General features: G+C 33.4%; 1 protein-coding gene across 1 annotated transcript; it reads right to left on the minus strand.

Annotated features, from left to right (window-relative positions):
- Positions 1 to 10673: 10673 nt before the first annotated feature.
- LOC114329115 (uncharacterized) lies at positions 10674 to 38142 on the minus strand. Its single transcript, XM_028278134.2, has 6 exons — positions 38010 to 38142; positions 33602 to 33750; positions 27359 to 27737; positions 26863 to 27162; positions 23150 to 23371; positions 10674 to 10826 (listed from the first exon to the last, which is right to left on the minus strand). The coding sequence occupies exons 2-6, from the start codon at positions 33725 to 33727 to the stop codon at positions 10723 to 10725; spliced, it is 1131 nt and encodes a 376-aa protein (XP_028133935.1). The 5' UTR covers positions 33728 to 33750; positions 38010 to 38142; the 3' UTR covers positions 10674 to 10722.
- Positions 38143 to 57086: the final 18944 nt, after the last annotated feature.

A 57086-nucleotide genomic window follows, 5' to 3' on the forward strand; every position in this document is an offset into this window, starting at 1 on the left:
ACAACAAACAGTGTTTCAATTTTTCAAATATTCAAAGGTAAAGCGATTACAAATATTGCAATTTGGCATTATACATTATACAATGTCTCACACACAGCCAACGGTGAATAGACAATAAAAAGTAGCTTGAAAACAAAAAAGCTCTGTTGATATAGAACGGCGAGAGGCAGAAAATAGATAGGTATCTGTACATAACTATAGTTTATAATATAGATAAAGATTCCATTACACGAAAATGTCGATATCCAAACAATTTACACTGTTTCAAAGCGTTTTATTAGTGAAATAATTGTAAAATATTTTGTTCAATTTTCTGAATGGAATTTTGTTTCAACATGCCGTACTGGGCGCCCCTGTCTGTCGGGGGCCCCGTATAATTGATACGGCTGATAGGGCGGTAGCTACGCCTCTGCTTTCCACCTTAGAATTTCGGTAATATTGTCTCTTGTTTACTTTAACCTATATTTGTTGTAAGTAACGAAATAATCAGCGTTTGTTAGCATCTAACCATTCTAATAAAATTGCAGTTTTTTCCCAAAATCCTGCCGAAATATTATGATTTAAAACAAATAGAGTTTTATTTCCTATTGGCCGAATTAATTTTGGTTCTAACTGGTTGTATCAAGGCACTTTATTTTTTTTTGTTTTCGGTAGATTGCAATTATTTTTCTTAAAGTTCCATCTTCTATCGAAGGTTGGAAATCGTCATGCCTATGCGGATCTTGTTGACTGCCACTGCACATAGTTCTGTATTACTGCATTCAAACTATTCCAGCAAATTCTTAGGCCAGGATATCCTTTGTCTTCCCACAATTCCCTTACCCCGAATTTTGCCTCGCATAATAAGTTGTAAAAATGAGTATTTTTCCCTCTCATCACATGTTCCAAGTTCTCAAGTTTTCGTCTTTTGGATACTTTTCAAAATACGTATTTTGAGAGAACGATTCCCGAAGTGGAAATCGAAACGTCAAATAAACTTAATTGTAAAATAAAATTTGGCTTGTTCCACCAAAAATACTAAACTTTTATAAGCATGAGTTAATACACCGAGATAAGGTGTAATTATGCTGACTGATATCGGATTATTTTGGATTATTTTGGAAAATTTTAATAGCCACTTCATCTTAATAAGTATATTTTAATGTACTTATAAACATATCAATAAGTTTTTAGAAAATGGAAGGAGAGATGACAACAACAATTAAATGTTCAAAAAATAAGTTTAAAAAAATATAGTAATAAATATGAACTTTAATCAGTCATTTGGTATTCTCCCCGATATATAAATACTATTAGTCAAATCCACTAACACAGAGACGAGTATAGAAATCATGGGGAGGCCTTTGTCTAGGAGTGGATGCAAAACATACTGGAGGAGAAGAAGCAAAGTTTTCTTTTATCTCATTTTCTTTTCCTTTATCTCTACGCGAGGTCGAATTCCTTAATTATATTTCTCCATAAGTTTCTATCTCGTGTCATACCAATATCAACTCCCTTTACCGTAAAGCCTGCCTGCCCGTCCTGTCTAATCGTCTCTCCCTGGGTCTTCTTTGGCCTCCCTCTCCTACTCCTCCCAGGAACCAACAGATCAGCAATTATTCATATTGGATAATTAACTTCTCGACGTTAAACATGACCAAATCATCTTAATCTATGCTCTCTTATTTTGGCATCAATTGGTGCCACCTAGGGATGGGAAAAACCTACCGGTTATAACATAAAACCGGTTTTTTTACTTTTTAATAACCGGTTTTACCGGTTGTTTTTTGTCTCGGTTATGACCGGTTTTTCCTTTTTAAAGTAATAACCGGTGAAAAAAAAACCGGAGAAATTATTATACCTCTGAGGAAAATAATGAATTCGAAGAAAAAAGATTGTTTGTTTTAAATTCATCAACATTCTTGATTTCTTTAATGTATATATTAGTTAATGACTCTTACACTCATTGAAATGTGTTTAAAACGCCGCCCACACTCTCAAGTCGATCGAGGTTCAACAAGTACGAGAGTGTAGACGGCCACCTGGTCTAACTTTGTCTAACTTCGTTCTACTTTTGTGCGACCGAGTCAAAGGGAACTTTGTCGGCATCGCACCGCTTGAATGTGTTCCTCGCGAAGTAGAACGAGTGTGTGGAGAGGCACTTCGGACTTCGGTCAACTTTGGCGAAGTAACTTAGCCGAGAGTGTGGAGCCCGTTTAATGTGGTAGGCTGAATTGGCCATTTTGATGATCTTGAGAATAATCAGGTCTGTTGAATTAAAAATAAAATAAAGTATCAATCAGTTGTGCATTGTCAGCAGTGTGCAGTCAAGTTTATAAATATATCTTCACTACATTTGACCATCGCATTTGTGGCCTTTCCCTTTTTCGTTTGTGCCTTTCATCCTTCTGCCTTAGGTTATGTCCTGCGAACTTCTGATGACTAATTTCTAATTTGGATCCCAATTAACTAGTTCTAGTTCTAACCTCCAGTTCCACTTTCCCTATCCCACTGCGCAATACCCAATATATGCCGACGCTGTGTACCTATATCGATTGATTATATTGGTATCGATATCGATAGTATTGATATGGATAATATTGATATCGATTCGAATGAAGTTTCGCAAACTAAAATGCAATTTAATGTAACATTGTAACCTATTGGAGGGCTAACTCAGAGGGCTATGGAGGGCCAGATGTTGGGTGTCCCCCTGAGGGACCGAATCCCAAACGAAGAAATACGTCATAGAACAAAAACAGCGGACGCCGTCGAAAGAATCGCGTCGCTCAAGTGGAATTGGGCAGGACACGTCGCCAGATTGTCAGACAATCGATGGACAAAACGTATTGTCGAGTGGAGGCTACGAGAAGAAGCACTACGGAGCAGAGGACGACCACCAACCAGATGGGCTGACGATCTGAAGCGTATTGTCGGCAACTGGATGCAAGCCGCACAAAACAGAGAAAGATGGAAAGAGCTGAGGGAGACCTATGTCCATCAGTGGACGCGTACGGGTTGATGATGATGTAACCTATTGGGTATTGGATATTAATTCAAAAAACCGAAAACCAGTTTTTAGAATAACCGGTTTTTTTGACCGGTTTTAACTGTTACGTTAAACCGAAATTAAGAAAAACCGGTGTAACCGAAAACCGGTTTTTTTATCAACAATCGCCATCCCTAGTGCCACCACTAGATTTCCCTTATATACTTGTTCTTAATTTTTATATTTTGTATTATTCCACTTATCTATCTAAGCATGCTCATTTCTGCCACAGGCATTCGTTGTTCCTCTTTAGTTTTAACTACCCAATATTCAGGACGATATCTCATAGCATGTCTTATGGGTGTTTTATAGAATTTCCTCTTCAGCTTCATTGGAATTTTTCTGTCATACAAACTTCATCCACCAACTCTAATTCTATTGCATGCTTCTCCATCTATTTACCCATTACTTATGCTTATCTTGAAAAAATTCAGACTAGTTTTTCTAACGAATCTAATAATTTCTGGGCATATGTTCATGCAAAGAATAAAACTTTTAGAATCCCAGGTGAAATGTGTTACAACGGCGATACATTTAATAATCCTCACGATATAATCCATGCTTTTAAGATGTTTTTTGAAAAAGTTTATATACCTGTTGAAAACAATGCATTTGATAACCAAGAATGTAGAGATATCTATTTACCCGCTATTAATTTTAGCGAATTTCAAGAAAACGAAATTTTGCCAGCATTTAAAAAAATTAAAAATAAAATGACGTCCGGACCGGATAATATTCCAGCATTTTTAATCAAAGATTGTTCTCGTGTATTTGTAAAGCCACTTCAAAAAATTTTTATCAATATCAGTATCAATATAAACGGGAACTTATCCCGAACTGTGGAAAAATGCAAAAGTATGCCCTGTATTCAAAAGCGGAACGAAATCTGATGTATCCAATTACAGACCGGTATCTTTGTTATGCAATTTTTCAAAGGTTTTCGAAGTAACTGTATATAATCGTATATATCCTTCTGTTAGGGGATGGATATCACCTTATCAACATGGCTTTATAGATAAACGCTCTACTGTATCAAACTTAGCTGTAATAACTCAATATATTTCAGATGTTTTGGATGTACAAGGTCAAGTAGATGTAATATATACTGATTTTTCTAAGGCGTTTGACAAGGTTGATCACAAATATCTTCTCTTTAAATTATCAAATTTAGGATTTTCTGGAAACATTTTAAAGTTACTTGAAAGTTATTTAATAGGTAGGAGCCAATTTGTATCATATAATTGTTTCACATCAGAATTAATCTTTACTACATCCGGCGTTCCACAGGGATCAAACTTAGGTCCATTGTTGTTCCTATTATACATCAACGATTTATTTTTAGATATCAATAACAGAAAATTATGTTTTGCGGATGATCTTAAAATATACTGTGAAATTAAAACAATTGCTAACTGTATAGATTTGCAGAACGATCTAAATTATATAGATATTTGGTGTATAAAAAACAAACTTTTTCTTAATATCAATAAATGTAAAGTAGTAAGGTATTGAAAGACGAAGCAAGTTTTCAATCCTAATAGCAAATTAATAATATTGGAAAATATTAAAAATCACTAAAAGATTTTTAAATTGAAAACTTATTGGTACATTTTCATGGTAACACCTCCAAGACTTCTATAATTTGCAAGTCATATGGATGCTGCAGTGAAGACGAGAGGGAAGGAATTCTACACTTTGCAATTCACATCCCCCGTCTGCAGCCGGCCAAATTCCAACTGAAAGATGCACCTGGTTACTCTACGGAGTAATACGAAAATAAAATAAAAATGTGTACCATTTTTATTCGGTTGCGATGCGACGGCAAACCAATCTTACTTCTTAATTAGAATACGGAGTGCAGTCCAGTTCCTTTAACCGCGATTTTCTGCTCTTATTGGAGCTTCATCAGAAGAAACGTAGGCACTGTTCTCCAATGTGTGGGAAAACTTCTCGATGCAATTTAGTTGGATTATGGAGAACAGTGCCTACGTTTCTTCTGATGAAGCTCCAATAAGAGCAGAAAATCGCGGTTAAAGGAACTGGACTGCACTCCATATTCTAATTAAGAAGTAAGATTGGTTTGCCTTCGCATCGCAACCGAATAAAAATGGTACACATTTTTATTTTATTTTCGTATTACTCCGTAGAGTAACCAGGTGCATCTTTCAGTTGGAATTTGGCCGGCTACAGACGGGGGATGTGAATTGCAAAGTGTAGAATTCCTTCCCTCTTGTCTTCACTGCAGCATCCATATGACTTGCAAATTATAGAAGTCTTGGAGGTGTTACCATGAAAATGTACCAATAAGTTTTCAATTTAAAAATCTTTTAGTGATTTTTAATATTTTTCAATATTATTAATTTGCTATTAGGATTGAAAACTTGCTTCGTCTTTCAATTGCCAGATGGCGCTAGCCACCTATTATCATCCATTTGGTTGCGATGTGTGAGAAAACTTCTCAGTGGTTGCGATTATGGAGAACAGTGCCTACGTTTCTTCTGATGAAGCTCCAATAAGAGCAGAAAATCGCGGTTAAAGGAACTGGACTGCACTCCGTATTCTAATTAAGAAGTAAGATTGGTTTGCCTTCGCATCGCAACCGAATAAAAATGGTACACATTTTTATTTTAGTAAGATATTCTAGGAAGGAAAATAAGGTTGATTTTAATTATGTAATTCAGGGGTCAGAACTGGAAAAATGTAATAGCATTAAAGACTTAGGGGTTATATTTTATTCAAAATTAACCTTTAATGACCATATTGAGCAGAACGTATCTGATGCTATGAAAATGTACGGTTTTATCATCAGAAACTGTAGAAATTTTAGCGATATAAGACCGATTAAACTGCTGTATCTATCGTTAGTGCGAACAAAACTAGAATATTGTAGCTTAATTTGGTATCCTATTTATAGATGTTATATGCAACAGATCGAAAAGGTACAACGGAAACTTTTAAAATATTTAGCATTTAAGGTTGATGGAGTATATCCTGCTCATGGTTATGATTGCGATTTGTTATGTAATAGGTTTGATATTGTAAGTTTAGAGTTAAGAAAAGTTATATTTTCGGTTTCATTTTTATTTAAGTTATTACACAACTGTATTGACTGCAGCGATATATTAGACCAAATTAGATTTAATGTGCCACGAATATCTTCCAGGTCAACTACCGTGTTTACTTGTCCACGCGCGAGAACAAACATGTTACTAAAGTCACCGATTTATGTTATGTGCGATAACTATAACAAAATATGCAACCATTGTGATATTTTTTCATGCTCAATTAATCATCTAGTTGATACCGCATTGGTTTATGGAGTACCTTAAATTGTTAATATTTTTATTTATTTTTTTTTATTTCTTATTTACATAGTTATTTGTTTAATTAAATTCTGATTGTATGCTAACTAAAAATTGTTCAAATTTTTACCCTAGAAATGGGAAAGTGTTGGGTAATAAAGCTATTAATTAATAATTATTTAATTATTAATTACTCTGTATCTGTAATACCGATTCTATACTAAAATCACAATAAAGATGCACTAGAAATAAACAAACCAAGACACGTTGACTGTTACAAGGAGTACTCCCAAATCTTAATATATAATATATAATGTTACCGGCCAAACCCAATTTCAGGCCAAACTAGTTTGTCCTAGGCCAAACTAATTTATCCTGATATAAATACACACATTTCACTAGTTTGGCCTAGGCCAAACTAGTTTATCCTGATATAAAGACGCACACTTCAGGCTAAACTAGTTTATCCTGAATTGTATGTTTTTATATCAGGATAAACTAGTTTAGCCTAGTCTACCAATTTAAAAAAATAAAAATTTCATTTTTAATTTAGTTGCAATGCGAAGGGCAAAACAATCTTATTTTTCAATTAGAATACGGATCGCAGTCCAGCCCTCTAAATCGCGATTTTCGACTCTAATTGGAGTCTCATCGGAGAGACAGTAGGCTTGTTCTCCATATTCTAACCGATCAGTACCGAGAGCTTTTCCCACCCATTGCAATTGAAGCGAAAATATTAGGTGACCAGCGTCATCGGGCAATTAAAAGATGAAGTTTTCAATCCTAATAGCATTATTAATAATATTTAAAAATATTAAAAATATTACTAAAATATTTTTAAATTGAAAACTTATTGGTCCATTTCCTTGGTAACACCAGGGAATTCAAAAACTTACCCCTTCACCCTCTAGTTTGGCATAGGCCAAACTAGTTTGGCGTGAAGTGTGTGTATTTATATCAAGATAAACTAGTTTGGCCTAGGACAAACTGGTTTGGCCTATGCGCGATAGGACAAACTAGTTTGGCCTAGGCCATACTTGTTTGTCCTGAAATCGGGTTTGGCCGGTAACATATACATTGTAAATCCCAAATTATGATTTACAGTAAATCATGATTCGGGAGTGCTCGTCGTATTTAACATTCAACGTGTCTTTCAATGTACTTTAGTGCTAGTGTTTTATTATCTTCGTCTTGCATATATCTAATTTAATTCAAATCTTTTATTTTCTTAGCTTTATGTTTGGCTATCTTATATACCTTTGTTTCTCCTTCCTTGGTATCAAGTAAGCCGTATAGATGTATATGGGTCATTCCATTTCAAATCACTCAATTTTGGAGAAAAAAAAATTTTTAAAATTGGTATATAGCTTCTGCGGGACGTAAAAATAAGATATTTAAGGTCAAAAAATCTTCTTCTTTTTTTTCTCAAAATGTTATTTTATGCGATTTTACAGTGATTTGGTGTTTATTTATACAAATTTGCATTTTCTATCGTAAAGTATCAATGGAAAACATAATATTTTAATAGAAGGGACTCAAAAATGTCATTATATGGCATTATAACAAGTTACTTTGATTCAAAACAAGCTTTTGATCAAATTTTATAGTGTAGAAAACGTTAAAATACCGTTTTTACATTTTACTCCATTCCCAAAATACATCATAATCGATTTGGCTGAAAATTTGCCCACAGATAGAAAAAACATAGTACTTTAAGTGGTGAGAAGAATTTGAATTATATTACAATACCAAAAAAGTTACATGCAATATTATAGTCAAAAATATAAGCGTCTACTGTAAGTACAATTAACTCGAAAATATCGACCTCACGACAAAAATTGTTAAAAAGAAATTGTAATAATTGTAAAAACGATTTATTTGGAACAATTTCAGTTCCTACCATTTTTGTCGAAAAGTTAAAAATGGCGGAGATATTGAGCAAAACAGGTTCTCCTTTAAAATCAAGATGGCGGCTAACGTAACGGAGGAATTCATTCGTGATTTTAAATTTAGGCTACTATTGACTCCCCTAAAGATCAGAAAAATAAAATTTTGGGCAGCTCGGCATTCAAGGTCAAATGCTATCCCGACTGGACTAATATATACTTTTGAGTCTGATATTACTGCATGTAACTGTTTTGGTATTGTAATATAATTGAAATCCTTCTAACCACTTAAATTCCTATCTTTTGGCTATCTGTGGACAAATTTTCAGCCAAATCGATGATGATGTATTTTGGGAATGGAGGAAAATGTAAAAAACGGTATTTTAACGTTTTTTACACTATAAAATTTGATCAAAAACTTGTTTTGATTCAAAATAACTTGTTATAATGCCATATATTGACATTTTTGAGTTCTTTCTATTAAAATATTATGTTTTTCATTGATACTTTGCGACAGAAAATGCAAATTTGTTTAAATAAACACCAAATCACTGTAAAATCGCATAAAATAACATTTTGAGAAAAAAAGAAGAAGAAGATTTTTTGACCTTAAATATCTTATTTTTACGTCCCGCAGAAGCTATATACCAATTTTCAGACAAATCGGAGGTACAAAATTTTTTGCCTGAGTGATTTGACATGGAATGTACCATATACACTTCTGCTTTCGCTTTTACTACTTTTACCTTCGCTTCCTTTATATCGACCGCATAGTTTAAAATCTGTATCGGATTTATTTTCCTGCTACTGTTTATACCATTTTCTCTCGTATCTTATTTTTTCTTAAACTACGTTTGACCAACACTAGGTCTCTTTAGGCCCCGTTCACATTACAAGCGCTTAACGAGTGTTTTGATAACGCGCTATTACAATACATACATTTTATTTGAGACCGTTCACATGCTAAGGCGCGTTTAAATAAAATGTACGTAAAATGTATGTAGTTGTAATCGCGCGTTATCAAAAAGCGCGTTAAGCGCTGAACGGGATCTATTCTTAAAGGGGTGATACACACGCGAAAGTACGCGAACTTATGGCTCGACGACCTTTTTCGCGCGTGTATCACAGCAAGTACGCGTACTTTAAGTCCGCCGAGTAAGTACGCCGTCGATCCAACAAGTTTGAAATCTTACTCGTAACCCGTACGTGTATCACTGCCACGAGCCGCGAGCCTCGAGCCATCATGTTATTGCGTTTAAAGTTACACTTATATTTTCACTAATTAAGCAAATTGCCTAGAAATAATTCAATCGTTTATTGTTGAAAGGAGACAAGTTACATTTTATAAGTTTTGAGAAAACCGTAAAACACTACTTTAAGCTATCATCATCATCAATGGTGCTACAGACCTATGAAAGAGCCTCGACCTTCCCAAGTCTATTACGCCAGTCAGTCCTATCCATTGCCAACCGTTGCCAGTTTGCTGCGCCTATTTTTCTCCCATCCTCATCTACACCATCCTTTCATCTAAGTTTTGGCCTACCCCTATTTCTACTTCCCACAGGTTGTGACATAAGGATTCTTCTAGGAGGGTTGTTATGCTGTGATCTTGCTAGATGTCCTGCCCATCTTAGTCTTCCTATTCTTATAAGAGATACTACGTCTTTACCATCAAATATATGTTTATATTTGTGGTGTACCTCGTAGTTGTACCTCCTCCTCCAAATTCCATTTACACAGATGCCACCGAATATGCCTCTCAGGATCCTTCGCTCAAATATAAGCAGAAGGTTTTCATCTGCCTTGGAGATGGTCCATGTCTCCGATCCATATGTCAACACTAGTTGTGTAAAGGTTTTGTATATGGTTATTTTTGTTTTTTGGCTTGTTTCTGCTTCTCATATATCTACTCAGTCCAAAATAGCATTTGCTCGCTAGGATTATTCTCCGGTTGATTTCTTCCGTCGTGACGTTCTCCTTGGTGATCAGGGAGCCTAAGTATGTGAATTTGTCCACCACTTCAAAGGTAGAGTTATCAAGAGAGAATTGGTGACCGATGTTTCTGGCTCTATTGTTGGGTGTTGATGCCATCATCTTAGTTTTCTCCTCGTTTACTTTCAGGCCCATATTTTTCGAGGCGTTTGAGAAGGTGGTATATATTTCTCCTAGTTTGCGTGTTGTGCGGCAACTAGGTCCACATCATCGGCATATGCCAAAATTTGGGATGATTTATTAAAAATATTTCCTCTGTATTTTTTCTAATATGTTTGCCCTGAGTAGACCTTCTTTCTCATTTTTAACATCCACCAATTGATTTTTTGTAGTCCTCTCCATATTTTGGTTTAGTCTTAGTGTAATTTTATTTGGATTTTAAGAATAAAATTCCATTGAGAACCCTTAACGAAGAAATTAATAAAACATAAATATAAGCTTCCAAGAAGTAATAAAATATCAATATACTAAATAAAGATATATTTTTTTAAGTACATAACAAAACAAAAGCATTCTAAAAACATTTTCTATGAACAATGATAGATCCAGACTCCTCGTACTCGGATTTGGAGATCCACATCTGCTGGAACGTCGTCAAACTGGCCAAAATGCTACCACCTATCAAATATAAAGTTTTTTTTTTGAGTTAATTTGATCTTATTATCGAACTAAAGTAATCAGTATTAGAACATGCAGATCTACAATACAAGAAATGTGATTTTATCTTAATTTTGAAGTGTTCTGAAGTGTTTTGAAGTGCAAATAAAAAAAATATAAAGTTCAAAATAAATTAACTGTTATAAAAAAGTCGTTACATCAATTTTTCGCGTACAAATACTTAGTTGAAGATTTATTTGGAAGTGATATCTTTTGAATAATAATGTAGTAGTAGGTTGAGTGGTACTTTTTTTCACACACAGGCCATTTTTGGGAAAAGTTATTTACCAGCAATTTTATTGCTGGAATCGAATTATAAGATCCTATATATTAATAATATAGGTATGCAAAGTCCTCAGATAGTGTGCTACTTTTTTTATAAACAAAATGGCGCACGAAAATCGTGTTTTTTCAATTATTGCTCTATAACTCCGAAAATTTTAATTTTACAACGAAAACACCCAAATAAAAATTCACCGCGATTAAATTCTGCATAGAGACGTGTTCTTCCCGATCTGCTCGGATGAAATTTTCCACGGAAAATGCGGGTTTTCCCAACAAAATCTTTAATTTTCAAATAAAGTTTTAGATAAGTAATTATCTACCAATAATTAAATAATTTGGTGACTTAAAAGCCTTCTTGGCTTAGATTATAGTTCCAGAAGCTGATGAAAATTAAACGAATATTTTAGCAACAATTCAATTGTTAATTAATAATTTACGGTCGCAATAATAACCAAAATAATTATTATGATACACTGATCAAACTTTGAAATCTTATAAAGATGAGATGCCTATTTAACATTTTGTTTACAAAATATAATTTTTTTATTTTTTTGCATAATTTTTAAATGTTAAAAAAAATAGTTATAAACAAATTAACGTTTCTCAGAAAGTTTTTACTATATTGTAATTTTAAAAAATAGCTAAAATGCGCATTCTAAATATCTTGAAAATGAATGCTTTAAAACTTTTTTGCAACCATTTGCAAAAAAGTTATGAAACAGCAAAGTAAACACACGATTACTAAGGTGTTTATAATTTTTTTTAATTCTTTCAAAGCGTAGAAGTGAGTTTAAAGTACAAGATAATTATTTACAAATAAATATCGATTATCAGTTTAATGGTTATATTTTCATTAAAGATTATAAATATATTCTTTTGTAATTTACACGCGCGAAAGTAGAATAATACAGTACTGTAGCTAAAATTTTCACTCGGAGCGACGACCGGCCGCGCGAGACGTACACTTTTATAAATAATGCATGCTGCGTGTCAGTCGCTTCGAGTGAACATTTTAGCTCCGACTCTGTATCAGGCCTACTTTTGCGCTAAAAATTACAAAAAAAAGTATTTTTAATCTTTGATTAAAATATAACCATTGCACTAATTTTTGACATTCTTTGTGAGTAATTAGATTGTACCATAGACTCACTTTTAAGCCTTGAAACAATTAAAACAAATTATAAACAACGAAGAAATCGTATATTTACTTTGCTGTTTCATAACTTTTTTGCAAATGGTTGGAAATTTTTTTTAAAGCATTCATTTTCAAGACCTATGAAATACGCATTTTAAGTATTTTATAAAATTAGAATATAATAAACAATTTCTGAGAAATGTTAATTTTTTTATAACAATTTTTTTAAACATTTAAAGATTATGCAAAAAATGAAAAATTTATATTTTGTCGACAAAATATTAACTAGGCATCACACCTTTTTAATCTTTTTAAGTTTGATCAATGTCTCATGATTATTTTGGTTGTTATTGCGACTGTAAATTGTTAATTAACAATTGAATTGTTGCTAAAATATTCGTTTCATTTTCACCGGCTTCTGAATTTATAATCTATATCAATAAAGCTTTTATTTCACCAAGCTATATAATTATTGATAAATAATTACTGGCCCAAAAAATTTATTTGAAAATTCGAGATTTTGTTGGGAAAACCCACATTTTTCGAGGAAAATTTTCATCGAAGCAAATTGGAAAAAACATGCTTCTATGTAGAATTAAATTGGGGTGAATTTTTATTTGAGTGTTTTTGGTGTAAAGTTAAAATCTTCGGAGTTATAGAGCAATAATTGAAAAAAATAAGATTTGTCGGCGCCATTTTGTTTATAAAAAAAGTAGCACACTATCTGCGGACTTTGCATAACTATATTAATAATATATAGGATCTTATAATTCGATTCCAGCAATAAAGTTGCTGGTAAATAACCTTTCTTTGTACTCTACTAATAATACCAACGTATTATAACTATTTTTTTTTCAAAATTTAAAGATTATGCAAAAAAAAGAAAAATTTATATTTTGTCGATAAAATATTAAATAAGCATCTCATCTTTGTAATCTTTATAAGTTTGATCAATGTATCATGATTATTTTGGGTATTATTGCGATCGTAAATTGTTAATTAACAATTGAATTGTTGCTAAAATATTCGTTTAATTTTCACCGGCTTCTGGAATTACAATCTATACCAAGAAAGCTTTGATGTCACTAAGTTATTTAATTATTGATTAATAATTACCTACCTAAAAATTTATTTAAAAATTCGAGATTTTGTTGGGAAAACCCACATTTTCCGAGGAAAATTTTCATCGGAGCAAATCAGAAAAAACATGCTTCTATGTAGAATTAAATTGGGGTGAATTTTTATTTGAGTGTTTTTGGTGTAAAGTTAAAATCTTCGGAGTTATAGAGCAATAATTGAAAAAAATAAGATTTGTCGGCGCCATTTTGTTTATAAAAAAAGTAGCACACTATCTGCGGACTTTGCATAACTTAATAATATATCGGATCTTATAATTCGATTCCAGCAATAAAATTGCTGGTAAATAACCTTTCTTTGTACTTTACTAATACTACCAACGTATTATAACTATTTTTTTTCAAAATTTAAAGATTATGCAAAAGAAGAAAAATTTATATTTTGTCGATAAAATATTAAATAAGCATCTCATCTTTATAATCTTTATAAGTTTGATCAATGTATCATTATTATTTTGGTTATTATTGCGATCGTAAATTGTTAATTAACAATTGAATTGTTGCTAAAATATTCGTTTAATTTTCACCGGCTTCTGGAATTACAATCTATACCAAGAAAGCTTTGATGTCACTAAGTTATTTAATTATTAATTAATAATTACCTGCCTAAAACTTTATTTGAAAATTAGAGTTTTTGTTAGGAAAACCCGCATTTTCCGAGGAAAATTTTCGTCGGAGCAAATCGTGAAAAACCTATCTCTATGCAGAATTTAATTGCGGTGAATTTTTATTTGAGTGTTTTTGTTGTAAAGTTAAAATCTTTGGAGTTATAGAGCAATAATTGAAAAAAATACGATTTGTCGGCGCCATTTTGTTTATAAAAAAATAGCACACTATCTGCGGACTTTGCATACCTATATTATTAATATATAGGATCTTATTATTCGATTCCAGCAATAATATTGCTGGTAAATAACTTTTCCATGAATTTTGCTAATTAGCCCAGAGTATAACGCTAACGTATACGTTGCTTAGCTCCATGAGTATGTACCTATATTTTATAGTTCTACACAAAAGCTAAAAACCAAATTAGATATTTGTAACATCTGATTTTAATTGAATTTTGATGGCTGTCACGTTCTGATTAGTTTACAGTTCACGATTCTTTTATATCTTTAATATTTTGGTAATAAAGATAAAGTAGCAGTATTAAAAGCTAAAGAAAAAGCGTACCTATATATGTTACAGTTCAAGTCGATTATCCAGTTGGAGTTGACTATTTCAAGTTCGAGTCAACTCAAACGGCTGGTTTTCGTAAAAGTTGATTTTAAATATAAAATGAAGGTTTTTATTCAACACTTCCTAGTAAAAGTAGACTCCAACTAGAAAAAGTATACTCTTACCAAAGCTATTTAGTAAGGGTTGACTCTTTTCTAATCATTAGGTCAACATTTACTAGTCAAAGGATATGCGTCTAAAGAGTAAACCAAAGTTGACAGTGTCAAATTATTTGCTTTTGCCCTCAAACGCCCACCTCTTAGCGTCTCGAAAAAGATCCGCATGGTGTGAAATTTTAAAAACAATCACAACGAATGTTTTTAATTAAATTAAATATCACTTGAACCACCCAAAATTAAAAAAGAAATAAAAACTTAATTTGAGTATTTGAAAGTATTTGAAAATCTCAAGAAGCGGAACCATCACAAACACAAACAACCGATTCTAGAAATAAAATGTTACTTACTGGGTAATACTGGGTGGGTATGTTCAAATCGTGATAAGTAGTTGATGAAACATTCAAAACAAAGAGATGCGCACTAATCAAAAAAGCACGTGAGATTCTACATTGACTGAATCAATCTAGGAATAGTCAACTCGAACTAGTAAGAGTTGATTCTCTTTTTCCCCCGATTTACTTTTACTAACGAGGATTAGGAAGAGTATACTTCAACTAGTAAAAGTTGAATTAAATTTTTCAAATCAACTCTTACTGCTCGTTTTAGTTTAAGTTGACTCAAACTAGGAATAGTCAACTGTAACTGATAATCAATTTGAACTGTAACATATACATCTATGCTTATAGATTTTATACGATCAACTTGATACTAGGGAAGAAGAAACATAGCCAAACACAGAGAAAAGAAAAAACCAAAGATTTTAATTAGATTAGGTGTATTCGAGATATGAGATAAAAATAATAAAATGATAGTTTACGAAAAGGATGTCAAAAAGAGATAGAAGTACTTTGACAGTTTATTAAATGAATAATTTGATACAGTTGAATTAACTGAGACGAAAATAAGAAACATGGAAGTAGTTTTAGCACTTAAAAAAATACAGAAAGAAAAAGCAGTTGGACCAGATGATATTCATGGAGAAGTGTGGAGATAATAATTAGGAAAGACAGAAATAAGTTGGCCAACATGTTTATTTAATATAATTTTGGAAGTTCTAGCACTATGTGTGGTCAATACTTTTGTATGGAACGGAGGCCTGGACACTCAACATAACACTGATGCACAAGTTAGAAGTTATTCTGGCTTTATAGAAGAATCTTGAAAATACCTTGGGCAACCCACACTACCAAGGAAAATATTCTGAGGAGAATAGGTACAGATAGAGAGCTGCTAAAAATAATCAAAGTAAAAAAAGTTAGCTACCTGGAACACATAATAAGAAACGACAATACCGCCTCGCGCAACTGATCATCCAGGGTAAGGTTGAATGAAAACGGGTTCCCTGCAGGCGCCATATTTCATGGCTTAGAAATATCAGAGACAGGATCGTCCTTGATTCAACGTCTTTATTTAGAGCCGCATTGGACAGACAGATTTGCCAGTGTAGTCGCTAACCTCCACTAAATTAGAAAGCACCATAAGAAGATGGAAGTTGGACAAATTCCAGACGAATGGAGACTCGGTATATTAGTGCCTGTTTACAAAAACAAGGGAGATGTACAACAGTGTACAAACTACAGGGCAATAAGACTACTTAGTCACACCATGAAATATAGGAAAGAGTAATTGATAGACGGATATGTGAAGAAACCTAAATATAGTCGGTTCGCTAAACCCAGACACAACTAGCTAGTGATTTTAGTAAGTAATTTTGCCAATTTGGTAAAATTGGCAAAACAATAATTACAAAATAGTTAATAATTACTAAGTAGTTAGTAATTTTGCCAATTTTGGCAAAATTGGTCAAAAACAAAAAAATTACCTACTAAAATCACTAGCCAGTTGGGTCTGAGTTTAGCGAACCAACTATATCTGATAATTAGTTTTGACTTTATGCCAGGCACATCAATAACTGGTGCAATTTTCATTATAATACATACATATCTTAATATTTTGTTGAAGACAAGTTCTAAAGAAAAAAGGTGTAAAACTCTTTCTTCTATACTTTCTTGACGCTCACAATAAGCACAAAAATATTGTTGACCTGTTTATAGTGCTCCACTGATTTTATTATTCAATTCACGATTATTTTTATGTAAAATATCGTTAAAAGTTGAGTGCTTTTTTACACCTTGATTTTATTATTATCAAATTCATTGAATAATGCTAACGTATTAAATTATGGAAAATTTAAAATTTATATTTCTAGAAAGTGTTCATTATAATTTAAAAATCGGTTCTAGTATTGTACGATGGTCACTATTTTTGTGTTTCCGTTTCATATGTACTTGTGGTCACGTTTTATTTTCGCCTTTCTTGAACAATCGATTAATTGTCATTAAAAATTATGAAAAAACAAGAAACGTTAATAAAAATATCATCAGGAAGTATTTATAAGGCTGCCTTAAACGAAGAAGAACCAGGAACTAATATTTAACTAAGAATCTAACATAAAAAGTTAACATTCATATACACATACAGTATGGTGCAAATGAAAGGAAAAAATTCGTTATTTCGTAAACCGGCGACTTTAAGGAAAAATCCCGAAACAAGTCGATTTTTAAATTTAAATTACGATATTTTGGCATATATGTCATACTAGTGACGTCATCCATCTGGGCGTGATGACGTAATCGATGATTTTTTTAAATGAGAATAGGGGTCGCGTGCTATCTCATTTGAAAGGCGATTCAATTCTCTATTCAGTAATATAAACATTTACATAATTATTTATACAGGGAGTCCTGTATTTAAAAAAAATATTAAATTAAATTGTTTGACAAAAAAAAGAAGAATGTATGTAATTAATTTAATTAAAAATACATTTTACTGCTGTCAGAAATCAGACAATAATGTTTATATTACAAATAAACATAACACTTAAATTAAATGTTCAAATTAAATGTTCAAAAGCAATATTTATTTCTGAAATAAACATTTTTTTCTGTTTTCGGGTAACAGTAAAAAGTATATTGAGTTAAATAAATTACATGCATTCTTCTTTTTTTGTCAATTAATTTAATTAAAAAATTTTTTGGACACGCTGTACCAATAATTATGTAAATGTTTATATTACTGAATGGAGAATTAAATTACCTTTTAAATGAGCTAGTTCACGATCACTATTCCTATTTAAAAAAAATCATCGATTACGTCATCACGCCCAGATGGATGACGTCACTAGTATGACATATATGCCAAAATATTTTCTTAAAGTTAACGAATTTATTCTTTTCATTTGCACCATACTGTATGTAGATTACTATCAGTGGTTTTCAGTGAAATCATTGAGAAAGCTATATTCTTATGGTATCTTTATGCAATTTACCATTTTAATTGGGAATAAAGCCACCATTTTACTTTGAAATTAAGTTTATGTGACGTTTCGCCTTCCACTTCAGAAATCCATAAGGGGGACAAAGAGAAAGAAGAACAGATAAATAACGCGAAACGAAATGCAAATGAAGAAAGAGAAACATTGAGAAATGGGATGGAGGTATGTAAAAATGGGAAAAAAGCTAGAAACGAAAATCCAACAGAAAACGAAAATCCATCCGACAGGGCCGTAACTACGATGTTGGCGGCCCCGGGGCAAATGTGACCTGAGGGCCCCCTACCGAGAGGTCTGGGGAATTTATCCCCAGCGCAAGGGGGGCCGGAAAATGTTTGATATTTAACCCCTTGAAAGCGCATTTTCCCTCCTATATGAACATACTCTCTTTTCTTTCTTTTTTTTTCAGCATTTCCTGCAATAACTATAAAATTAGCAACGCTAGTGATTACAGCTTCATCTGTATCTGACATTGCGGCCGGATTATCAACGAATGCTTTCGTTCGCTACAATGTAAATGATCTTACTTTGTACCGAACGATTAACCAAGCGAACACCTACGAATTCGTTCCTTCGTTCGTATTCACTTTGATTTAAAAGCACCTTAAGGTGCCTTAAGCTACTGCAGTGTGAGCCAAGCACACTCAGTGAAGCTGGTCAGTGTACTGGTGGGACTGATCCTAGTGTGTTCATTTTACCTTATGTATTCCTTTCTTTTCAATATGTGGTTCCTTTCACGTACCAAGAAGTGGTCTGGGGTAAATTGATTAAGACAAAGTAGCTGGGACCTGGGGTCCCTATTACGGTTGCATTTTAGTTTTTTTTTTTTTCGGCAAAATAACTAATTTCCTCAGTCACAATTTATATGTTTACTAAAGGTCTCGGGGGCCCCAGCTTAGCCCGGGTCCCCCTCTTCCAATGTCATTTTAGGTTTTGTTATGCCGAAATAACTAATTTCTTAAATAATAATTTAAATTTTTATGGTAAGGTCTCGGGGGCCCCAGCTTAGCTCAGGCCTCAAGGGTCCTGTTCTGTTCCAATTGCATTTTAGTCTAAAAGACTAATTTCCCCAGTGAAAAATTAAAGCTATGTTGCGGTCTTTTTAAAAGTGTGTCATTTGAAAATGTTTCGTTCGGATCGGCTTTTAAAATACATATTTTTATTTTCCTCGTTAAAATCTATGCACGGGGCCCCGCTTGGTCGGGGGCCCCAGGGCGCTGCCCCGGTTTTTACAAAGAACAAAGAAAATTTCATACAAAGACAAATATTTCTAGCATGGGTTGCCTATCAAAATCGTGTCATAGCTATCCTTAAGGGAGGGGGGCCGTAGGGTTTGAAATCAACATTTCAATCACATTTTTTTTTAATATGGTAAAATTATTTTATTTGTAAATTAAATAGGCATATTCAGTACAATTATTAAATAGGCATATTCAGTACAATTCATAGAATATTCAAGAAAAAATTGAAGGAAAAATATTGAAAAATAAGTCAAAGGTGACAAAGGTGAAAAATTTTTAAAGACACCTCAAAAAACAATGGATTTTGCGGTGGACTCATCAGAACTCATCATTGATCATAGTAAACAAAAAATTCAAAAATATTCTATTAGCTTATGAATTTCTCTACGTTGCGCTGTAGAGTTTTTTAGTTTTATCGAGTTTTGACTTTTTGATGTAGCTCAGAAGTCAAAACAACGATTTTTTTTTGCAAAAAAGGGTGAAAATCAACCTATTTATTATTGTTAAAATAAAAATAAGCGTAAAACAAAAAATATCTCGACAGCGTTATCTTAAGGAATGTCAAAAACTAATACTCAAAACTAATACAAATACTCAAAAACTACTTGACAGAGCCGCGTGGAATTTTGTATATATTTCCTTTAGCCGTTCCTTTAGGTAACGCTGTCGAGATGTTTTTTGTTTTATGCTTATTTTTTGTATAACAAGAATAATAGGTTGATTTTTACCCTTTTTGAAAAACACAAAATTCGTTGTTTTGATTTCTGGGTGATATCAAAAAGACAAAATTCGATAAAACTAAAAAACTCGACAGAGTTACCTCGAGAAACTCGATAAGCTAACAAAATCTTTTTGAATTTTTTGTTTACCATTATCCATTGATGAGTTCTCATGAGTCCACCGCAAAATCCATTGTTTTTTAAGGTGTCTTTAAAAATTTGCCACCGTTGGCTTATTTTTCAAGATTTTTCCTTGAATTTTGTCTTGAATAATCTATTAATTGTACTGAATATGCCTATTTAATTTAAAAATAAAATAATACTACCATACTTTCAAAAAAAAAATGTGATTGAAATATTGATTTCAACCCCTACGGCCCCCCTCAAGGATAGCTATGACACGATTTTGATAGGCAACCCATGCTTGAAATATTTGTCTGTGTATGAAAATTATAAAAAAAAATGTTTCATCCGGCAAGCAGACTGGTACAGATCGACCTATATTCGGATCTCGTACTATAAAGTCTGTTATATTTATACAAAACATAAATTTTCTCATATTCAAGATCAAAGCTGCTAAAAAGACAATCTAAATTAGGTCTGTACATATCAATTATTTGCTCAGTTGTTACATATGGAAGTGAAACATGGACTCACATCAGCGGGAAATAAATAAGCTGCTGGTATTTGAAAGGAAGGTTCTCAGAATGATATTTGACCCTCAAAGAGATGAATTGACAGGAGAGTCGAGAAGGCGCCGCAATACTGGATTGGTGTCTCTGTATGGTACTGAAAACATCATCATCATTTTCTTTGCCTTATCCCTATGCGGGGTCGGCTTCCCTAATTTCATTTCTTCACACAATTCTATCTTGGATCATATCAATGTTTACCCTACCTTATCGTCTCCCCAAGTCTTCTTTGGTCTTCCTCTCCTAGTTCTTCCAGGAATCTGCACATCAGCTATTCTTCGTATTGGGTGATTAACGTCTCGACGTTGAACATGACCAAACCATCTTAACTCTCTCATTTTGGCATCAATTGGTGCCACACCTAGACTTCCCCTAATATACTCGTTTCTAATTTTATCCTTTCTTGTCACTCCACTCATCTATCTAAGCATTCTCATTTCCGCCACATGCATTCGTTGTTCATCTTTCTTTTTCACTGCCCAACATTCAGTTCCGTACATCAGAGCCGGTCTTATGGCTGTTTTATAGAATTTCCCTTTCAGCTTCATTGGAACTTTTCTGTCACACAACACACCACTCGCTTCTTTCCACTTCATCCATCCAGCCCTAATTCTACTGCATGCATCTCCATCTATTTCTCCATTACTCTATAATACCAATCCTAGGTATTTAAAACTATTGCTTTTCACAATCATTTCACCATCCAAAGATACCATTTTATTTGTAGTAACTCCATCTTTAAATGAACATTCCAAATACTCTGTTTTTGTCCTACTAAGTTTTAAACCTTTTTCCTCCAGAGCTTGTCTCCACTGTTCCAGTTTTTGTTCTAAGTCTCTTTCACTATTTCCTATTAACACTACATCATCAGTATACATTAGGCACCATGGAATGCTACCCTGTAGTTTCGCTGTTATCTGGTCCAAAACTAATGAGAATAAATAAGGACTAAGAACCGGGCCTTGGTGCAATCTTACTTTCACCTGAAATTTATGTCTCTCACACACCTGTCCTAACACTAGTCGTTACTCCCTCATACATATCTCTCACAATCTTTACATATTCGCCAGGGACTCCTTTCTTATTGAGTGCCCACCACAGAATCTCTCGAGGAACTCTATCATATGCTTTCTCAAGATCAATGAATACCATATGAGCGTTGGTCTCTTTATTCCTGTATTTTTCCATCAGTTGCCTTACAATAAAAATTGCATCTGTTGTTGATCTGCTCTGCATAAAGCCAAATTGATTATCAGATATTTCGGTTTCTTCACGTATCCGTCTATCAATTACTCTCTCCCATATTTTCATGGTGTGGCTAAGTACTTTTATAGCCCTGTAGTTTGTACATTGTTGTATGTCTCCCTTGTTTTTGTAGACAGGTACTAATATACTGCTTCTCCATTCTTCTGGCATTTGTACAACTTCCATAATTCTATTAAATAGACCTGCTAGCCAATTTATTCCTATCTCTCCCAATGCTCTCCATACTTCCCCAGGAATGTCATCTGGTCCGACTGCTTTTCCTTTCTTTATTTTTTGAAGCGCTTGAGCCACTTCCCCGTTTGTTATTCTGGTAACCGTTGCTGTTACTGTCTCCGATAGCTTCACAAGCTGTCTGCCAAATTCTTCATTTAATAAACTGTCAAAATACTGTCATCTAATCTGATTAAAATCTCTTGATTTCTTTGCTCTCTGTTTGACTATTTTATATATCTTTGCTTCGCCTTCCCTGGTATCAAGTTGATCGTATATGTTTGAATACGCTTCTGCTTTACCATTTGCTATTGCTACTTTCGCTTCCTTTTTGGCGACCATATAGTTTTGAAGATCTATGACCGATCTGGTTTCCTGTCACTTTTTATATAATTTTCCTTCTCCTTTATTTTTCCTTGTACTTCATTTGACCAATACCAAGTCTCTTTATCCTCAAACTTTTTTCCTGACGTTTTCCCAAATATTTCATTAGCCGTCTCTCTAATAATATTGGTCATTTTTCTCAAAATTGTGTTAGGGCTTCCTTTCATGTTACAACATATTTTTTCTACTATTCTTTCCCTGAATAGACCTTCTTTCTCATCTTTTAGCATCCACCACTTGATTTTTTGTGGTCCTCTCCGAACAGACATAAAATCTAACCTTATAAGATGTGTAGATCCTGTAGTAAGATCAGAGGACAACAGAGTGTTAAAGACAATGTTTTTTGAGAGACCAGACGGACCAGAAGATTTGTATACCGTACCAGAAAAAGATGGAAAGATGATGTTGAAATTGATTTATCTAGGATTAGGTTACAACAATGGGAAATGGAAGCGCAAGATCGTAGAAGATGGGGGGCCATAGTGGATGCGGTGAAGACTCACACCGAGTTATAAAGCCAGTCAAGAAAGAATAAATTATTTTCTCACCTATCCATACGGAATATTTCCTCTCCGGAGGTGCAATGATTTTAATTTTCATGGAAGCTGGCGCCAGAGCTGCTATTTCCTTTTGTATTCTATCCGCAATACCCACAAACATAGTACTACCACCTGAGAGTACTGTATTCGCGTACAGATCTTTCCTGATGTCCATATCGGATCTCATAATGGATAGATATGTAGTCTCTGCTATTCCTGGGATTTCCATACCTAAATAATGACAAAAAAACTTTATTTTGTTAGTTGCATGAATGAAAGTGATAACTTTTTTTATGTACATATTTACATGCAATTACTAAAACTCAAGATACCTTTTTTATTCTCGCCTTTCAGCTAGATCCATCCATTTTGATCCAGTTTAAGTGGACTATATATATAGGATGTTAGTAAATAAGTATGAAAAATTTTAAGGGCTAATTCGATATGAAAAATAATGCCGGTTTGATCTATAAGCATATGTCCGCAAATGCTTCGTTTCCGAGATACGGGGTATTGAAATTTTTATTTAAAACTGACAATTTATTTATTGCTCTAATACCAGTTGAGCTATGGAAATGAAATTTGGTGAGTCTTAAAGGTAGTTATTTCGCATTTTTTGACATACAATTAAGCATTTTGTATTGATCATTGGCGCGCCTACGGATAATGGTCTGAATTTTTTTTTTAGAAAAAAATAGTACGCTACTGAGATATTTCGAATCAAAAATTATTTCTAAATTCCACGTCTAATTTGTGATAAAAAACTTTGTTGCCTTTTTTTCATATGGTACGCCGTTTTTATGCAGGAAAATAAAACATCTTGACGCGTATTTTTCATTTATTAATACATTATCAAGAACTATCCAATATAATAATACTAAACTGGAACAATAACAGAAAATATTACTAATAAGATTTTAGGTGCAGAGCTACAACAAATATTAAAAATGACTTCCTTTAGAGGTTACAGAAGAATTTAATATTCATCATTGGCACGCGTACGGGTAATGGTCTTAATTTTTTTAAGAGAAAAATAGTGCGCCACTGAGATATGTCAAATTTAAAACCGCTTTTGAATTTCTGGTTTAATTTACGACAAAAAATCTTTCTTGCCTTTTTTCATATGCGGCGCCGTTTTTATGCAAGAAAATAAAACATCTTAACGTTTACAAAGTATTTGAACGAAGTTTCTATGCATATGGAAACTACCTCAAATACTTTGTAAGTGTTAAGATGTTTTATTTTTTTGTATAAAAACGGCGCCTTGTATGAAAAAAAGGCAAAAAAGATTTTTTATCGTAAATTGAATGAGGAATTCAAAAATGATATTTAGGTTGACATATCTCAGTGGCGTACTAATTTTTTCTTAAGAAAATTCAGACCATTACCCGTACGCGCGCCAATATTGAATATAAAATTCTTGTTACCTCTAAAGGTAACATTTTAAGGTAGGTATTTTAAACATTTCTTGCAGCTTTGCACCTAGTTTAAATCTTATTAGTAATATTTTCTGTTATTGTTCTAGTTTAGTATTATTATATTGGGTAGTTCGTGATAATGTATTATAGGTCTGGATCCCGCGTATGAAAAAAAAAGTTGATTAATAGCAAGCTGGAAATTTGTTAATAGTTTAAGGCTGTCTAGTCAAATAAATTTTGATATATGCGAACACTGGAACAGGGGCAGTTTTAACTGTGGAACAGGTTAAAAATTTGGAACGGTCACACCACGAAAACGGCACGTTTATTTTGTCCGACAGAACAGACTTAAACTCTTCGAACAGAGATTAAACTCTCATGCAAAAATCAGACTGCTATTTATCACCAAATGGGCGTTTTAATGAGTGGAACATGTAGAATATTTCAAATGACAGGAATTATGACAGGTGATAAATAGCAGTCTGATTTTTGCATGAGAGTTTAATCTCTGTTCGGAGAGTTTAAGCCTGTTCTGTCGGACAAAATGAATGTGCCGTTTTCGTGATGTGATCGTTCCAAATTTTTAACCTGTTCCACAGTTAAAACTGCCCCTGTTCTAGTGTTCGCATATATCAAAGTTTATTTGACTAGACACCCTTAAGCTATTAACAAATTTTCAGCTTGCTATTAATCAACTTTTTTTTCATACGCGGGATCCAGACCTATTAAGAAATGAAAAATACGCGTCAATATGTTTTATTTTTCTGCATAAAAACGGTGCACCATATGAAAAAAGGCGAGAAAGGTTTTTGTTAAAAATTAAATTTGGAATTTAAAACAAATTTTTATTTTGAAATATATCGGTGCAGTACTATTTTTTTCTTTAAACAAAATTCAGACTATTGTCCGTATGCGCGCTAATGATGAATACAAAATTATTAGTTGTATGTCAAAAAATGCGCAATAACTACCTCCTAAAACTCACCAAACCTTATCTTCATAGCTGCACTGGTCTTAGAGCAATAAATAAATTTGCATTTTAAAATAAAAATTTCAACACCCCTTATCTTGGAAACGAATCATTTGCGGACATATGTTTAGAGAGCAAACCGGCATTATTTTTTCATGTAAAATTAGCCCTTGAAATGTTTCATACTTATTTACTAACACCCTGTATAATTTACAAACATAACTTTTATCTTCATTATTCACGTGATTATTCGTGTATTTCTTAACTTTCTGTTATCATCGTGTATCATCTTTTTCTCATACTATGACTGCATAATTCGCACTTCACCATCATCAACAGCTATTCCATCCATATATGGATGATGGATGTAAGTCCCCCTTAGATGTGTCCATTAATTTCTGTTCATTGTTTTTTTGTATCCATTCGTGACCAGCCATTCTCTTGATGCCATCAGTCCATCTGGATTGAGGTCTGCCTCTACTTCTCTCATTTGCTCTTGGTAGTCTTGGTTGCCATTCAAGAATTCTCTTCGTCCAAATATTTACGTGTCCTGCCAGTTCCATTTTAACGTGGCAATATTTTGGATTATATCTGTTACATTTGGGCTTTGCCAGGTCCACAAATTTGCACTTACTCTCACTTATTGGTTCGTTCACGTTTTTTGTAACATTTCACTGCCCTTTTTTTAATATCCTATAAGTTAACCTTCAAATGACCAACGGGGGTAAATTTATTTGGACCCCAGCGTATGTTTTTCTTTAATAAATTCAAAAGTATTTTCAATTTTTAACTCATAATTTTTTTATTTGACTTTGATATCATTCTAGATATCCTCATATTTTGAAATAAAAAAAATTCCCTATATTTTACGAATAAAAAATATATTCTGAAGTTGATGTTTAGTAAAATACCGTCTATTATGTGGAATTCCAAGTAGTTTTACACTGCGCGTTATCAAAATCTATTTTTAGGCTATGGTACCTGTTATGTACGAATCATGACATTCCTGTCTGCTGCAGTTAGTCATTATTATTATTTCCTGGCGTATATTATTATAGTTTCTTAGTATTTTGTGTAAATACATATAAGATATGACCCGCAAATATCTTACTGAGGCTGAGTTACAGGAAATTGTTACTGCTAGCGATTTTTATGATATAGAGAAGATGAAATAGTATCAGAAAACGAGGATGTATTGTTAGATGAAGATTTAAATGCTGATAACATTCATTCCCGGTCATTTTTGACTTGGGGTTATTTTTTACCTCCGTTGGTCATCCATGTAACAAAGAAAGGTTGATCATCGGAAGGTTAATTCCTAAAAAGAAACTTACCAATTAAAGATGGCTGAAACATAGCTTCCGGACATCTAAATCGTTCGTTTCCTAGCGTAATGATCTGTCCGTCGGGCAGTTCATAGGATTTTTCCAAACAAGTAGTATTTTGCGCTATCGCCAGATCTTGGTCGAAGTCCAGAGCTACGTAGCATATCTTTTCCTTGAGATCTCTGATAATTTCTCGTTCTGCTGAAGTTGTGAAGCTATATCCACGTTCCGTGAGCAGTTTCATTAGATAGTCTGTAAGATCTCTTCCAGCCAGATCCATTCGCAGAATGGCATGTGGTAGCGCATAACCTGAAATCATTTTCGTGATAAAAATGTTTGAAAACAAATTTTTGTATGCATATAACATAGAAGTTAATTATCACTGTTGTAAACATGGCAAGACTACAAAAAACTCAACTAACACAAAATCTGGAGATTAAGTTGGCTGATTAATCTTAAATTTACAGTTAGAAGTTAAACATAAGATATATTAACATTGGTTTACCTTCATATATAGGAACTGTATGAGATACTCCATCCCCGGAATCCATAACGATACCCGTTGTCCTTCCGCTAGCGTACAAAGAAAGGACAGCCTGTATAGCTACGTACATGGCGGGACAATTAAAGGTTTCGAACATTATTTGGGTCATCTTCTCGCGATTGATCTTTGGATTTAAAGGCGCTTCGGTGAGCAGTACGGGGTGGTTTTCTGGAGAGATCCTTAGTTCGTTGTAGAAGGTGTGATGCCAAATTTTTTCCATGTCGTCCCAGTTGCTGATAATGCCGTGTTCGATGGGGTATTTGACTGTGAGAACACCGCGTTTTGTTTGAGCTTCGTCTCCGACGTATGAGTCTTTTTGACCCATACCAACCATTACACCCTAAAGGAGATTTTTAATATAATCAAAATTATTGAAAGACAGTTTAAGGTTTAAGTTAATTAACCACCACCATCCGTTTACATATAGTCCGTCCTCTATAACTTTTCCCATGCGGTACGATTCATTTTCAATCAAATTAAGTCAAAACAGAAAGTGAAACGTACGCCGATGTGTGTAGTATATAGTATACAGTATACAAAATGTATATACACATCGACGTTCGTTTCAATTTATGTTTTGACTTAATTTGATTGAAAATTAATCGTACCGCATGGAAAAAGTTATAGCGGACGGACTATACATTTCATCCTCTTGGATTCGTTAGCCCGTGGTCTGCTCTGAATCTAAACAAAACCCAACTATCATGTAAGCAAATTAATAAGAGTTCTACTTAGTTCAACTCACAAATTGAGCACTAGGGTAATGATGTTGAAAAAGTAACTATTCGGTACAAAGTACTCGTTACTTACGAATACCGAAAGTAACGATTACCAGTACAGAGAGGTGAATCGTTACTTTGATTACTTTGATTACTCTGATTACTTCGTTACTTCGTACCAATCGTATCAGATCGAGTACCTATGTTTATTTTGAGTATTGTATCTACTCGGTTGATATCGGTTGATATCGGAGTCTCGGTATTCCACGAGTGTTCGGTATCAGTACAGTTAACTAAAATTTTATCTATGAAGGGCGAAGGCTATGAAGAGTTTTACAGGATTACAGGGCGCTGAGAAGTAGCTGAAATAGAGGGAGGTATATCATTTAACAAAGCATGGACCCAGAAACAGGTGTCTATACGATTTGTCGATGTATATAATTCACAGATGTTAGTTCTTTTGAAAATGAAAATGCAACACATTAGATTTTAATAATAAATACACACTATAGGCAAATCAAAATAAGCGGTATGCTATCTGGTGAGCTTAGGACTAACTAAAGATATTGACATTGTTCTTCCATTTTGCTTTGAGTTTGTGTGTTTGTATAAAATATATTTACGTCTTAAAAGTAATTTGATAATAATGAGTCGTTCAAATCGGTATTGTTTTCAAATAGGCTTAGAGATATTGCTTCAAATAGCGAATTGAAATTTACTTTTCATTACAAACTATTAAAACATAACCTAAAAAGTTGTTGAACAATTTTTGGGTTACATAGTGGAAATGTTCCATACTTCCATATGTCCCGTATCATAAATACACTCTGGACCAAAATTAACCGGCCACCTTAAAAATGGGTCCTTTTTCATGTCTTATATCTCCTAAACCTGTTGTCCGATTTAAGTGATTTTTTTAATATGTTATAGCCATAGTCCTTGACAATATCGCTATAATAATATTGTTGCTAAACAGGTAAATTTCCATTGTACACCGGTGTACGAATCAAACTGTGTTTTTTTCTTAAAGTTTGTATCACCCTGTGGAATATTCTAGCATTTGTAGAATACTGAAATTAAAACCTAACTATAGCCTCATGCTTTTTCAATATTTTGTTTTTTGATTTATTAGCTTATGTTGGATAATAAAAAGTTAGGTCCTTTGACAACTAGACATGATTTTTATCAATAGAGGGTGTTTATAAAAATTTTTGGCAAAGTTTAAGGAGTAATTCTGCATGAAAAAATAATGACAGTTTGCATTATAAACTTATGTCCGCAAATGCTTCGTTTCCGAGATAGGGTGTGTTGAATTTTTTCTGACAAACTGACGATTTATTTATTGCTTTAAAACAGGCTGTCAAATATTTTGACTTTGGCTGTTAGCATGTTTGATTCAAGAAAACACTGATGATGATGGGTCAACCGATTGAATACTAGTTCTGTTTGTTTTATGATGTAGCCCGGTATAGGGATTTTAACAAATATACCTTTTATAAAGGATTTCATGTTTTTTTTTTTAATGAAAAAAGAATCTTGAATGGAACAATAAAGCGCATAAAAGGGGCGAACATTGATACTTTAGAACAAGCAGAAAAATGAAACCAATAATTGTATTAGCCCTAAAAAGCCGGCCACTCACGATACTGCGGTGTCGTTCGAAAAAATCGTCTATGATATCAATTCTGCAGTACTGCAGCATAAAAACCAGTTTGTCTGTGGTAAAATTGTAACGATTTTGTTGGATTGACAGTCACATAAGATCAAAATTTTTGTCAATTAGTCGAATTCGACAAAATTGAACCACGCCGCAGTATCGTGAGTGGCCGACTTAATATGAACACTATCGATTCCTCAGCAGAAATCAAGATTATGCTCAAGGTTGGCAGGCTTAAACCACATGCTTGAAACCTTGCTTTAAACCAACTGGTTTTTTGAGAAAAAACCTTTGGGCTAGTGCAGTTGAATCTTCGAAACGCAATTCAAATCGGCTTATTACTAATAAAAACTTATTACTATTAGACTTATTAGCCTATTAAACTTATTACCAACGAATTATTACTATTAAAAATTATTTCAACATTCAACAAATACAAATCCCATGCAAAACTCCAATGATCAATATCAATATTATTTATACTTCTCCAATTGCTCACTTTGGCGCTGCATTCTTATTTTCGGTTGCCTATTCTTATCAGGCCTAGAAAAAATAGCTTAGATTGACCGAAAAATATGTAGAAATTGTAATGTTTCTAGACTATGATCATCAACTTTAATTTTACATGTACATTATGTAGGTATGTCATTGTTTTTATTAGACCAGGGCATTTAACACTAAAAACACAGGAATAAATCTATTTTTAAATATAGTAGATACATAGAGACTTGAAACTTTTTGCATTGTATTTAGGATTAAGATTACGTCTGGAAAAAAGTCTACAATACAAAAATAGGTGGAAATGCAATATTACATTTTAAAGTGTATACAGGGTGTTTCATTAATAATTGTCCATATAGTAACTGGAGAAACCTTAGCACAAAATACGACGATTTAACCTAAAACACTTAAATAAAATGTGGTTCCTTACTGAGTTACAGGGTGTTTTATCTAAAAATTTAAAAACTATTTTTGCTCAGCATTTTAAAACTATTCGACGTATCCTTTTCATACTTGGCGGAAAGTGCGACTACTAGACACCCTACTAAATTATGATAAACAAACGTTTCTATCTACTAGCAGAGGTGTACGACAGGGGATGGTGAATGATTGACCCTTTTCAAATTCTACACCACTAGAGAAATTACTATTTTAGTGCCATTTTTATATTCTCCAATACTTTCTACGTAAATAGTATACTCTTCATTAATAACGATAAAGTCATTAATTTTCGAGATATTTGAAGTTAAATATAAAACGGCACAGTTATTGTAAGTAATTTATGATATGATAAGGTGTAAGGTGATAAGGTGAAAATAGTGAAGGTCTCGCTTTTGCTGATGATTTCAAAGCCTACAGAATAATGAATTGCCAAACTGATCAACAACTGCTGCAGGACGATCTTGACAGATTAACGCAGTGGTGTCACATTAATAAATTAAACCTAAATATATCAAAATATTGTCTAATTAGTTTTTTTAAGGGTTCCAGAAAATATGACACTTCTTACGAACTGTGTGGGCAACCATTAAAAACTGTATCAAAAATAAAATACTTGGGAGTAATTTTCGACAAAAATTTAACATTTGTCGATCATATTAACTCTGTCACAATACAGTCATCCAAAATGTTGGGTTTCATCGTGAGAAATTGTAGACATTTTTCTGTTGACACTGTCAGAAGCCTTTACTCTTCATTAGTCAGATCTAAACTTGAGTATGGATCAGTGGTGTGGTCTCCTTGCCAAGCTGTCCATAAATATACTGTAGAAAAGGTTGAGCATAAGTTTCTACGATTTTGTGGATTCAAATTATATATTGGGATCTCTGATCATAATTATTCAATTCTGGAAAAACAACTGAATTTGAAAACACTTTCAGAAAGGAGAATCTGTGCTGGATTAAATTTTTTGCATAAAATTGTTACAGGGAAAATTGATAGTGCTGAATTGTTGGAGTCGGTTAACATTGAGATTGTCACACGAAATAGGAGACATAACTACTCTTCTTTTCATATACCCTATCATCGAACAAATTATGGTATGAATTTGCCTATAGAAAGATACTCGAGATATGTTAACCAACTTCATTTGGAAATATTTGATATGTCTGAAAGTGGGTTCAGGGCTCAATTTAATAGAATCAATTTCATAGAATAATTAATACTTTAGTTTAGTGTAAAACTTTAATTATAAATTTGGGTTGTAATGTTAATTGTTGGTTATTTGAACATTGTTGCAGGTTGAATTATTTTTGTTGTTTTTTGATTATATTTTTTTCTCAATCTATTACATACATCTTACATTTTACTATTTGTTAATTGTAACTGTTAATGGGGTTTTCCCGTAATATTAATAAATAAATAAAATAAATAAATAAATGATTCATACGATTAAAATTTAAAAATTATTTGTAGCCAGTACTGTAAAACTATTTGGCTTATCCTTATCATACTTGGCAGAAAGTGTAGGTACTGTAGACCCTACTAAATTAAGATGAATAAACGTTTATAGCTACTACCAGAGGCGTACGACAGGGGATAGTGTCTGGTTGACCCTTCCCAAATTTTACGCCACTGACGAAATTGCTATTTTAGTGTAATTTTTTGATTTTGCAATACTTTTTATGTAATTATTATACTCTTCATTCGTAACGATAAAATGAATAGTTTTCGAGATATTTGAAATTAAAAATGAAGCGACACAATACATTAATCAAAATAACCGTGTCGTTTGATTTTTAACTTCAAAGATATCGAAAACTAATGACTTTATCGTTACGAATGAAGAGTATATTATTTTCACAGAAAGTATTGGAGAATCCAAAAATTGAACTAAAGTAGCAATTTCGCCAGTGGCGTAGAATTTGGAAAGGGTCAACCATTAACTTTCCCCCGTCGTACGCCTCTGGTAGTAGCCAGAAACGTTTGTTTAACATAATTTAGTAGTTTGTACAGTACCTATACTTCGTGCCAACTATGAAAAGGATACGTCGAATAGTTTTAACATGCCAAGCAAAAATAGTTTTTAAATTTTTACATAAAACACCCTGTAACTCAGTAAGGAACCATATTTTATTTAAGTGTTTTAGGTTAAATCTTCGTATTTTCTGCTAAGGTTTCTCCAGTTACTATATGGACAATTATTAATGAAACACCCTGTATAACGCATCGAAAAATGCATAAAACATGTTAAAAACAGTATATTAAGGACCAGATTTTCTTATTTCGGGTTATTTGGGGTCACTGAACACGAATTTGCAATCAGAACCGACCTCCGAAGCACCTGGGTGCCGAGGGTTACTGCTAAGGTACGTCATCTAGAGTTTCGAGGGTTTGTTTTTGGCACTTAATTGATGCAAACAGATTACTCGAGATTACTTGTATTGTGGAGTAGCAATGACAACAATTACATATCATTTAATTTCTATCCATTAAATAGATCGGTGAAGGTCGTTATATCGGATCTAATACTTATACGAAATACTGAGTAATGCGATTCTCGATATTATTACCGGTACTCAAATACAAGAGTAATCATAATAATCAAAGTACCCTACTAATACTAATACAATATGAGCTGAGTCTCATTTGTTAATCACGTAATCAGAACGTAAAAAATAAAAAAAAAATTCTGGGAGTAAGGGCATTTTACCTATATTAACGGGGGATAGGTATCTCTGCTTTATTGCTTCAAAAACTGTTGTGATGCTCACAGAACCTCAAAATTTCAGATCGATCGCGATTCATTAATTATTTAAATGGTAATATCATACATAACTACGTAAATTTGGCAATGAGAGTTGTGCTTTAAAAAAATTGGATAGTTACCTTATATCGTGGTCTGCCTACGACACTGGCGAACACAGCACGTGGCGCGTCATCTCCTGCGAAGCCAGCTTTACACATACCGGAGCCGTTGTCCACGACAAGGGCGGTAACATCGTCGTCACACATTTTTCAAAAATTTTAAAGTAGCTCTTTAAAATAAAAAAATATTTTTTGTTGTTGTTAAAACAGGATAAAAAGTTGTTAGGCAGATACTTATTTCAATTCCTACTGTTTTGTACCTGATCTCAATTTTTTACCATTCTTTGATTGATAGAAGTAAAGTGACACCTAAATTATTTCGATCTTATAGCGAAAAGAACAGGGACTATGGAACTATTGGTAGCAGAAGAAAAGGTAGAAGGCCTTTGACCAAGAGGAAGATCTCCAATACATGGGCAGACCAAATGAAGGCTCTGGTGGGAAAATCAGTCCATTCAAAGCAATTTATAAAATATACATACTTTAAAATTCAGGCAGGAGAACAAAAGTGGACAGCATTTGAGAACTCAATTATAGACTTAAAAATTGCAAAATACTAATTGATAAAGTGTTCAACTTGTGCATCCTTCCTATCGTGCCATTTTGATGTAAAACTTGGACCCTAACTAAGGCAAATATTAATTAACTAGCCACAACAGAAGGGGAAATGTTAGTTATACAACTGTCAGATACAAAGAGGAAAGACTGGGTAAAATCAAAAATAAAAGTCGAGAATATCACAAGAAAAATTACTTAACTTTGGGCACTAGGTAAACGACCAAGAAAAAGACCACAGTTGAGATAGGTATAGGTAGATGATATTAAACAAATAGGCGGAATAATTGGAAGTAAAATAGATGCTTTATTATAAATTTTAACCAAGAACTTAACCAGTTTAACCTGAAAACGTATATTACATTACATAAAAGAATGTAGAGAGACTCATGTGGTCGGAATCCTAAGAACAAGTTAAAACAGTCACAAAATAGCAAGGAATAGAGAGGAAGTCAGTAAAAAAACAAAGAGAAAGATATATGTAAATATAAAGACTAAAATAGTTTTTGTACACACTTATGACTACTGAAAGACAGCGAGAAGCGTACTTTTGAAGTGTGTAAAATATATAAATCCTAGCTGAGCGCTTTCGGCATATAAAGCCATTTTCAGAGCTACAGTCAATAATTTCAATATACCACTATGAAGAGAGAGGGATCCCATGTACGATATAAAGAGACTTCTACTTCTTATGCAGTTTTTTACTGGTAGAAAAAACTGCATGGCTGCATGCAGAATGCCAACGTACGCTTCAGATGGTAAGGTTTTTTTGATCTTACCATGATCATATTCTGCCATATTACAGCTAAAGGATGGCAAAGCAGCAGGTCCCGATAATATACAAGCAGAACTACTTAAACTGATGGACAACTGATCAATAGAAATAATCACAAAGATATTCAACAACATATACAACTCTGGAGAAATACCAACAGAATGGCTGAAGTCTAAGTTTATTGCACTTCCAAAAAAACAGGAGCCAAAAAATGCGAAGAATACCGTACGATAAACCTGATGAGTAATCTCTTACAATTGTTCCTAAAGGTAATCCATACGAGAATTTACAAGCTATGTGAAAGTCAAATTTTGCCCAACCAGTTTGGGTTCATAAATGCTGTTGGTACGAGAGAGGCTTTGTTTACAATACAAGTCTTATTCCAGAGATGTAGAGATGCATATCTGGTTGATTACGAGAAGACGTTTGATCGAGTACCACACGCCAAGATGATGCAAATACTAAAAGAAGCAGGAATTAACAACCAAGATCTGAAAATAATTAGAAACCTTTACTGGAATCAGACTGCAAACCTCAGAGTTGATGGTGAACACACCGAGTATGTGAAGATCATGCGTGGAGTGAGGCAGGGCTGCATTTTGTCCCCCTAATTTTCAATCTTTACCCTGAAAGAATATTTATCGAAGCTTTGCACGAAACTGAAAAAGGTATTCTATTAAACGGGTACCGGCTAAATAACATCAGGTAAGCAGGATGACACCATAGTATTTGCGGACAACCTAGAAGACCTACAAGTCCTCATGAACAAAATCACGTATTATAGTCGACAATATGAACTCAATATAAACGTAAAGAAAACAAAGCTTATGATCGTCAGCAAGAAAAAGATAACAGAAGGTCAACTCTATATCAACCAAACCCCTGTAGGAATAACGAGGCACATAACTACCTCGGCACCATAATAAATGAAGAATGGACCAACAACCAAGAGATAAGAGCGCGCATCGGAAAAACTAGATCAATCTTCAACCGTATGGGCGCGTTTTTCAAGAGCCACAACTTTTCTCTTGGTATAAAAGTAAGAATGTTGAGATGTTACGTCTTCTCTGTCCTTTTTTATGGTGTTGAATCATGGACCTTGAACGAGGATATGTGCCGAAAGTTGGAAGCATTTGAGATGTGGCTATATCGGAGAAGTCTTAAAATCCCATGGGCTGATCGGGTTACAAATGAGGAGGTCCTTAGAAGAATGGGGAAGAACCGAGAGGTACTAACCACCATCAAAACCATCAAATCTCGAAAGTTGAAATACTTTGGACACATTATGCGAAATGAATCCAGATATGCCCTCCTGCAAGCCATCCTGCAAGGAAAAATATTTGGAAAGCGAGGTCCAGGAAGAAGAAGAACATCCTGGTTAAAGAACCTCAGAACCTGGTTCAACACAACAGTTGTGCAGCTTTTCCGCGTTGCTGCAGATAAGGTGAAGATTGCCATAATGATCGCCAACATTCGTCACGGATAGGCACATCAAGAAGAAGACCATGATCAAATGTCTGTAATATGTAATGTATTTTTTTGTGAGAGTCCTTTGTGCCCGTATTAGATGTCTTCAAGGTTTCAACCACAACCGACAACACCATTAGAAAATTTTTTCCAAAAGTCAGACAAAGTTTTTTTCCAGTAATAAAAAACTGCATAAGAAGTAGAAGTTTTTTAAATCTTACCTGAGATCCCTCTCTCTTCATAGTAGTAAGTTGAAATTATTGACCATAGCTCTGAAAATGACTCAGACTCAGTCAAAACTGAGTCATTTAAGATATGCTGACGACATTGTAATATTCGCTACAGTTTCGAAGAATTACAGACCATGATGACGCAACTATTTCAAGCTTCGGAAAAAGTAGGTCTTAAGATGAATTTGGAAAAAACAAAAGTAATGACGAATACACCGAACATTACAAAAATAACGTTGAATGACATAGATTTAGAAACAGTAAGCGAATACATCTACCTGGGACAGATAATGAAAGTTAACAAAGAAAATCAAACTGCCGAAATTACTAGAAGAATAAGGTTAGCGTGGGCAGGATTTGGAAAACTGAGTTGGATTTTGAAAAACACTAAAATAGAACAATATTTGAGAACCAGAGTTTATGATCAGTGTATCCTCCCTATACTTACGTATGGTTCACAGACGTGGATACTCACCAAGGCCAATATGGATAAAATAGTAAAGGCACAGAGAGCGATGGAAAGATCAATGCTCGGGGTGAGGCTCATAGACAAAAAACAAATACATGGACCCAAAACCAAAATAAAAGACGCAGGAGAACATGCTGCCAAATTAAAATGGAGCTTCGCAGGACACAATGCCCGACTGAAGGATAAAAGATGGAATCACGAAATACAACAATGGAGACCGTGGTTAGGAAGAAGAAGTAGAGGAAGGCCACAAATGAGATGGGCCGATGACATAAAGAAGTTTGGAGGACACAACTGGAAACAGGTGGCGCAAAATAGACAACACTGGATTGAATTGGGGGAGGCCTATGTCCAAAGTTGGATTACTGAAGGCCGAAGAAGAAGAAATAGAAGAAGCTCTGAAGATGGCTCTGTAAGCCGAAAGCTCTCATCTAGGATTTATATATTTTACACACTTCAAAAGTACGCTTCTCCCTGTCTTTCAGCTCAAAGAGAAATATATGAAAGATATTTTGATAAAAAATTTAAAGGTTATATGAAAAATAATCGGTATTTCTTAAGGACTTCAAAACGCAAAAAATATACAGGGTGTTCTATTTGAAATAAGAAAGTTCATTAGATTTCCAGAAAAACGGAAAATATGACAACAATGTAATTAGCACTATAATATCGGCCGCATTAGAAAACCCCTACCTACCAAAATCTATAAAAATCCGTTTCCGGTTTCCGGTGGAAGCCGTTTTCGACATAATTGAGTGTTTCCATACATAAAACTCACTCTGTTTTATTTTGTATCAAAATGAAAATTTTTAGTTTGCATACATATGAAAATATTTATTGCCCCCTTGATTTAGTCGCTAATAAAATAGATCAGTCGTGTTAAAGTTAAATACAAACACTGAAGTATACCTACAGAGAAAAAAATGTACTAACCAGGTTAGTGCCCACAACTGCCCTCCAAACTATACACTAAGCCACTCAGAACTTAACTGAATCCTAACGTTATGGTAAATGTCGATCTTGTTGGCTGCTCTGATTAATATCGAAGAAGAAGCAGAATACATTATAAACAATCACTGATTCCGCACCGTTAAAAGTAATTTTTACTTAGTAATTAAACATATCGAGCTGTCTAATTTTTAACGGGCTGTTTGCAACTCGATTTTTTTTACTCGTTTATCGGCATTTGTTAGCTGTGTAGTTGTAACTAATTGGATCGAACGGGAATCGTTATTGTAATCTAGTGTTTACGTAGATTCTCTAATAGATTGTACGATCAAATTACCTGGCCAGTCTTATAATAAATAACCAAATTAACAAAAAACTTTACTTCCCTAATTTTTATTTCAATATTTTTAATATTGTACGTTCATTGCGGCCATATTTGGGCTCTTCTGATCCATTTGTCGCGGGATTCAGTCTGCATTAATATTTTGGTTTTTTAATTGGTTGTGTGACATGGTGTCTTCTACAATGTTTCTCCATTCGTTCCTGTTTTTGATTAAAGTTGTCCATAGTCTATATTCCATCTTCTTAAGGTCCGAATTATCTGCTTCTCCCATCTCGTTTTAGGTCTTCGTCGTCGTTTGCCTGATACTGGTCCCTCTTCGGTGATTTTCTTGATAACTGCTTCGGGATTTCTCCTTTCTGTATATCCCATCCATCTGAGCCTCTGTGTCTTGATAAGTCTGACGATATTATCTTCTCCATTCAAAAGTTCTCTTATTTCTTAGTTCAATAGTTTTCTAAAATCATTATTACCCAAGTTTAATGTGCCTGCTATTCTCCGAATATCCGAATCCCCGAAATTATTCCTTTTACGCCAGTCAATGGGAGCAAGAATAGGATATTACCTCCGAATTCTATCCTACTGCATGGATTTTAATGAAATTTTGGAAATAACCTCTACTTGTCTCTTAATTCAAAGCCTACCCTATGCCGGTGTGCGCTTTTATCTTGGTAGTGGTTCCCACCCCTTCTCGGGGGTGGAAAATTTCTTGGTTAAAATAACCACGGATGTGGCTAAAGAACCTAATTCTAAGCAAAATGTGTTCTATATGTTTTTTTTGAAAACTCAATACTTTTTGAGTTATTCGTGGTTGAAAATTGGCCATTTTCATTAAAACATAACACCTTTTTGAACGGTTTTTTGCGAATACAAAACAAACCATATAAAACATTTTTGTAGCTTATAAAAAAACAAAGAGATTAGTTCCTTCATAAATCTTCTAGTTATAATACAAAAAGAGATATAGCCAGGGAGGTAGTGTCAAATTTGACCGGAGCATTTTAGCATGACTGCTTTCTTTTTATTTAGTTAGGTATTCCAAAGCTTATTAACAAATGATGTGTCGGCTGGCCCAAAACCGCGGATTTTAGACAAGAAAAGGTAAAATATGAAACTTGATGGAAAAACGCTACAACTTATGTCAAATATTTATCTACGTGACTTACAATTCTTAATAGCCTTGCTGACTTCTCTCCTAGCTTTCACTCAGGCAATCCGGGTTCAAATCCTGGCGTTGAAATTTTTTTTGTTTTTAAAATTGACATTTTATTTTGAAAAATAATTATTTTTATAATAAGGGCGTTATTCAGCAGAATACTGGATTTATTGTGTTTTGATTGATTTGCACACTTTTGATAGCTATTTTCTATTGAATATATGTATCCCGTTTGGAAGGAATCGGCTGTAACCACTGGATATATTTCATGACAAAACTATTTAGTATTAATTTAACTCGCTCCTCATACAAACAAACATCCATTTTTATATACCTATTATAGAGAACAGGGAAATATTTAGATTGCTATTAAAAATGGGGGTTGGTGATAGAAAAGTGAAGAATTAGGGTTGTATGTATCTTTTGGTTCTACATCATATTATATTAAGAAAAAAGAGTTTGTCCAAAAAATAAAAAAAATGTAGGGAGAGGGTGGGGAGGGCAACCCCCTTTTTCACTTAGATTGGTCGTACTAACTCAGGAAGCTTCAGGGGTTCATTTACAACAACTTTGCTTATTAAGGTCAATCATAATATTTATGACCAAATGCAGTTCTATTTCATAAGTTCTATGCATAATTCTATAAAAGACATACAGATTTTTTTATATTGTCTCGTATAAATAATACAAATGTGGTATTATAAAAATAATTATTTTTCAAAATAAAATATCAATTTTAAAACCAAAAAAAAATTTCAACGCCAGGATTTGAACCCGGATTGCCTGAGTGAAAGCTAGGAGAGAAGTCAGCAAGGCTATTAAGAGTTGTAAGTCACATAGATATATATTTGACATAAGTTGTAGCGTTTGTCCATCAAGTTTCATATTTTACCTTTTCTTGTCTAAAATCCCCGGTTTTGGGCCAGCTGACACATCATTTGTTAATAAGCTTTGGAATACCTAACTAAATAAAAAGAAAGCAGCCATGCTAAAATGCTCCGGTCAAATTTGACACTACCTCCCTGGCTAATATGGTAGGTGAAAAGAGTTTGTTTTTTTTTTGAGTATTCAACTTGAAATAACAAAGAAACGGTCGATTTTAGGTGTATAATGCTACCAATGGTGTCCGGACAAATAATCAACGGACAAATAATCCCGGACAAAAAATGCCCACAAATTATCCCTGGACAAAAAATCCCTGGCCAAAAAATCCCCGGAAAAATAATCCCCGGATAAAAAATTCCCACAAAAAATCCCGGACAAATAATCCCCACAAATGTTTTTTGAAAAAATATCCCCACAAAAAATCCCGGTAAAAAAATCCCCAAGAAATATTTGCTGCCGAATAGCTCTCTAAAAGTTTTCCCGAAATTTTACCAAATTTCGAATTCCAATTCCATGCTGAAAACTTCAAATTTTATATGACAAAAGAGTGAGTTTTTTCAAAAATCGTGGAAGATATGGGGAATGAGCTAAGGCTCCGTTCTGATGACCTAAAATGCGCGTTAGCATGTGAACGGTCTTCAGTAAAATGTATGTACCTATTTGTAATCGCGCGTTATCAAAACGCGTGTTAAGCGCCTGTCATCATATCGGGGCCTTAGCTCATTCCCCATATCCCATATCTTCCACGATTTTTTAAAAAACTCACACTCTTTTGTTATGTACAATTTGAAGATTTCAACATGAAATTGGAATTCGAAATTTGGTAAAATTTCGGGAAAGTTTTTAGAGAACTATTCGGCAACAAATATTTGTTGAGGATTTTTTGTCCGGGGATTTTTTGTCCAGGGATAATTTGTGGGGATTTTTTGTCCGGGATTATTTGTCCTAGCTTCGTTACCAATACCTTTTGTAGTGTTTGAAAATACTTTTAAAATGAGCAATATTAAACGTCGATTACATTCAGACTAAGCGAGATATTATGCTGAAAAAAAAAATTGATGACTAATGTATTTTAAGAAAAAATGAGAAGTATATTTAATACCTCATCTACCAGAGTTTTAATGCATCATTTTACTTCTACAATTCCTTTTATTATAGTGTTATTTCTATGTTCAAAAAGTTGGACGAGTTTAAAATGAATGGTTTTTGAAAAAAAAATAAGACCAATTTTTAAATTTTTTTTAAAACTCTTCCTTTTTCTACATGTAACTTGAAAATGATAGGAGATACAATAATGAAAAACAAAAACAAAAGCAAAATTTTTATCTAACAAAACCCTACATTTTTGTGTATATCTTTTTTTGGTATCTCTTATCATTTTTGAGTTACATGAAGAACAAGGAATATTCTTAAGAAAATTTAAAAATGCGCTCTTTAATTTAATCTTATATTTTTCAAAAATTATTCATTTTAAACCCGTCCAACTTTTAGAACATAGAAATAACACTATAATACAAAGTATTATAGAAGGAAAACGATGCATTTAAATTCTGATAGATGAGGGGTTAAAAATACATTTTTTCTTAAAATACAATAGTCATCATTATTTTTTGCAGCATATCTCGCTTAGTTTAAATCTAATTGACATTTAATATTGCTTATTTTAAAGGTCTTTTCAAGTACTACAAAAAGTATTGGTGGCATTATACACCTAAAATCGACCGTTTCTCTCTTATTTCAAGTTGAATACACCGATTTGAGCATGCACCAAAAAACAAACTCTTCTCACCTACCATATCTCTTTTTGTATTATAACTAGAAGATATATGAAGGAACGAATCGCTTTGTTTTTTTATAAGCTACAAATATATTTTATATAGTTTTTTTAATTAGATGCATAGTTTTTAAGGTATTCGTAAAAAAACCGTCCGAAAATGTGTCATTTTTCAATGAAAACGGCCAATTTTCAACCACAAATAACTCAAAATGTATAGAGTTTTCGAAAAAAAAAATTATAGAACAGTTTTTGCTTTGAATTGGGTTCTCTAGCCACTTTCGCGGTTATTTTAACCAAAAAATTTTCCACCCCGAGAAGGGGTGCGAACCACCCTCAAGATAAAAGCGTACATAGACATAGGGTAGACTTTATTTCTTGAGCTATTCTCTACTTACTGTGAAAATATCAAGTAAATTGATGTAGTAGGATGGAATTCGAAGCCAAATAACTTCATTGACTACCCTATTTAAACTTTTTATGTTTTTGCTAATCAATGCTTATGTTACATCGAGGTTATAGTTGTATTTTTTATTACGATAGCTCTTATTGTTTCTTTTATAGCTTTTATAGCGGTTGTCGTACTTCAATTACTATATCTATATTTTTGGAGATGCCTTCACCTAATATTATTGCTGCCGTCGATCCTTCCATTGTCACTTTCGTAAGCTTTATGCGTTTCAGTGGAACATCTAGGTTTTTCATGTCTTGTATTAGGTCGAGTCATGGTAAGCCATCACATTCTTGTACAAAATCTATAAAAAGGATGTTTAAGTCGATATTATGTTCGTAACACCCCTTAATAGTTGATTGTGTGACTATGTGTATTGCGTCTATAGTTGACCTTCCCTCTCTAAATCCCTGCTGATGCTCTCCTATTTTAGTTTCAATGTTACTCTGTAGTTGTCGCCCCCCCCCCCCATTTGGATGTATGTCCTTTGAGCTCTATACGCTTAACACCATTCCATTACTATTCCATACCCCCTGAAAGGGGATTACTATTCCAGGAAATATCCACCCTGAAAGCAGAAAAAAAACAGTGATAAATTGAATAGAAAAACGGTTATTAACACGACTGTCACGTTGGTTCCATGGGACCAACACTAGTATTACCTTAATGGGCCGCGTTGTTCCCATGGTACCATCATCTTTTTATTTATTTATTTATTAACGGCATCTTTAAATGCATACTAAAAGATCAACGTGGCCTAGAAGTCCGAGAAGATATATAATATGAAGAATGGTTTCTTAAAAATATACATTAATTTTGACGAAATAACCAAGTGGCAAGGTTGTGTATACAAAAACAAAGTATATGGTGGTCCGTAGACGCACATATAATATAAAAGTATAGCTCGTAGGGAATGTGTTAAAGTGGTTTGGACATTTATTAAGTATATATCGCAGCACTACAGGCCTTAGAGACCATTGGCTTCGATAGTCGACTAGATTCTTCTACTTTTTCCGATCTTTCACTTGTTCTCTCCAGCCCTTGTACCCATTTCTTCTATGTCAGTCTGGACGGCATCCTACCACTTCCTCCTCCATCAAACTACCTCCTTCGTGGTCTCCCTCTTCTTTTCTTCCCTTGTTCTCCTGATTGCAAAACTATTAGAGCATTTCTTGCTTGTGGCATTCGTGAAATATATCCCAACAATCTAACCCATTACGCCCTGATTTTCTGTTATTTTAGGTTTCTTATTGCTTATTGCATTAGCTCATGGTTTGTTCTCTGCGCCATTCCGCGTTAGCCGACTTTATACTGCCAAAAGCTTTTCGTAAGATTTTTCTTTCCCAAATCTCTAGCTTTGTTTATTCTTTATGATCCATTGTCCAAGTTTCTTATGATTCATTTGTTAGCTGTGTAGTTGTAACTAATTGGATCTAACAGGAATGGTTATTGTAATCTTGTATTTACGTAGACTTTAATTGTTTATACGATAAAATTGCTTGCCAGACTTATAGTAAATGACCAAATAAACGAAAACACTTTACTTCCTTAGTTTGTATTTCAATTTTTTTTATATTATAGGTACGTTATCAAAGGCGAACAATAAAAAAAATTAAAATTGCGATTCTTCCCCTCAGTTTGCAGGCTGTGAAAAATATATTCAGTAAAAATAAGAATAGGTAAAGATTTGGTGGCATCAGATTTGAGCTATGTGTCTAAAGTATGTATCTTACTCTTAATGTTGACTTAAAAAGAAGGCGCTCGGCGGAAGAAACGCATTATCATCATTATCATTAACCCTTTTGAGTCTACTGTTGAACGTAAGCCTCCCTTTAAACAATTCCATTGCATCCGATCTTGAGCACCCTGAATCCAGATGCGCTGGTTGCGCTTGATGTCATCCGACCACCTTGTTGGAGGACGTTCTCGATTACAATAAGCCAGTGGCGACGTGTGACTTTTTCTAAAGTGTAAGGCAAGCCGCACACCAAAGAAACATGAAACGAAAAACATGAAACATAAAACGAAAAACATGTTTCATGAAAAGAAAACACTGCTAAACAAATCTCAAAGTCCGCCTATCAATGAAACGAGTGTGATTCATGCTCATGATACATTTTTATTTTCGGAGAGTCTCATAAATGGCCGGACGTATATTTGTTTAGCAGTGGTTTATTTCCATGAAACGTAATTTACGTTTCATGTTTCTTTGATTTGGATTACCAAACCCAGATGTAAAAAAAATTGTTTAAAAGAACCTCGCAAATATAAGTTTTTGTTTATTTTATCTGGAAAAATGTTAACAGAATCGTAGAAAGAGGGTTCTGTCATTAATCCATTTAAAATGCGTTACTCAATGAAAATTAGAGAAAATGACAACATTCGATCTTGCAATTGGGTATTTCTTTGGCATGTTTTAATCCGTTTCATTGCTGAAAAACTTCTTTCAACGGATGCACTTGTAGTTGGAATTATTAAAAATAGGTGTGCCAATTTAAAGGGTTCCTGAAGTGCATTAACAAGTTCTGAAGACGTTAAGATATTACTACAATTTTTGTCCTTTTTTTTTTAATATAAGCTGGATCATTATAAAGAACTGGCAATTCTGATTTTTAACTATACTTTGTCAAATTTTTGTCCATATAGCTGTACAAATTGATGAAAGGCCCTAGCTGAAAATTTTTTGCTTTAAACTAGAAAACCTATTTTTAAGTTGGATAAATCATAGTGTCAAAAATAAAAAAAAATCGTCAACGACACTCATCTATGTTTAACTGGACGCGCACTATAATAGGTAAGTAACCATTGTAACCATTCCTAAATGTGGTAACAAGAGTACTAATATCCACAGCCTCCACAGCGCGCTTACGCCTTCGCCTTTCAAAATTTTCAGACACGAGCCGTTTCCGACCGTCCGACCGATATCCGATGGACCTTCATTTGTATCCACATTTAAATGTGGTAACATTAACCTGCAACCGAGTCGCATAAATTCGCCAATATTTTAGTGAATTACATACTATTAACATATTTCTATTGAAAAAAAAATAAAATGGAATTATTTCACAGTCTGTAATTACGCTTAGTAGAAAATATTAATGTTGAAATTATGTAAAGTTTGTTTAGCAGTAAGTGGTTGACTTCAATTAGTACCGACTATAAACATCCTGGGTTAATCGATAATAGTATAAAAGGCCCGGTTTCAGGTAAAATTTAAATATGTTTTCTGGTAAAATTTGTCAGGTAAATTTTGTGGATCCTTTGCTTTATTATAGGAGTACCGTCTAGTCAGTGTTAATTGTCAAAAGACCAACTCTGTCTATAGTCCAGAGAAATAAGATTTTTCTCGTGACACATCCCCCTCCAGGCCGAAACCAAATTTTTTGAGTAGTATGGACATCTATATTAATAACCTATATGTTTCCTGCATCCGATTTTGATGATATACATAGTTATAAATAAAATAAAGATCAAAAAACGGTAAATTTTCGCTTTTTTCGTCTATTACTAGAAAGTGAAGCATTCGAAACAAATTTGAGAATAAGAAACTCATAAATCATATAAAAAAACTTCAATATGGCGTTGGCTGAATATGTCTATCCTTATTTGTTGATTAGAAAATTGCAACATAAGTCATAAACTTTTTTTATAAATGAGATTTTATAAATGTTCATATATTATGTAAAAATTAAGTTAGAACCTTCTTATTACACGGAATCCTGAGACTTTTTGTGCTTAAATTATATTTTAAATTTCAAAGCAATTGGTCAAATAATTTAAAAGTTATTTAATTTGTTTATCCCAAATTCATTTTTTTGCAACACTATAAGTCAGAAAATTATGAGGATACAGTAATACCTCGGACAGTTTATGAAAGAACATTTTTACTCATCATCATCATCATCATTCTCTTTGCCTTATCCCTATGCGGGGTCGGCTTCCCTAATTGCATTTCTCCACACAGTTCTATCTTGGGTCATATCAATGTTAATCCCCTTTACCAACATGTCCTGCCTTATCGTCTCCCCCAAGTCTTCTTTGGTCTTCCTCTCCTACTCCTTCCAGGAATCTGCACTTCAGATATTCTTCGTATTGGGTGATTAACGTCTCGACGTTGAACATGACCAAACCATCTTAACCTATGCTCTCTCATTTTGGCATCAATTGGTGCCACACCTAGACTTCCCCTAATATACTCATTTCTAATTTTATCCTTTGTCACTCCACTCATCCATCTAAGCATTCTCATTTCCGCCACATGCATTCGTTGTTCCTCTTTCTTTTTCACTGCCCAACATTCAGTTCCGTGCATCATAGTCGGTCTTATGGCTGTTTTATAGAATTTTCCCTTCAGCTTCATTGGAATTTTTCTGTCACACAACACACCACTCGCTTCTTTCCACTTCATCCATCCAGCCCTAATTCTACTGCATGCATCTCCATCTATTTCTCCATTACTCTGTAATACCGATCCTAGGTACTTAAAACTATTGCTTTTCACAATCATTTCACCATCCAAAGATACCATTTTATTTGTAGTAACTCCATCTTTAAATGAACATTCCAAATACTCTGTTTTTGTCCTACTAAGTTTTAAACCTTTTTCCTCCAGAGCTTGTCTCCACTGTTCCAGTTTTTGTTCTAAGTCTCTTTCACTATTTTCTATTAACACTACATCATCAGCATACATTAGGCACAATGGAATACTACCCTGTAATTTCGCTGTTATCAGGTCCAAAACTAATGAGAATAAATAAGGACTAAGCACCGAGCCTTGGTGCAATCCTACTTTCACGTGAAATTTATCAGTCTCTCCCACAGCTGTCCTAATACTGGTCGTTACTCCCTCATACATATCTCTCACAATCTTTACATATTCGCCAGGGACTCCTTTCTTATTGAGTGCCCACCACAGAATCTCTCGAGGAACTCTATCATATGCTTTCTCAAGATCAATGAATACCATATGAGCGTTGGTCTCTTTATTCCTGTATTTTTCCATCAGTTGCTTACAATGAAAATTGCATCTGTTGTTGATCTGCCCTGCATAAAGCCAAATTGATTATCGGATATTTCGGTTTCTTCACGTATCCGTCTATCAATTACTCTCTCCCATATTTTCATGGTGTGGCTAAGTAGTTTTATAGCCCTGTAGTTTGTGCATTGTTGTATGTCTCCCTTGTTTTTGTAGACAGGTACTAATATACTGCTTCTCCATTCGTCTGGCATTTGTCCAACTTCCATAATTCTATTAAATAGACCTGCTAGCCAACTTATTCCTGTCTCTCCTAATGCTCTCCATACTTCCCCAGGAATATCATCTGGTCCGACTGCTTTTCCTTTCTTTATTTTTTGAAGCGCTTGAGCTACTTCCTCGTTTGTTATTCTGGTAACCATTGCTGTTACTGTCTCCGTTAACTCTACAAATGTAGTCTGTCAAATTCTTCATTTAATAAACTGTCAAAATACTTTCTCCATCTCTTTTTGACATCCTTTTCGTGAATTAGTATTTTATTATTTTCATCTCGGATACGTCTAATCTGATTAAAATCTCTTGCTTTCTTTGCTCTCTGTTTGGCTATTTTATATATCTTTGTTTCGCCTTCCCTGGTATCAAGTTGATCGTATAGGTTTGAATACGCTTCTGCTTTAGCTTTTGCTACTGCTACTTTCGCTTCCTTTTTGGCGACCATATAGTTTTGAAGATCTATGTCCGATCTGGATTCTTGCCACTTTTTATATAATTTTCTCTTCTCTTTTATTTTTCCTTGTACTTCATTTGACCACCACCAAGTCTCTTTATCCTCAAACTTCTTTCCTGACGTTTTCCCAAGTATTTCAATAGCCGTCTCTCTAATAATATTGGCCATTTTCTCCAAATTGTGTTAGGGCTTCCTTTCATGTTCCAACATAATTTTTCTACTATTCTTTCCCTGAATAGACCTTCCTTCTCATCTTTTAGCATCCACTACTTGATTTTTTGTGGTCCTCTCCGATATTTTTGTTTAGTTTCGCTTTTTACTTCGATGTCCAGAACAAGCAGCTTATGTTGTTGGCTTGCTGTCTCACTAACTATTACCTTGCAGTCCTTGCATTCACGTATGTCTCCTTTTCTTATCATGAAGTAGTCTATTTGTGATTGATGTTGTCCACTTTTGTAGGTAATAAGATGAGTTTCTCTCTTTTTAAAGAATGTGTTAACAATCGCCATATCCAATGCTGTTGCTAATTCTAGCATGTCATCTCCAGCTTCATTTCTAGTTCCAAAGCCTAATCCCCCATGTATTGTTTCATATCCTGTCTTGGCTTGGCCCACATGTGCATTGAAATCACCTCCTATTATAACTTTCTCCTCTGCTGGAATATCACTCAGTACGTCTCCTAATTGGTCATAGAAAGCTCTTCTTTCATTCTCACCCAGACCTGTTTGAGGAGCATACACACACACACAACATTCAATACCCCTTTATCAATTACAAATTTCACTGACATCATTCTATCACTCGTTCTTACAACTTCTACTACGTTATCTTTCATTTCACTATCAGCAATTATACCAACTCCATTTCTAGTGTTACTACTCCCTACATACCACAATTTATATCCATCACCTAGTTCTTTCGCCCTTTGTCCTTTCCACCTAGTTTCTTGAATACAAGCAATTTGAATTCTTCTTCGTTTGAGCGCATCCACTAACTCCAGACTCTTACCTGTAAGACTACCAAGATTCCAAGACCCTATCCTGATTTTTCTAACCTGCAATGGTGTTCCACCTGAGATAGTCCTCACCCGGAGATGCGAATGGAGGCTTATTTTACTTCCGGAACATTTTACCTCAGGAGATGCCATCATTTCAGTATGTTTTTATTGCGTTTGGAGAAGGTCTTTCCATTATCATGGCCTGAAAAGATTTTTGGATATTTGATGCCTGAATGCCTTTTCTATCAGCACCATACCCTGCCCTGCACGTTTAGCCAATACACCACCAATGCAACCAAAGTGCAGTATTACCCCACACCCGCTTGCATTTTTCTGTATAGGCCAGGATCCCTACTGTAAGGACTGCCCTATAAGCCAATGTATTGTTGCCCGTATCCCGCCACTAGGAGGCACGTACTTCATTCGGGATACCAAAGAACATTTTTACTATTAACTTAATAAAAAAAATGACAAAAGGTAATTTTAAACAATGTAAAATAATTTTGCAAAAACATGTCGATTTTTTGCTTACTTATAAACAATTAGAATAACTTTTTAACCGTTACCCCTAGGAAAATTATTTTTTCATATTTAGAAGACTAAATTTTTATACACATTTAGAAAGAAAAACATTTGTTTTAGGACAATTAGGGACGAAGTTAGCCCCCCCCCTTTTTAATTCACATGTTATTGCAAAATGATTTTCCAATATTTAGAATTATTTTTTGGCATTTTTTTTTAAATTAAATTAATAGTGTAAATCTTCTTCTTTCATAAACTATCCAAAGTATTACTGTAACTTCATCATTTTCTGACTTATAGTGTTGCAAAAAAAAATAATTTAGGAAAAATAAATTAAATAACTTTTAAACTATTTGACCAATTCCTTTGACATTTGGGGTATGATTTAAGCACCAGGAGCTTTAGCATTCCGTTTAATAAGAAGGTTCTAAGTTAATTTTTACATAAGTTATTAATATTTATAAAAACTCAAAATTTATGATTTATTTTGCAATTTTCTAAGCAACCAATAAGGACAGACATATTCCGCGAACGCCATATTGAAGTTTTTTATACGATTTATGAGTTTCTTACTCTCAAATTTGTTTAATATGTTTAACTTTTTGGTAATAGACGAAAAAAGCTAAAATTTACCATTTTTTATCTTCATTTGTTTATAACTATGTATATCATCAAAATCGGTTACAGGAAACATATAAGTTATTATTATAGATGTCCATACTACTCAAAAAATTTGGTTTCTGCCTGGGGGCTGTGTCACCGACAGGATATTCCTTTCCCTTATTTCTCTGAACTACTACCTCGTTTGCTTATCGCTCCGGACCTGTCTTAACAATGGGCCAAGTCAGATAAATTTAATAATATTTACGACCACACTAATTGAAGTCAACCATTTTCTGCTAAACAAACTTTACAATAGGTTATTTAAAAATCATTGGGTTAGATAAGTTAGGTTCAAAACAGACGGACCACGCTGCGGCGCTACTCTGTTGATCCTACTCTTAGGCTACGGCTCCACGGGCGAGAAATTGACGCTAGCAGTAGCAGTAAAATGAACTTAAGGTTCCGCGGAACGGAATGGGAGTAGCCGAACTCAACCGACTACGCACAGGTCCTGTAGTCGGTACAGTTCGGCTACTCCCATTCCGTTCCGCGGAACCTTAAGTTCATTTTACTGCTACTGCTAGCGTCAATTTCTCGCCCGTGGAGCCGTAGCCTTAGTCTGGGCTGATTATCGGAGAATAGGCCATTTTTGGGAAAAGTTATTTACCAGCAATTTTATTGCTGGAATCGAATATTATGATTGTATATATTAATAATATAGGCATGCAAAGTCCGCAGATAGTGTGCTACTTTTTTTTATAAACAAAATGGCGCCCGAAAATCGTATTTTTTTCAATTTTTGCTCTATAACTTCAAATATTTTAAGTTTACACCAAAAACATCCGAATAAAAATTCACTCAATTAAATTCTGCATAGAGACGTGTTTTCCCCGATTCACTTCGACGAAAACTTTCCCCGGAAAAAGCGGGCATTTCCAACAAAATCTTTAATTTTCAACTAAAATTTTAGATAAGTAATTGTTAATCGATAATTAAATAACTCGGTAATTTAAAAGCCCTTTTCGTATGGATTATAATTCCAAAAGTCGATTGAAATTGAATGAACAGTTTAGCAACAATTGAATTGTTAATTAAAAATTTACGGTCGCTATAATAACGACAATAATTATGATGCATAAGAATAACTGTGATTTTTTCATAAAAATACACTATACCTATCTAATGTACTTTACAGAATTGAAATTGGACTATTTAAGCGGCCTCAGGAATATTTTAAAATTATAGAGAATTTTTTGGCTCATAAACAAATAGAATATCTCGAGAAACGTTAAATTAAATTAAATTGTAAAAACAATATTCGAAAAGCAGCGGCAGGACGCTTCTTTCAAAAGAAAAAACGTTTAATTATGATGAGTAGTTCCTGAGATACAACCGGTCAAAGTTGACCGGAATTTACGGCAAAGATATAAACAATAGGATCATAATTTTCAAACAATCGCCTTTTTATTTCTGTCCTCTTTCTCCACACCAATTTTTATATCCTTAAAATACTCATAACATATAGTATTATAATAAAAACTATCGATAATACGTGTGAAAATTGCCAAAAATAGCAAAATTCCAATCAAAAATTAGGTTGGAGAAAATATTCTATTTGTTTATAAGCCAAAAAATTGTTTATAATTTTAAAATATTCCTGAGGCCGATTAAATAGTCCAATTTCAATTCTGTAAAGTACATTAGATAGGTACAGTATCTTTTTATACAAAAATCATAGTTATTTTTAGGTATCATGATTATTGTGGAAATTATAGCGACCGTAAATTATTAATTAATAATTCAATTGTTGCTAAACTGTTCATTCAATTTCAATCGGCTTTTGGAATTATAATCTACATGAAAAGAGCTTTTATATTACCAAGTTGTTTAATTATTGATAAACAATTACTTATCTAAAATTTTAGTTGAAAATTAAAAATTTTGTTGGAAAACCCGCATTTTCCGGGGAAAATTTTCGTCGAAGTAAATCGGGAAAACACATGCAGAATTTAATTATGGTGAATTTTTATTTGGGTGTTTTTGGTGTAAAGTTAAAATCTTTGGAGTTATAGAGCAAAAATAAAAAAAACACGATTTTAGAGCGCCATTTTGTTTATAAAAAAGGTAGCACACTATCTGCGGACTTTGCATACCTCTATTATTAATATACAGGGTGTAACGAAAATACAGGTCATAAATTAAATCACATATTCTGAGACCAAAGATAGTTCGAATGAACCTAATTTACCTTAGTACAAATATGCACATAAAAATAGTTACAGCCCTTTGAAGTTACAAAATGAAAATCGATTTTTTCGAATATATCGAAAATTATTAGAGATTTTTTATTGAAAATGTACGTGTGGCATTCTTATGGCAGGAACATCTTAAAAAAGAATTATAGGTGAAATTTGTGCACCCCATAAAAATTTTATGGGGATTTTGTCCCCTTAAACCCCCTCAAACTTTTGTGTACGTTGCAATTAAATTATTATTGTGGCACCATTAGTTAAATTCAATACTTCTAAAACTTTTTTGCCTCTTAGTATTTTTTTGATAAGGCAGTTTTTATCGAGTTGTGGCTTCTTTTTTAATATGTTTACATAAAAATTTTATGGGGGTTTTGTTCCTTTAAACCCCCCAAATGTTTGTGTATGTTCCAATTAAAATTTTACTGCAGTACCATTAGTTAAACACAGTGTTTTTAAAACTTTTTTGCCTCTTTGTATTTTTTCGAGAAGGCACTTTTCATCGAGATATTACTTCTTTTTTAATATGGTTCAAAATATACCTAAAAATGTAAATCATAAATAAATTTTCATTTTATTACCAAGTCTCCATAATCGTACTTAGTTATATACAAATATGTGGTGGATTTGACAAATATTCAAAATATCTCGATAAGAACTGACTTTTCGAAAAAGTACTGAGAGGCAAAAAAGTTTTTAAAATATTGTGTTTAACTAATGGTACTACAATAATAATTAAATTGGAACGGACACAAAAGTTTAGGGGGGTTTAAAGGAACAAAACCCCCATAAAATTTTTATGGGGTGTCCAAATTTCACTATAATTTTTCCTTAAGATACTACTACTATTAGAATGCCACATGTCTATTTTCAATAAAATATCTCTAATAGTTTTCGATATATTGGAAAAAATCGATTTTCATTTTGTAACTTCAAAGGGCTGTAACTTTTTTTATGTGCACATTTGTACTAAGGTAAGTTTGGTTCAATCGAACTATTTTTGGTCCCAGAATATGTGATTAAATTGATGACCTGTATTTTTGTTACACCCTGTATACAATCATAAGATTCGATTCCAGCAATAAAATTGCTGGTAAATATTGCTCCGATAATCTGCCCAGACTATTATTCAAATATAAAATATTCTTGTCAAATTGATTAATATTGCAACGCCATTGCATAGCTGTTTCCTATTACATTAAAATCCAACTATATTTTGTGATAAATTATATAGGCCTGGATCCCGAGTACCAAAAAAAAGTTGATTAATGGCGAGCTGGAAATTTGTTAATAGCTTAACGGTGTCTAGTCGGACAAACTTTGATGTATGGAACAGGGGAAGTTTTGATTGTGGAACAGGTTAAAAATTTGGAACGTCAGATTACGAAAACGTCCCATGTATTTTGTCGGACAGAACTTCCAATTGATTTGTTGCCCTTTCATTAAACTCTCATGCAAAAATCAGACTACTATTTATCACCAACGTAATTCCTGTTATTTGACATGTTCTACGTGTCGGACTTGCTCTGGGATTAAAATGCCCAGTTGGTGATAAATACCAGTCTGATTTTTGTATGAGTTTAATGAAAGGATAACAAATCAATTGGAAGTTCTGTCCGACAAAATACATGGGACGTTTTCGTAGTCTGATGTTTTCTAAAGTTTGCTATTAATCAACTTTTTTTGGTACGCGGGATCCAGGCCTAATACTATTTTGCAATTAGAAATTAAGAAGTATTTGCAAAAGTTTTACATATATGTACCAACTAGTTGTTGGTGCATTTTCTATTTTCATAACAGAGGATGTAACTCGTGTTTACAACGCTACTAAAGGTGACATACATAAATATATTATATCGAACATTTACATCTTCAACTGACTCATTTAACAATCATAAATGAAACATTTGAAACTCACTATTGCATTATATTAATCTGTGTACAAAAAACAGTTATTTTTCCGCCGTGTTGCATACATAATTTTCATATTCAACATAATTTAAATAAACAAACACGAACTATTTCGTTTCGCGTTCGGCGTATGATTTTCTTGCATATGATTAGACATCGTAAATATAAAAATGGTATAAATTATTAATTAGAGAAACTCGGAAAATGCCATTTTAATATATTTACATTTGCATGAAAACTTTTATTTCTATAGCATTTATTATGTTATAATAGGTCAATTAGCTGTGTCTTTGAATCCATCAGATAGATAATTATTTTCTGTAGTATGTATTTGTATTCAATCGTATTTAGGATCTCTTGTGTCTTAACTGGAATACAAGACAAAAAAATACAACAAAAAGAGAACAAAAATATTGTCGCTATGGAAATTATTGATACCTCTTCACTTTTTATTTATTGTTCGCTGTAACCACAGGGGTTTATAGCGACATAAAATATAATTCAAGTAATGTTACATTAAGGTTTAAAACAGACGGATCCTACGGCGCTACGCTGTGGATCCACAAAGTAGTTTCTGATGATTATCCCTTAAATTCCCATGCAAATCAATACCATTCCAGACGAGCGACAGTGGCCAGCCACAGTCGCTCGTCTGTGATGGAACGTCCACTTCACATAAGAACCCACGGTCAATCATCGATAGCTGCTTTGTCAACAGATACTCTGGGCTAATTAGCAAAATACAAGGAAAAGTTATTTACCAGCAATTTTATTACTGGAATCGAATCTTATTATTGTATGTATTAATAATATAGGTATGCAAAGTCCGCAGATAGTGTGCTACTTTTTTTAAAATCAAAATGGCGCCCGAAAATCGTGTTTTTTTCAATTTTTGCTCTATAACTCCAAAAGATTTTAACTTTACACCAAAAACACCCAAATAAAAACTCTCCGCAATTAAATTCTGCATAGAGACGTGTTTTCCCCGATTCACTTCGACGAAAGCTTTCCCCGGAAAAAGCGGGTTTTTCCAACAAAATCTTTAATTTTCAACTAAATCTTTAGATAAGTAATTGTTAATCAATAATTAAATAACTTGGTAATTTAAAAGCCCTTTTCGTATGGATTACAATTACAGAAGCCGATGGAAATTGAATAAACAGTTTAGCAACAATTAAATTGTTAATTAAAAATTTACGGTCGCTATAATAACTGACAATAATTATGATGCATAAGAATAACTATGATTTTTTCATAAAAAGACACTATACCTATCTAATGTACTTTACTGAATTGAAATTGGACTATTTAAGCGGCCTCAGGAATATTTTAAAATTATAAACAATTTTTTGGCTTATAAACAAATAGAATATCTCGAGAAATTTTAAACTAAATTAAATCGTGAAAACGGTATTCTAAAAACAGTAGCAGGACGCTTCTTTTAAAAGAAAAAACGTTTATTTATGACGAGTGGTTCCTGAGATACAACCAGTGAAAGTTGACCGGAATTCACGGCAAAGATATAAACAATACGATCATAATTTTCAAACCATCACCTTTTTATTTTTGTCCTCTTTCTCCACACCAATTTTCATACCTTTAAAATACTCATAACATATATTATTATAATAAATACTATCGATAATACGTGTGAAAATTGCCAAAAATAGCAAAATTCCAATCAAAAATTAGGTTGGAGAAAATGTAACCCTCAAAGTTCAAAATCGGTATACGTTAAAAAAATGCATTTTCTCGGCTTCCCATGGAGCAATTTCCTTCATTCTTTTTTTGTTCCCAAGTAACTCGAGTAGAGCCATCGAACTAACGTATTATTAAGTGTCAGACTTGCTTTTGTTTTGTTATAATAATTTAATTTATTTATTATAACACAAAATTTTAATTTGTTTAAATAAAAATTGTTTAAATAATTATACAGCTTTCAAATGAGAATATTTATGTTTTTAACTTTAAAAGGTACACTTGTAGTAGGTTTATCTAAAAAAAAGCCGACAACTGGAAAAATATGTAGTTTTCTGTTCTTATAAATAAATTAATCTATTATAACAAAACAAAAGCAAGCTTGACATTTAATAATGCGTTAGTTCGATGGCTCTACTCGAGCTATTAGGGAACAAAAAAAGAATAAAGGAAATTGCTCCATGGGAAGCCGAGAAAATGCATTTTTTTAACGTATACCGATTTTGAACTTTGAGGGTTAAATTTTCTCCAACCTAATTTTTGATTGGAATTTTGCTATTTTTGGCAATTTTCACACGTATTATCGATAGTATTTATTATAATAATATATGTTATGAGTATTTTAAAGGTATGAAAATTGGTGTGGAGAAAGAGGACAAAAATAAAAAGGTGATGGTTTGAAAATTATGATCGTATTGTTTATATCTTTGCCGTGAATTCCGGTCAACTTTCACTGGTTGTATCTCAGGAACCACTCGTCATAAATAAACGTTT

The sequence above is a fragment of the Diabrotica virgifera genome, chromosome 8 (genome assembly GCF_917563875.1).
Source record: "Diabrotica virgifera virgifera chromosome 8, PGI_DIABVI_V3a".
Lineage (NCBI taxonomy): Eukaryota > Metazoa > Arthropoda > Insecta > Coleoptera > Chrysomelidae > Diabrotica > Diabrotica virgifera.

What these genes read in the sequence shown, in the direction of transcription:
- LOC114329115 (XM_028278134.2), bottom strand. Translation starts at nt 33,727, where the DNA reads ATGTGTGACGACGATGTTACCGCCCTTGTCGTGGACAACGGCTCCGGT. An exon ending in TAGGCAGACCACGATATAAG is followed by an intron (nt 27,738 to 33,601) that starts GTAACTATCCAA and finishes AATCTCCTTTAG; the next exon opens with GGTGTAATGGTTGGTATGGG. An exon ending in TACAGTTCCTATATATGAAG is followed by an intron (nt 27,163 to 27,358) that starts GTAAACCAATGT and finishes AAATGATTTCAG; the next exon opens with GTTATGCGCTACCACATGCC.